Source organism: Ipomoea triloba, chromosome 3, assembly GCF_003576645.1.
Source record: "Ipomoea triloba cultivar NCNSP0323 chromosome 3, ASM357664v1".
Classification (NCBI taxonomy): domain Eukaryota; kingdom Viridiplantae; phylum Streptophyta; class Magnoliopsida; order Solanales; family Convolvulaceae; genus Ipomoea; species Ipomoea triloba.
In genome coordinates, this window is record NC_044918.1 from 4,430,236 (window position 1) to 4,499,076 (window position 68,841).

Sequence of the window (68,841 nt, forward strand, 5' to 3'; positions counted from 1 at the left end):
GGGGTGGTGGTGGTGGATGGTGGTGGGGTGGTGGTGGTGGCAGCGACAACGGCGGGGTGATTGGTTGCTCCACTGTAAACGGAAAATGACTTTCCCCCCAAAAAAAAGGGGAAGTCATTTTCCTGAAAATGTTAGTTATTTTCCATTGACCAACCCATTGTTTTCCTTTAACTTTAAATTTTCCTTGTTGTCAAACACGGGAAACCCGAAAAATGATTTTTAGAAATTATTTTCCAGGCTTCCAAACACACCCTTAATCGAAATTATGCTATGGACCTGGGTCCACCTTACAAGGTGGACCCAGGTCTAAAACGCGCATTTGGTAAACGGTGCTTGAGATTTTTTATTTTTTTTTTGTGAATATAGAGTTCAAAATTGTGAATGTAGAGTTCACAAATTGTGAATATAGAGTTCAAAAATTATGATTATAGATTCAAATATTGTGTTATACTGTTAAATATAGAGTTCTGTAATTGTGAATATAGAGTTATCAAATTGTAAATATAGGGTTTTGTAATTGTGAATATAATAATATATAGTTCTGTAATTTTGAATATAGAGTTCAAAAATTTTGAATATAAAGTTCTGCAATTGTGAGTATAGAGTTCTGTAATTTTATATATTGAGATCTAAAATTGTGAATATTCAGTTCTAAAATTGTGAATATGTGAATATAGAGTTCTAAAATTATGAATATAGAGTTCAAAAATTATGAATATAGAGGAACGAATTCTGAAGACAAACGACAAGTTAATGGCAAGGAAATGCTAAGAGCCCGACATGTGTCTCCCTTCCTCCGTTATAAATACCGCATTTAAGTCTAAAAGGAGAGACTTTTGGCACCTTCATCTACCACATCTTAGCTCGGAACTGTCTAACCTCACGTCGTTTACCGAGCTCAAGACTTAAACCAACAAGCAGACTGTAACAGGACCAAAATGCAACACAACCCTTTAGTTCGCGGTATTTGTGACATCACAGCATATTTACACCATCACGTCTATAGTAGTACAAGTTTTATACGCACATTGCGCGAATGGATTAATGCCCAATGTTTATATTTAAATAAATATTTGAAAGTATATCAATGCAAGATTATATAGGAGAAGTTTATACATGGGTAATTGAATTTCGAATTTTTTTATTTAAATATCTAACTCAAAGTATATGAATCCAAGATAATATAGAAAATTCATTATAATTATTACTAAAATAAATGTTTGCAACCTTGTAAAATCGATAGTCTAAATATTTGGTCTAAAAATGATAGTCTAAATAAATACTACTTTTAATTTAAATTTTTCTAAGTGTTCTTAATTCTCTTTTGAGCAACATTGTCATTGTCTTCATCTTTACTATTTTTGTTCTGTTCCTTTTTGTTGGTAGTGTGTTATTTGCAATTCGGTTATTGTTGGTAGCATAGATGACAACGTCATGCAATGAGATTATGATATAGGAGCTATAGACTTTTTTTTAGGTGTTCTGCTTGGGGTTCATTTGGTTCAACCATTATTGTTGAATGAGTTATTGTGGATAAAGAAATCCCTAGTTTAAGAAAAAAAGATTAAATAAATTAATAAAAATTTGAAAATTTAAAATATTATGTATTCCAAAGATATTAAAAGGTAATTTCTCGCTTCAATTTGCTGGGTAATGGGTTATTTGAGTACTTTCATTGTCAACAAATCCCCCAAGTAGTTAATATGATTGGTTTCAAACTATTCTTTTTTATTTTTTTCATGGTATTAAAGAAATACATATGTATCATTTTTTGGTGTAACTACTAATTTATTTAATTCAATAAGAGTAAAATAGAGTGATTCCGCTTCAATTTGTTGGATTATTTGAGTACTATCTTTGTCAACCAATCCCCAAGTAGTTAATATAATTAGTTTCAAATTATTTTAAATTTTTTTTTCATAGTATTAATAAAATACTTGGTAAATAAATATATAACATTATTTTGTACTATAACTTTAATATTTAATTACAAGATATTGTAAAAATAAGATAATGGACAATGTAATGAATATCAATTGATAAATTTGAATGTAAAGAATCTTTGCATGAGAGAAAATAAACACAATATAACTAATGAAATTATTTCTCTTATTTAATTTAATTTTTTGATAATGAATAATTTTTTCAAATAAAGGTATTGTAGACACATAATTCTAAATTAAAGAAACACATATGTATCATTTTTTGTTGTAGCTACTAATTTATTTAATTTAATAAGAGTAAAATAGGGTGAGAAACTTAATTATGTCAAATTTGATTGAGATGAGGTTCGAACCTAAGACCTTTCTTATAGAAATTAATGGCTAAGTTAAAAGTTAACGAAATATTAACGGAGAAGAAAATATTTAAAGGAAAACTTAACGGATAATCATAAAAGTAAGGTTAAATTAGTTAATCTCTATTAATAATATTAATCTGAATTATCTTAACCATCTATTTGATTAAATAATTCATCTGAACCATTCATTTGATTAAATAACTCTCTTTGGCTCTTATTAGTATGTAGTAGTACATATACCTATTGATTGCCACTACATATATGAATAACGCTTTTTGTATTAGAGTACGTAGAAAAATCGTGGAGTATTGTGAAAACTTTAGCAACAAACCACTATAAGAACTCTATCTATTTACTTTACACATTTTAATTTGTTATATAACTCATGCATTTTCTTAACATATTCACAAACTACAAATCGTACTAAGTGTGTTTTTAAATTTATTTTATGTTGCATGTGCATTAGCGTTGTCAAACAAAATTTGATTGACTATCTAATTAAGATTTCAATATAATCTCTCTAGCTATGTATTATTGAAAGATATGTTAGCTCTTGAAGTCCATCTACTAAATTTGATCGATTAACTATTTTGCAAAATATTTGAAAATCTTAATAATTCTATTCGCCCCAAAACTTATTTGTTTCAACCGAGACCATCAAAAGGCCCTACTTTTGTTTTTTTCTCCCCAGGTTAGTAATGTCATTGAGTAACACATTTAAGTGTAATAACATTTAGGGAAAATTGTATCAATGTCACCCTTGAATTATTAGTGGTGTAAATGTTACCCCTCAATTTTCAAAACGTTACATATATTGCCCCTCCAATATATGTACCGCTTTGAAAATTGAGGGGCAACATTTACACCACTAATAATTCAGGGGTGATATTGATAATTGACATATTATGGAGGGGCATAAATTACAATTTTTCCTAACATTTACATTATACTTACAAAGAATTCTAAACTAGTATCCACGCACGTAAATATAAATAATTTTACATGAACCAAATACATATAAATTATTAATTGTTTCAACATTTTAATATATTCATACAATGAATAGTGAGGTGAATCCAAATACAGTGACCAAATATGGAATGTTACTATTTTTGCATCTGACAAATTTTGAAGATTTAAAATAATATGATAGTATTATATAAATATTAAATTATTATGAATAATGTTGTTATTCTCTCGACGTGGTAATAAATATCTTTTAATTTATTTATTATGGTAAGTAGGTTGATCATACCTTTACCAGCTACATGGAGATTAATATTCTTTCATTAAAGCAAAATTAAATACGAAAATAGATATTTTTTAATTTCAAATTTTTTAACCATATTAAGAAATCAAAAGTTAAGTCAAATATAGAATAAAATCTTTTTGCGCACCAAAAAAAAAAGAATAAAATCTTTCTAGAAAGAAATTAAAATTTAACTAAAATCAAAAAACGTTTATAGTAATTTTCATTTATTGGATATAAATTTATCATTACAAAAAGTATGAATCATTTATCAAGTCGAGATTAATATTCTGTTTCACGATTACATAAAATTCATCTGTTCTTTACTTAAAATAGTGTTAAATGATAAAATAGATAGATATATATTTTATCATTTAACACTATTCTACCATTTTATTTTTACCATTTTAAGAAATCAAAAGCCAAATCAAATATAGTATGATATTTTTAATAATAAACTTAATTATTAACTAAAATTGGATAAAATTATTAAAAGAAGTTAAAATCGATTTTATGATTAGTCAAAACAATTACACACAAAACATATGCAAATGGATATGGTTGTGTTTGAACATGGATGGAAAACATGAAAATTGCATAGAAATTGTTTCCACAACTCACGAGAACACACCATTTTAACGGGAAATACAACGGAAAAAGAAGTAAAAAAGACAAATGTAAAACATAAAATGATCAACGCCATGCATGCATGAAAGATACACCCTCAGCCGCCTGTTGGGGTTCCCTCTCCCATGAAGGAAGAAGCGGCGGTGGTTTCCTTTCTAGAAGCCATCGGAAAATTTAGGGCAGATGAAGAAGAGTGGAGTTGAGTAGTGTTGTAATTAGTGTGGAGGTTAATGGGAGAAATGAAATATATAAAGCAGTACAGTGGGAATGAAATTAAGGATGCCACCAAATGATAATGTTAATTCTTCAAAGGTTGTGTCCAGCGATCCTCGTGCGGTAGGTTCAATTCAAGTCTTGATCAAACTGGTTAAAGATATGAAATGACTAATGCTTTATATGTTAAGTATATAAATATATTAATATTTATATAAAGATATAATTAATTATATAATTAAAGCATGTAAACATAATATGATTAATTTAACTCTCTATAATCTAATTTATAATTATTTATATGTTATGTTATATATATCATGATATTTAATTTTAATTAAATATCTACCAAAAATATAGTTACATGATAATGAATCATACAAATATATAATTATGACACATGACTTATGTAATTATAAACTATATAATGCTTAAAAATGATTTATATGAATATATATAGTCATACAATGTATGTACAACTAGTATTAATAGGTTAGTTGGTTGTGAACTTGTGATAAGGGTAATTACATTTAGATTAAGTTGGAATTTAGAAATGGAGGTTGAAACTCATTGAATGATGTATAAGTTTATATGTATTAGTGTAAACGTGCTAGTTTATTAAAATTGAAAGTTTAGAATGTTAATTTGAAAATGTCAAAAATTTTAGTTGAACCCGTCTGATAAGTCTAACAGCTCGAGGTTTTCGGGTTAGGGCCTAGAATTTTGAACTTACCAAAAAAAAACAACAATTAGCCTCAACCAATAAATCCAACATCCCGAATCCCGATAGGGCTAGTCCGAAACCAAAATCAAACAAACTAGCCTATTTGACATCCCTACCAATAACATTACATATTTACATGTCGTTTAGTGAATTTATAAGGTGGCTTGTATCATTTACATGTTGAAGTAAATCTCAACCCATCGGCATCGTGAGTAGATTTTTTCAAAACTCATCCCGCTCCACCAAATGTGGGTACCCACTCTCAGTTTTCAATTTTAGTTCAGCGATTCAACTCACCAGATAAGCCCAACAACCCAAGGTTCAGGGTTAGGGTCTACCCAACAAATAAATAAACCAATTAGCCTGAACGGATAAGTCCGACAGGTCTAGCCCAAAACCTAGTGGATTGGCCTGATTGACATTCCTACTTATTGTAATGTTCTTGAATTTATCTTTAGGCTTACTTTTTTTTTTTTAATTTGCATTTCATTTTTCATTTCTGATTTAAAAAATAGTTTTTTTCTTTTATTATTCCATAGAAAATTTTAAAATGTGTTTAGATAAATATGGGTAATGATTACTGGTAATTGTTTAGTATAATTAAATGATAGTAAAAAAGATAAATGTTAGAGATGCCATTGACTCTGTTTGGCAGAACTTATTTAGGAGCTTATTATATCTTATTTTAATCTACTAATAAGTTATAAGCTCTGTTTTGTAACGTTCTCAAAATAATCTAGTAGCTTAAAATAAGATCTTATTTCGAAAAGCTATTTTAGGTATCTTTTCAAAAATAAGCTAGTAGCTTCTTAACATTTTTCCATCTTTATCCTTACTATTTTAAATAAATGACATCTTTTTCCCCTCCCAATTAAAACTCTTTTGGCCTTTTCTCTTCAATATGTTCCCTTGAAATTTTAATTTGATATTTGTGTTTGAACAATAATTTTGTATGAACTAATTTTTTGAATTATAAACATTTTGTTTTACTTTATATATTTTCAAATATATGTTCTTACTTTATATTTTATTAAAATTAAAATATATTGATTTCATTATTTTATATTTTAATTATATAATATGTAAACAACCTTATTTAAATTTAAAATTATTTAAATTTTATGAAGATGTCATTTTTAGTCTTGTATGTTGGTGCGACATAGAGTGGATGTCAGCTAACGGCCAATTTCTCTCTCTCTCTCCTTCTCTTAGAAACCTTGCAAACTTCTTACTTGGTAAAGAGACCCCACAAAAATAGTGAAAAATTTAATAGTTAGGGTAACACTTGCGTGAGATCGTCTCACAGGTCTCAATCTGATAGACGGGTCGGAATTTTGATTAATAGATCGAAGATTAATAGTAGATGAATTCCTTTCTGCCACTATACTCCCTCTCTTCCAACATAGCCAAAAGATTAATGAAAAAAATTCATTTGAAGTGCTCTAACAATGATAGCCAACAAGTGGAGTTATGTCATGTGTTTGTAATTAAATTAAAAAAACAAGACATTTTGTCTCTTATTTGCGTTATAGTTGTATGGACAATTTAAAATGCTAATATTATTGCAAATAACTCTTAAATTCATCAAAGAACTTGAAAAAAAAATTATTTAAAAAAATGTGTTTTGCACTTGAGAATTAGTGTTCCAATTATTTATTTTACAATATTCTTTTTTTTTAAAAAAAACTAAATTTATAAAGAAGAATGTGTTTTCTATTTTTTTTTAAACCCCATTATTTTTAAATTTGAAAAATTATGGTTTCCATTATTTAAAAAAAAAAAAAAAAAAAGGGGGTAATGATTATTGGTAATTGACTAGTATAATTAAATGAGAATAACAAAGATAAATATAGGGGGAGATACTAAGTGGTAGGTGAATAAAGCTACTACCATATCTAAATAGTCAAATAGATGAGATACAAATCTACATCTAAGGGCCTTATTAAGGGTTCAATTTTTCACAGTTTTTGTAAAGTTTCTTTGTCAAGTTAAAGCTAGGTTTGCAATGTTCCTAAGAGAAATAGAGAGAGATCAACAATTGGCAACCAATCTATGAAATGTAATCAAAATGACTAATACGCCCTTCTATCACCACAACATGCTTAAACTCTAATCTTGTTGGACCAAAGTGTGAAGATCTTAGAACGATAGATTTCATTTTTGTGGATATTTATATGATATGCGTACTTATTTTTTATTTCTGTATTTCATTTTTCATTTGTGATTTTTTATAAAAAGAGTATATTTTTTTTATTCTATATAAAACTTTTAAAATGTGTTTAGATAAATATCAATAATGATTATTGCTAATTGGTTAGTATAACTAAATGATGGTACGAGGAAGATAATTAATTATTAATGGGGATGGTAAGTAGTAGGTGGAATGGGTAGGTATGTAATAAAAATAATAGCATATCTATAAATAGTTGAATAGATGAGATAAAAATCTACATCTAAGTGCCTTAACCATTAGATTTTTTGCCAGTTATCTAAGTGCCTTAACCATTAGATTTTTTGCCAGTTGACAAATTAAAGTCCGAGATACCGGCCCAAAATGGTGACCCAAATAAATAATACAAGCTACAACCCAAAATAGGGAACTAGAAATAATAATGTAGGAGTGGGGGATCAAACCAAGTGCTCAGCGTGGGAGATCAAACCCTAGTGCTCAGCTTGGGAGTTAAGACCCAAGCCAATGGACCAAGAGGGGTTTGGTGAGCTAAGGGATGATTTTTAAGGGAAGGAAATTGTGCCTTGTATAGTGTAGAGGGCCTTCCGGATTGTTGACAAATGTACGGCATCGGTTTGCCTTCAATGTTAGTCGTACACATGTCTCCCCACTACCGGCCTGGATGTTAACAATCTCCACACGGGTTAATAGAACATCCTTCTTCCAAGTACAAAAGATGTGTGGTAGCTTGGTGGTTAAGAACTTGAGTTGTTATACTTGAGGTTGTGGGTTTGAATATTGTTGATTGACCTTTAATTTGTTAATATTTTGCTTCCTCCCACACGGCCTTTCAACTTTGTCCCGATTCAAGAAATTTTTTTTATTTGAATTGTTGGAAGATAGACAAAGGCATGGTTTTATATTCATGATTCATGAAATTAATCAATCAAATAATTCACATTTTATGTCATTGATTTTAAATTTTATTTTAGGGGCAGGGATGAAGCCATAAATTTTCTCGAGTGAAAGACTGAAAGATTAAAACAAATGAGATATTTTGGAGAAAAATAAAACACTCAGAAATTGTGCAAAAGGGTTCAACTCTTGACATTAACTACATCAAATACATACCTTACCATATAACCTAACTCATATTTTGATCACTTATACGTAAATAGTTTACACACACTGATAAGTGCATATCTAGTTAAGAATTCAAAATAACATCTCTACATATTATTGAGAGATTTACTCTTAGAAGCTACGGTGTACGAGATTTGATTTACTTTTTCACAAAAGATTTAAAAATCTTCAAAATCTTAGTATATTATTCACCTTCTAGATTTGTTCGTTTCAACTGGGCCACCAAAAGGCCCTACTTTTACATTGTTATTGCTACAACATTAATGTTATTTTTATAAATATTAAAAAATCAAAATGTTAATTGTAAGATCAGACAAAATAATATTTATGTTACAATTTAAAACTATAACAACTCTACTATAACCACTTTTAATTATGAATTGTAGTACGAATAGGAATTGTATTACCATATTTTACAATATTACGTTGCAAGAAGTATATGTATTGTACTATTATGATTAGTAATTTTAATCTAAAATTATATTACGAGTAGGAAAGTAGGAAAAGAATATATTGTATTACCATATTTTAATGTACAATTATAGTACGAATAGGAATTGTATTGTCATAGTTAACAATATTACGCAAACTTTAATACTATAGGAGTATTTTATGCGTGAAATTAAAATGGAGGCTATTATTTTTATTAATAATATAGATTTGTATTAGTCTAGGTATATCATAATTTTTTTACACATATATAAGCCTTAAAAAAGCTAACATGTAGGTCTTAAATAGACTCAAAGCCTATTTAAGCTAGATTTACTTTAAAACATTTTTAATGACCTACATATTAAATAGGCTTTTAAAATACTTCAGGCCAGACCAATTATAGGTTAAGCCTATATACTGGCTTAGGCCTACGATTTATATAGCAGGCTCAGGCCTAATTCTCTAAGTCTCGGCTCGGCCTAGCCTACGCACTTTCATCCCTAGTAAGTGACGAAATATTGACTGCTAAATAATTAAATTTTTTTAACTTTTATAATTAATTAATGAAAACTCATAATTATCACATAGAAAATTACTATAATTATTGCAGGTGAACAAATTCGATGGCACTATATAAAAAATAAAATAACAAATACTGTTGTTTATTTCTCTAACGTGACAATAGAAGTCTTTTTATTTATTGATTATTGTAAGTAGGTCGACTATTCTTTGTGTATGTTTAAAAAATGAATCTACTTATTCATCAAATGAAACAAGAATGTAATCAAACCATTCAAATATTATCACATAAGGATGTGTAATATTATTAGGAGGTAAAATTACGAGAGAGCTGTAGCATGACTTTAAAAAAAATGATACTACTAGGAAAAACGTTTGTCTGTGATAATGATTATTTAAAATTGAAATAATGTCACAATTAATTATTAAGTCGAGATAAATATTCTTTTTCAAGTTTACATAAAATTTATCGGTTCTTTCATTAAAGAAAAGTTAAATGAGAACATAGATAGATTTTTTATTTCAATTTTTTTTACCATTTTAGGAAATTAAAAATCAAATCAAATATAGTATGATATTTTTCATAATGAATTTAATAATTAGGTAAAATTGGAAGAACGTTTTTATAGTAATTTTCATATTGAATATAATCATTACAAAAGATTTGAATAGTTTATCAAGTCGAGGTTAATATTCTTTTTCACATTTAATTAAAAAGAGCAAATATATGGCTTTTTATTTTCAAAATGCTTTACCATTTTAAGAAATTAAAAGTCAAATCAAATATAGTATGATATTTTTCATTATGAGTTTAATAATTAACTAAAATTGGGCGAACGTTTATAGTAATTTTCATATTGGATATAATCATTACCAAAAGTTGGAATCGATATCTTCATCAGTCAAAATGATAAGACAAGAAATATACGTTTCATATCTAACATAGATTTATTTCCCAAAAGAAATATCAAAATTAATCATGCAAAACGCGGAGTTTTTAATAAATTTTATGAATCTTGATTATACAATTTAATTTTATCTATCATCCAACAATTCAAAATAAACAATTTTAATCAATCGATCAGATTAAAGATATGACTCAGGTTTTTCATTTTAATTATTAATTTAAAAATAAAAATAAAAAGACAACATGAGCAAATGGATATGGCTGAGTTTAAAATTGGAAAACTTAAAAAATGCATAGAAAATGTTGTCAGGACAACATACAAATTTTAATAGGAAATACAATGGAAAAACACTAATATATAAAATGTAAAATATAAAAAACAGTTGGACTTATTTGTTTCAATCGAGACCATCAAAAGGCCCTACTTTTGCCTTTTCCTCCCCAAGTTAGTAATGTTATTGAGTAACACATTTAAATGTAATAACATTTACATTATATTTAAAAATAATTCTAAACTAGTATCCACGTACGTAAATATAAATAAGGAATGTTACTATTTTTGCATGTGAAATTATTCGAAGATTTAAAATAATATGATGGTATTATATAAAATTTAAATTACGAATAATATTGTTATTCTCCCGATGTGGTAATAAATCTCTTTTAATTTATTTAGTATGGTAAGTAGGTTAATATTCTTTCATTAAAGAAAAAATTAAATGAGAAAATAGAGATTTTTTTATTTCGAAATTTTTTACCATATTAAGAAATCAAAATTAAATGAGAAAATAGAGATTTTTTTATTTCGAAATTTGTTACCATATTAAGAAATCAAAATTAAATGAGAAAATAGAGATTTTTTTTATTTCAAAATTTTTTACCATATTAAGAAATCAAAAGTTAAAGTCAAATATAGAATAAAATCTTTCTAGAAGAATTTTAAAATTTAACTAAAATTGCAAAACGTTTATAGTAATTACAAGAAGTACGAATCATTTATCAAGTCGAGATTAATTGATCCTTAAAGCGTAGTGTTAAATGATAAAACAGATAGATTTTATTTCTAAAATTTTTTAAATTTTAAGAAATCAAAAGTCAAATCAAATATAGTATGATATTTTTCATAACAAATTTAATTATTAACTAAAATTGGATATAATTATGGAGAAGAAATCAAAGTCAAATCAATTTAAAATTTCATAAAAGAAGTTAAGATTGATTTTGTGATTAGTCAAAACAAGTTTCATATCTGTCATAGATTTATCTCCAAGTTAATTCCGGCAATGGTCCTCCGAATATGTTGATTTTCCAAAATTAGTCCCCGACTTTTAATTTGGACAATTTAGGTCCCTTGACTTTCAAATTTTTTCCAATGTTAGTTTTTCGTCAAATTTTGGTTAAGTTGAGGTCAAATGAAGAGGTAAAATTGTCCGTTCACCTATTTAGTGTATTATTACTCGTATTTCTCCTGTCCTATACGTTGTATATATGAATATAATCTCAACCGAAGTCTCAATCGAAGCCATATAATCTCATATGAACCTAATTATATGTCCAAATTAAAAGTTGGAAAGAATTTTAAAGTCAAGGGACTTAAATTGTCCAAATTAAAAGTCGGGGACTAATTTTGAAAAATCAACATAGTCGGAGGACCATTGCTGGAATTAACTTTTTATCTCCCAAAAGTATTTTCGTATCTGGCATAGATTTATCTCCCAAAAGAAGTTTCATAAATCTTTGATTGATTTCTTTTTGTTGATTTGCCCAGACAACACGAAAAAAACGTGAGTGGTGAATCCAAGAACGTAGTCCTCCATCCTCCAATAATTCAAGAATATTAATTTTAATCCATCAGATTGGAGATATGATCTAGTTAGGGTTTTCATTATAATCATCAATTAAAATAAAATATAAAAAATTAAAATAAAATAGACAACGCACGCAAATCAATATGGATGTGTTTGAAAATGGATAGAAAACATGAAAATTGCATACAATTTTAACATGACCCTAAATACAATGAAAAAACACAAAAAGAGAATGTAAAACATAATATGATCAACTCCATGCATGCACGAATGAAGCACGGGCGCTGAATCTGATCATCAATCTTCGTCAGGGGGTGAGAGGTTGAGATCAGGGAGGATGAATTCTTCCACTGGTGCCACCTCCGCATTTAGATCTACGTCGAGCACCACCCTTTCTTCCGCCTCTATCTCCCGCAATTGTTCCTCCTCCGGCTTCACCAGGTGCTCCTGGTACTCAGCAAACTCCTCTATGGTGAAAGTGGGAGGTCTGAATGCCCCACGCCACCCGCGGTCCTTGTGGGACCTCAGGTGCCCAAACATAGCCTTCTCCGTCGGATACCTAGCGCCGCAGACTTCACACGCAAAATCCCCGACTGCCTGACCCGCTGGGGCAATCTCCCCAACCGCAACATCATCACCACCTTCTTGAACCGCCACCGGCTCAAGAGGCGGCGGGGCAACTACTTCCACCCCTTCCATCGCATCGGGCATATTCTCAATGGGTGGCGGTGAATTGTTATCCTCCGCCACAACCATTTCCTCATCCCGATCTTCCACGGGTTCTGGCTGGGGAACAGGAAGAGGGGAAGACGGCGGCGGCGCAACCGCCACCGTTACACCCTCAACCGCCTGCTGGGAACCGGAGGTTCCCTCTCTCATGGATGCCATTCGATAGGAAATTTGGGGCAGTAAGAGGCCGGCGCGGCAAGGAAGAAAAATGAAGAAGAGCGGAGTTGAGGGTTGTATAAAGTGTGGGGGGGAGAAATGAAATATATATAGCGCAGCGGTGGGAATGAAAGGACGTGTTTGTTTGAGTTAAGGCGCGCAAATTTTTTTTTAAATTTTTTTGTTATTTTAATTATCATATTAGCAGGATAGGCTACGTTAAATTAAGAGGAAGGGTGCCACGGATATGATTATAAGAGGTCAAATCTTTATGGAGCTGGCTAAAAATATGAAATGACTAATACATTTTTCTATCCTAGTAATATGTTTAAACCCTAATTAATTAATTTTGTTCCGCCAAAGTGTGAAGATCATGAATTTCACATTTTCTGGTTAATAAATCTTAAAACTATGAGATGCAATCAAAATGATTAATATGTCCTTTTGCTGCCTCAACACTCTTAAATCCTAATTAATCTTATTATGCAGAAGTATGGAGATCCCAGAGTATTGGATTTCATGTTTGGTGGATAATAAACCCTAAAACTATGAACTATAATCGAAATGACTAATACGCCCTTTTATCGCCGCAACATGCATAAACCCTAATCTTGTTGGGTCAAAGTGTGGAGATCTCAGAACAATAGGCTTACTTATTTTTTTAAATTTGTATTTTAATTTTTCATTTTTTATTTTTTAAAAAAACATTATTTATTCTTTTATTATTCTATATAATATTTTAAAATGTGTACGTTTAGATAAATATTGATAATGATTATTGATAATTGGTTAGTATAATTAAATGATAGTATAACAAATATAAATATGGATGGGGACGGTAAGTGGCAATCATTATGGTCCACAGAGCTGTGTAGACCATACTATCAAATAATGTACATTCAGTATAAAAATAATGTGCTTTTAGTATATTAAAAATGTATACGTAGGTAGAATGAGCTAGTAGGTTGGTGAATAAAGAAAATAGCATATCTAAATAGTTGAATAGATGTGATAAAAATCTACATTGTCAGAGTCCTATCAAAGATTAAATTTTTTGCCATTTTTTGTGGGTCTCTTTTCCATGTAAGAGGTTTGCAATGTTTCAGAAAGAGAGAGAATGATCATCACCGGGCAACCACTATCTAAGCGTTCACCCCAATCGTGATTTTTTTTTTTTAATTTTCTTCCTCAAACAAAAATTTTAATAGTAGATGAACCCCTCTCTACTACCTCACTCCCTCTCTCTTCCAACATAGACACAACATTCAAAAAAAAAATGTTCATTTGAAGTGCCTGAACAGTGATTGTTATTATACTTAGAGTTCTTTGTTTATAAATTTCTTTTTACCAAAAAAAAAATTTTAAAAATTGTCTCTTATTTGCATTATAATTTTATGGACAACTTAAAAGGCTAAATTTATAATGCAAATAACTCTTAAATTAATAAAATAAATCGAAATTAAAAAAAAAAAACTAAAATATTGCACTTAAGAATTAGTGTTCTAATTCTTTAGTTTCCAAATAAAGAAACTAAACTTATAAAGAAGAATGTGTTTTCCATTTTTCAAAAATTGCATTATTTTTTTTAAAAAGCATGTTTTCCGTTATTTTAAAAAAAAAATCACTATTTTTCATTTTTTTAAACATTTTTAGAAATATCAGATATATTCCTAAGAAGCTCTGAGTTGAAGCTAAAACAACAAATGTTTCAGAAGGCCCTTAATTTCTTTGCAACTTGTGTTATTACTAGGGATGTCAATTTTAGCTCGAACTTAATAGGTTGGACAGATACCAAAAAAGTTTAAGGTTAGGCCAAAAATATTTCTAGAATTTATCTTTGGACAATATTTACCAGCTTACATTTTTTTAAAAAAAAAAATTGTATTTCATTTTTCCTTTTTGAAAAATAGCTTTTTTCCTTTACTGTTCCAATGTGTTTAGATAAATATCGGTAATGATTATTTGGAATTGGTTAGTATAATTAAATAATAGTAAGAAAGATAAATATTGGTAGAGATACTAAGTGGTAGGTGAATAAAGGTAATAATGCTATCTAAAGAGTCGAATAGATAAAATAAAAATCTACATCTAAGAGTCTTATTAACAGTTGAATTTTTTGACTTTTTATATAATTTATAGGTAAGCAATAAACTCATCTTTAGTAGTTTTTTTTTAAAAAAAATTAATAAAATTTTAATAAATATATTACAAAACAAAATATTTTTAAGAAAATAAATAATGAAAATTTTAAAACTTAATTACTATAAACTCTAATTAATCTTGTTGAACCGAAATGTGGAGATCTCAGAGTTATGGATTTCACATTTGGTGGATGGTGGATCTGGAAAGAGATGGTGGTGCCTCCTCGTATATCTAAATATGTTTTTATTTCCTTTTTTGTTAAATTAAAAATAAAATAAGGATGAAGAAGGTGGTGACTGGTGAGGAAAATCAAGATTACACACGAGGTCATGCCCTGAAACTATGTTGTTTAAGTCTTTTTTATGCTCTACTGTATTTTTATATTTATGTGTTTTAATATTTTTTATAATGTGTTTGTAATTTTTTCAAGATGTCCCTAATATTATTCTGACATGACCATTTTTGGTCCTCTATCAACAAAATAGCTTTAATACCGTTAAATACAAAGTCATTTCGGTCTTCAATTATGAATTTTTTTCAAAAAAATAAACATAAAAATATAACCGGGTCAACTCACTTTGTATAAAAATGATCGAAATGCCTTTGTATTTAACGACATTTCAACGATTTTGTTGACGGAGGACCAAAAATAGTCATGCCACAATAATACTAGAACAAAATGCGGATGTTCTGATAAAACATGATTAAAAGTGGACAGCTACCTATAAATCTAGGACCAAAAATTGAATTAACTCCAATAAAAAGTATAAAATAAAAAATAAAAAAATAACAGTACGCATATGTATCTATTAAGGTACATATGCATATTGTCAACTTTTAAAAAATAAAAAATCATGCATCTATTGTAAAGTTGATTGTTTTGCAATAAGCGTCTTGATAGGGAATATTTTCCGAGTATACCTCCATCTAAGTATCGTGTACCTGCTCGGTATCTGGTCAAGTCATCACCGAGAGCAATCATTCCCGACCTAAATGCGATAGCCGAGCTAAATAAAGATTGCAATAACGCTTAACTACTTAGGGACTAACCCCGACCTGTTTAGATCGGGTCGATCATCTCAAGTAGGGCAACTTGAGGATATGAACCTAGATTCATGACTTTAACACAACCCCATCCTAATGGGCGATCAGGAATCTAGGCACACGTGGCTATCGAGACGCTATTCTCAAGCCCACCGACTGCATACACAACACGTGTTAGTCATGCCAAGAGCCGACATGTGTCTCCCTTCCTCCGTTATAAATACCGCATTTAAGTCTAGAAAAAGAGACTTTTGGCACCTTCATCTACCACATCTTAGCTCGGAACTCTCTAAACTCACGTCATTTACCGAGCTCAAGACTTAAACCTACAAGCAGACTGTAACAGGACCAAAATGCAACCCAACCCTTTAGTTCGTAGGTATTTGTGACATCACATCATATTTACACCATCACATCTATAGTAGTACAGATACCTATTGTCTACCACCAATACATATATGAATAACGCTTTTTCTATTAGAGTAGAAAACTCGTGGAGTATTGTGAAAACTTTAGCAACAAACCACAATACGAACTCTATCTATTTACTTTACACATTTTAATTTGGCATATAACTTTAGCAACAAACCACTATACGAACTCTATCTATTTACTTTACACATTTTAAATTGGCATATAACTCATGCATTCTAAATTTATTTTATGTTTTTTTTTTGGTAAATTCACGTTCTCTGGCCCAGGGGGAATCGTCACTTGTGGGAATTGAACCCGGGTTATCTCAGAATTCTTCCCCCAAAAAGAAAGCTCACTTGCCACTTGAACTACCCCATTGGGTTAAGTTTATTTTATGTTGCATGTGTATTAGTGTTGTCATATAAAATTTGATTGACTATCTAATTAAGATTTCAATATAATCTCTCTAGCTATGTATTATTGAGAGAGATATTAGCTCTTGAAGTCCATCTACTAAATTTGATCGATTTACTATTTTGCAAAATATTTCAAAATCTTAATTATTCTATTCACCCCTCAACTTTTTTGTTTCAACCGAGGCCATCAAAAGGCCCTACTTTTGTCGTTTCCTCCCCAGGTTAGTAATGTCATTGAGTAACACATTTAAGTGTAATAACATTTAGAGAAAATTGTATCAATGTCACCCCTGAATTATTAGTGGTGTAAATATAATGTTACCCCTCAATTTTCAAAACGGTACATATATTGCCCCTCCAATATATGTACCGTTTTGAAAATTGAGGGGCAACATTTACACCACTAATAATTCAGGGGTGACATTGATAATTGGCATATTATGGATGTGCATAAATTACAATTTTCCCTAGCATTTACATTATATTTACAAATAATTCTAAACTAGTATCCACGCACTTAAATATAAATAGTTTTACATGAACCAAATACATATGAATTATTAATTGTTTCAACATTTTAATATATTCAAAATAAAATTTGGATATGAGTTATATGATGGTGTGAATAGTGAGGTGAATCCAAATACCGTGGCCAAATATGGAATGTTACTATTTCTGCATCTGAAAAAATTTGAAGATTTAAAATAATATGATAGTATTATATAAAATTTAAATTATGAATAATGTTGTTATTCTCTCGATGTGGTAATAAATATCTTTTAATTTATTTATTTTCGAAAGTAGGTTGACCATATCTTTGCCTACATAGGGATTAATAATCTTTCATTAAAGCAAAATTAAATGCGAAAATAGATATTTTTTAATTTCAAAATTTGTTATCATATTATGAAATCAAAAGTTAAGTCAAATATAGAATAAAATCTTTCTAGAAGGAAATTAAAATTGGAAAACAGTTTATAGTAATTTTCATATTATTGGATATAAATATATCATTACAAAAAGTACGAATCATTTATCAAGTCTAGATTAATATTCGTTTTCACGTTTACATAAAATTAATAGGTTCTTTACTCAGAATAGTTTTAAATGATAAAATAGATAGATATCTATTTTATCATTTAAAAATATTCTACCGTTTAAAAATGTAAAACATAAAATGATCAACTCCATGCATCCACGAAAGAAGCACGGTCTCTCCATAGTGAAAGTGGGAGGACACGCCCCACGTGCACCTCAGGTGCCCAAACATCGCCTTCTCCGTCGGGTACCTGGCGCCTCAGATATCACACGCGAAATCCTCGGCCGCCTGGCCCGCTGGGGCAATCTCCCCAACCGCCACCGTTACACCCAGGGCCGGATTTTAGGGCGTGCAAGATGTGCGATCGCACAGGGCCCCAAAATTTTGGGGGCCCCTAGTCCACTCCTATCCTAATAGTTGTTAGTATATGTATTTGTGATTATATTGGCCCAAAATTAGATTTTTTTTGCATTTTTCTCTTTGCAAATTTTCTTCAATTCGCAGTTTATTTATACTTTGATAGGGCCTCACTTAGTTACTAGCACAGGGCCCCGCAAATCAAAAAACCGGTCCTGGTTACACCCTCAGCCGCCTGTTGGGGTTCCCTCTCCAATGGAGTAAGAAGCGGCGGTGGTTTCCTTTCCAGAAGCCATCTGGAAATTTAGGGCAGATGAAGAAGAGTGGAGTTGAGTAGTGTTGTAATTAGTGTGGAGGTTAATGGGAGAAATGAAATATATAAAGCTATGGAAATGAAATTAAGGATGCCACCAATTGATAATGTGAATTCTTCAAAGTTCCCTGCGTGCAATCCTAGTGCGGTAGGTTCAATTCAAGTCTTGATTGAGCTGGTCAAAGATATAAAATAACTAATACTTTATGCTAACTATATAATTATATTAATATTTATATAAAGATACAATTAATTATATAATTAAAGCATGTAAACATAATATGACTAATTTAACTATATAATTTAATTTATAATTATTTATATGTTTTTTTTTGAAAAGTAATTATTTATATGTTATGTTATATATATCATGATATTTAATTGGCTAAAGTGTCATTCCGCACCATGAACTATATTGGGTTATTCATGCCGCACCTTGAACTTTCATAACGTCCATTTCGATACACAAACCATTAATTTTTTTTCATCTAGCATTTTTCATGCCGCACCTTGTTATTATAAAAATCATATTATAATTTTTTTATTATTATTTTGGCTACTGCCTACTAGCAGTAGCTAAATATTTATATATATATATATATATATATATATATATATATATATTTAGCTACTACCAGTAGCTAAATGCCTAAATATAAGAAATTTTTTATTATTATTATTTTACGGTTCCGGTAACGGTTGTTGGGTTGGAAAAGGTTTAGAAGAAAAAAAAAACAAAAAAACAAAAACAAAAACCAAAAAAAAAAAAAAAATCCAAGTCAGCATAGATTACCTATAACTTGTAGGTAACCTGTAAAAATTGTTAGATGAAAAAAAATTAATGGTTTGTGTATCGAAATAGACCTTATGAAAGTTCAAGGTGCGGCATGAATAATCCAATATAGTTCATGGTGCGGGATGACACTTTAGCCTATTTAATTGTAATTAAATATCTACCAAAAATTTAATTAGTTGCATGATAATGAATCATACAAATATATAATTATGAAACATGACGTATGTAATTATAAACTATAGGGTCACAATTGTCTGAGACCATCTCACGGATCCTTATTCGTGATACGGGTCGAGTTGGGTCGAAACTACATGTAAATGCCATACTTATATGCAAATGTCCTCAAATATAATACTAATAGGAATACAATTTTTGTTACTTATAAGAGAAAAAGTACATTTTCCATAATAAGTAATATTAACAAATTTCTCTTACTTATAAGGAAAAATATAATACTTTTCAAGAAAAATGTAATACTTTTAAATCAAAATGTAAAAGTATTGTATTTTCCTTTAAAAGTATTACATTTACCCTTATAAGTAACAAAATTTTATTTCTGATTAGTATTACATTTGAGCATGTGTATGACATTTGTGCGTATAAGTATTACATTTTCATCTTGATCCGACCCGACCCGTCTCACGGTGAGATGGTCTCACACATTTTCAATAATCATACCCAAATTGTCTTGCCTAATTCTAATCACATTCAAATTGCCTTGTCTATTTCTAATTATACTCGAATTAACAACTTCCATTCTTGTTTATATTCGATACTTTCAAGTGAATGGACCCCAATTTTCATGTAAAATTTTTACATAAAAATACTACTATATATAATCTATACTATATATAAAAGTAAAACTCTTCTATTTCATTTTTCCGTCAAAACTTTTGAGGTCTATTAATTAAATATTGTATTGGTCAAATAATTAATAAAACTTATTTGGTAAGAAAATGTAAAATGAAAATTAACTAATATCTATTAATTGGTAATATTGTTTTTATATTCGCGTATCAACACTATTAATAAAAGTTATAAAATCCCCCCTTCAACTTTCCAGCACAAACTAATATTATTAATTAATTGATAAAAATATTAATAAATTTTAATTGGTAACAAAATTTTATTTACCAAATTCTGAGAATAATTAAACCATTATAATTGTGAGAATAATGAAATTTTTTTGTGTAATTTTATAATAAAAAATAATTTATTAATTATTATTTACACCAATAATAATAATTCAAATACTTATTTGTACTTCTATATCTATACTACTGTTAATGAAAATAAAATCATCCTTTGTAAAATTTCCTCGCAAACAATAGTAAAGATAAAACGGAAAAGAAAGCTGATTTTTCTAATTGATTGAAAATATAAAAAGATCCTAATGGAAAAGGAGACGAAAACTAGGCAAATTGGAAAAGGAAAAGGATATTACTAATTGATTGAAAATTATTTAAAAACTTAAAAAAAATTAAATACACTTTCCTTTTAAAAATTTTAAATTATTTAAACTTTAAAAAAATTAATTAAACATGTGTTGTTAGATTTTTTATAATAATTAAAATTAATTTATTCGAATATAGAGGAGGAAGAAAAAATTAAATGCGATATGGTGAAAATGAATATACATAAGGTATAAAAGTATAATTGCACATATATTAGTGTATTTGCCTAATAATTATTATGGTAATTAAGCTAAACATCGGTCGTTAAATTTATTTTTATAATAATTATAAATAGATTATTTCTCATTTTTCCCATATTTATTTTAGTAATAATATAATTACATAAGTCATATTACATATCGATCTTTTTAAGATAATTGTAGACAAACAAGTCATATATAATTCAATTAATTGAGAATACTTTTGCGCTAATCTTATAATCAAATAAATGTACATGTAAAATATTATAATTTTTTATAATTTCATCTTTATTTTTATTATCTAAATGTATAATAAAAAAATGTATCTGTACATCGCATGGGTAATTGGACAATTATTTACTCTAATTCAAGTAAGGAAAACATCAGAAAACATAATCGATTCAACTAATTTCATCAATTGCGCTATATAATATTCGATGATATAATTTATATAATTGTATATCGATCCAAATATTTTTAAAATATTATAACAAATCCATTCAGTGCAACGCATGGACGAAAATACTAGTATACATATAATATACATAAGAACTAACAAATTTATAAAGAAGAATGTGTTTTCTATTTTTCGAAAAACGCATTATTTGTAAATTTAAAAAAAAAAAAAAAAAAGAGTATGATTTTCATTATTTAAAAAAATCACAATTTTCCATTTTTTAGAAAACCTAAAACATATCGGATATATTTTTAAGAAGCTATGCATTGAAGCTAAAACAACAAATGTTTTAGAAGACCCTTTCTTTTTCAACATGTGTTATTACGTACTATGGGTGTCAATTTTAGCTCGAACTTAATAGCATGGTTGAAAAAATCGTCAGGCGCTCCACGGATGCTCGGTGGCCCTTGTCATGTCACTCCTCCTACCCACTCCATAACCGTCACGTCACGTCACTCCTCTTACCACTCCATAACCATCATGTCACTCCTCTTACCCACACCATAGCTGTCAGCCTGTCATGTCACACGTCTTACCCACTCTCTCCATTGGCCTTGTCATGCGCCACACTGACTCTTGTCTTACACCCCTCATTCTTTGGGATTGGCCGCAACCAAAAAAAAGTGGGTCTATATCGCATAACCCCATCATTATTACTTATGTATGTCACTTTGGTTCATTGAAATGTTTATCATAACTACTCATCTACACAATTTACTAAATAAAATAATTCTTGCGTCGAAACAATTGCTACAGAACCAGTATGTCGCAAAGTTACCAATGAAAAAAAAAATCACCAAAAGAATTGAGACGAATATTGAACGTCACAAGTTTTCCCGCCAAAAAAAGCTTTCCCGCTAAGACGTTTTTGTTGAACTTTTCAACAACATCTCAATTATGCCATATGTTTGTCGCAATATCATCGCAAATGTCATCGCAATAGCTCTAAATCCAATTTTTTATTAACTTGATACACCAATATATATATATATATATATATATATATATATATATATATATATATATATATATATTACTTTCTTTATACATTTATACATTTTGAATTAATTAATAATAATAGAAATGTAAAATATATTAAAATTGTTATTTATGTATGCCGCAAGTTCATAGAAATGTTTGTCGTATTTACTCATTTACAGAATTAACTAAACTAAATAATTCATACGTCGAAAGAATTGAGACGAAACTAGTATGTCGCAAAGCTATCAATGTAAAGATAATTTCCCACCAAAGTAACTATGACGAAATATTGTACGTCACAAGTTTTCCCGTCAAAAATAGATTTCCCGCTAAGATATTTTTGTTGGACTTTTCGACAACATCTCAATTGCGTTGTACGTTTGTCGCAATATCATCACAAATATCATCGCAATAGCTCTAAATCTAATAATATTTTACAAGAGCGATATGCTGGTCGCAAGTTTGTCGCTATTTTTGTAGCAAAAAGTCATCTGTTGCGACGAATTTGTCCATCGCAATGTCTATTCGTTATAAGGGTCGTTTTCTAATAATCGCCTTAACACTTATTGATATCTACTATTTTGTACAATAATTCACCCATTATTTTAGTTGTTTTGATGCTTATTTTCTTTATCCTAATGAAATTAAGAATTGTTTGTGTGTTATATTGTCCCAAGGGTTGAATTATCCACAAGGAGCAACAAAGGAAGAATTTTGGAACAGTTTGGACAAGTTTTGGAAGAAAAGGAAATTACCAAGAAAGAACAGGAAATAAGAATAAGAATTGAAAAAGAATTGAAAGTTGTCTCATGGGCCCAAGGCCCATCTATCTCCTATATATTCTACATATTCTCTACAATTTAAGGAGGTCCCCTTACAGAGTTCCCAACCCTAATTAGTTTTAGGTTATTTTTCCTTTCTCTTTATATTTCCCTAGAATAGTTTAGATTAGTTTTATATTAGATTATTTAATTTCAAGCTTGGAATCAAAGATTGAAGTTGGATTATTCTTCATTATGAGTAAAGTTTTCTCTTCCCTTTATATTTCTTGCTATGTTTATGGTTATTTATTATTGCTTTGTTTTGTTTACTTTTATGATGCATGAGTAGTTAGCTTGTGGGTTTGGATTAGGGTCCTATTGCTATTCTTGATGCTATGGTTATAATTATTGCATAAAGGGATAATTTATTGACCTAGGGTTTTATGTTTGAATTGGATTATATTTTCCTCTTATTGATAATTGATGCGCAGCTTTTATTGATTTGTTTTGGAGAGGATTTCATCACAACGAAGTGAAAGACTCAGCCTAACCAATTTCAACCCAATTTTTCTTACTATGAGAATAGGGGTAATTTGGGGGCTTATAATGCTTAGGTGCTTAAGGTTATGATTGATGCATCACGTGGGGCAATTGTAGCCTAATTCTTGTTATTGATTACGAAAGTAGCTAACTTGAATTCTTGAGTGCATTGCCAATAAATCCCTTGGTTAATTGTTTTTCCCTAATTTTGAGTTTGTTAGAGCATCAAGATTGCAATACCCCTAATCTGACCCCACTCTTTATCATATAGTTTTTTCCCTTATTTTATTTGCATATTTTATTTTATTTTAATTCCTAAATCATATTTTACTTGGATTCTAGTGAATTCCAATACTTTAGTGCCTAGGATTTAATAATTCACACAATACGTGCCATAGCCCCAATCCTCAGCGGAACGACATTTACACTCTCTTTTACACTCATCATTTATACATCATCACTTATTTTTATTATATTATAAGTGGAGTTCTATGTTTATCATTTTTTTTAAATAAAACATTTTTTCTCTTATTTGCATTGTAATTTTATGGAGACCTTAAAAGGCTAAATTTATAATGCAAATAATTCTTCTTTTTTTTTTTTGAAAATTAATGCAAATAATTCTTAAAATAGTTTTTTTTTCTTTTATTATTCCACAGCAAATTTTAAAATGTGTTTAGATAAATACACGTAATGATTATTGGTAATTGGTTAGTATAAATAAATGATAATAAAAAAGATAAATATCAGGAAAGATACTAAGTGGTAGGTGAAAAAAGTAGGTAGGTGAATAAAGCTAATAGCATATCTAAATATTCAAATAGATGAGATACAAATCTACATCTAAGAACCTTATTAATGGTTGAATTTTTCACCATTTTTGTAAGGTTTCTTTGCCAAGTAAAAGGTTTGCAAGGTTAGAGAGAGAGAAAGAGATCGAGAGAGATCAATTGGCAACCAACCTCTACACCAAGCGTGAATGTCAATCGCGGTTCTTTTATTTTTCATTTTCTCCCCGAACAAAAATTTCAATTGTAGATGAACTCCTCTCTACCACCTCACTCCCTCTCTCTTCCAACATAGCCAAAAAAAATCATGAAAATATCTCTATTTGAAAAATTGAAGTGTCGTAACAGTGATTGTTATCATAAGTAGAGTTATGTGTTTATAATTTTTTTTTAAAAATAAAATATCTTATTTGCAATGTAATTTTATGAAAAACTTAAAATGCTAAATTTATATTGCAAATACCTCTTAAATTAATAAAAGAATTTGAAAAAAGAAAAACTAAAATTTTGCACTTAAAAATTATTGTTCTAATTCTTTATTTTGTAATTTAAAAAACTAATTTTACAAAGAAGATTGTGTATTCTATTTTCAGAAACCCATTATTTTAAAATTTAAAAAAAATTATGTTTTTCATTATTTTACAAAACCTAAAAAAAATAAAAATATCACTATTTTTTTTTTTTTGAAAAGATCACTATTTTTTAATAAACCTAAAAAATATTGGATGTATTTCAAAGAAGCTCTACCTTGAAGGTAAAACAATAAATGCTTCAAAAGGCCCTCTATTTAGTGACTTTGTTATTACGCCCATCTCTAATTGCAAATTCCTTGCCTCGAGTTTGAAGGAGGCTATCTTCACACACATTATGAAGAAAGAAAATAGATGTGTTAATTTTCTTACCAATCTCGGTCAATCTACAAAAATGGGAATGACAATTCTTGAAGCCCCTCCAAAAGATATGTTTAGCTCTTAGTCGCTAATACTAGAGGAGCAAAGAGTCGGTGTCCACTTAGGGCGGTGACGGTTATCACCCAAAAAAAAGAAGGCCCTCTATTTGCAACATGTGTTATTGCAACGAATTTATCAACTGGAAAAACAATCCAACCTTATAGACAATATATATAGACTGGGATTAAATAAGGTGAAATTCATAAATATGAGATAGTAAGAAGCATTAATATTCAGAATGAACTTTCATGTTCGGAAAGTCGCACAAGAACAAATAGGTGAAGGAAGAAAAACTTAACATCATCATGTACAAGGAATTCAAGAACTTTGGTTCCACCATAATTTTACTTGAGGTCTATAGAAATGGGAATAGGGGACGACGACGGGGCTCAAGGGTTCCAAAAATCACTATTTTTTAAATTTTTTTTATTTTTAAACTAAGATTTCATATGCGTTGTGTCCAATCCCCAACACAAGGTATATATTGTCGCACTGAACAGAATATACCAACACAGCCGAGCCTATTGACCGGGGTTTCCTAGAAGACGCTCCACTGCAGCATGAACATTCCCTGCAGTAGCTATCAGAGCCCTTATGTTTTCTTGAGTATCAAAGAACCCCATTTCTTGTAGTTGTGCCAGCTGAGAGGCATACAGTTCCTCGGGTGGAACTGTGATACAACACCATTGATGGCAAAAAATTAGTACACGCAAAAAAAAAATTAAAAACAATGAAGAGAATAGACGACAATGAAGAAACTACGAACCATTAGGTCTGTTGGGTACACCCAAGCCACCTGTCCCGAGTCCACCAAACATATTCATCAGCATATCTATGCCCACATTATCAAGTGAACCTGGATTTAGTCAGCATCATAAAGGAGTAAGAACCAAACAATGAATATGAGCTACCAGCCTACCAGATTCGTCCTTCATAGGCATCAGAATTCAGAATGCAGTGTCTTAAATATTTCATTATTAAGATGTCCACTAATTTACGCATCAAATAATCATGAAATTGCTTTGTCTAACAAAAAGTTGAATGAATGCAGCACTGACTGCATGCTTCCGTTCCAACAAATTAAGAAAATATAAAAATACCTGGCCTTCCACAGTTTGGGCCAGTTTCTCTGCACACAGCAAACAGTGTAGTTAGCAAATTAGTCTTAGGACAAGTATGCATACTATAAGTCCATGTCAATAAAAATTCAATATAGTATCCCTTGAGAAATTAGGAATGAGGTAACATCGATGGATATGTTGAAGGATTAATATGGAGTAATAGTTTAACTTACTGATTTGTCTGCTGTCGACCCAATTGGGACATAAGTGATTGCTGAAATGTTAACAGTTGCTGAAAAGGAATGGGAAAAAAAGAGTCAATGGTGCTAAACAGGAAAAGCAAAGAGTTTGGAAAACCTAGATGCATATTCTCTCACTTGGCCTCTAAACACTCATCTCTCCTCCCAATAGGTAACTTGAACAGAAAAAGGAAAATAGCAAGTTCGAATACACAGTATCGACCACTATTGTCTTCACATTTTGTGTGCAAGAATGCATTATATTTCTTAATTGAGCATACCTACCACATGCATAACATTCAAATTGGTTTAAACAGAACACATTCAGAATACAAAACAATAAATCAGGAAATAATGAATAGCCATACAATAGAAACCAAAGTTGCGTAATACTTTATTAATTATCATACAGGATTTCAACAATGTCAAATCAGGAGATTGGACATGCAACTGAAATGTCATGAAGCAAAGTTTTGATTTTCAGGTTTCATCTACTCTTTAAATCCAAATGAAATTAAAATTATTTTTAAATTAAGAGATTTATACTTGATTTCTGACTATTTTAGAGATTTTATGTAAACATATTTGCCTCCTGTCAAACACGTGGTCAGAACTCATTCTCATAGCTTATTCCCTTGTATACTAAGCCAAATTTTAGTTGACATTTGTGGTTAGTTTCATTGTGTATGGATAGAACAATTAGACAAATGATTTTCTAAGTATGTACACTAAAAACGTAAGTCCAAGTATATATGCTAAAATACAATGTGAATATGTGATTTCATTTGATAAGCTGCTATGATTTCTCAATTGAACCACAAAGAATCAACAAAAACCTTTAGTCTTTCATCATTTAACCTTTTAAACTTTGTTAGGGTTATTACTGTAGTCACACAAATCTCAGGCAAGAGTTTTAGTGAATTTCAGAGTAAGACAATATATCTGGTATAACCAGGTCATGCAGCTTGCTAAACCCAGATGGATAGACTTATAGTAGCTTTTTGTTCATTTATGTCACATTTCCCTTGCAGATAACACACCTAAACACAAGGCAACCTACCTGCATTGTCTCAGGGGAAGTTAATTGACGAATGAATTCAGGGTTTTGCATCATCTCTCTCAGTTGGGAATTGGAGTCAAGCATGCTTCGCAGTTGTGGGTTGAGGCCAAGAATCTAAAAATGAAAATTTAAAGTGAATACAACAAAAGTTTCAGCATAAAGAGAAAGGGATAGGGAAAAGCAAGCTTGCAAAAAAGAAGTGAAACAGTGATACACAAATCAAAATAAACCTGGTTCATGTACTGAGGGTTGGAGAGCATAGACTGCATCATCTGTGAGATAGCAGGATTCTGCATCAACTGATTTACTGCATTGGGATCTGGCATACCACCCAGAAGGTCTGGTAAACCAAGTCCACCTAAGCCACCAAGTGGAGCTACCCTAGCTTCCCCAGCAGCAGGGGTTGACCTAGCGGTGGTATTAGTCTGTTCAGCTCCAGCTGCAAAATCCAAATAAAGAAAAATGAGGTAATAAAGTAACCAAGAAAACTGATAAGAGCAGAAAATGCTATTAAGAGCTGTTAATCAATTCAGATATTTATGCTAAATGGAGCAAGTAGCAATTAAAAATGCAGCAGCAATAAATATCTTTAGACTTTCTCTGATAAATAATTTATTTAGACTTCATTTATAATGCAGCATCCAATCCAACATCTCAACTGAAAGTTCAATGAATCCTGATTCATCAAAAAACCTCTGAAGCAGAGAAAACTATGACAAGAGGTAAATTATTAGGGATTGTAGATAGAAAGTCTAGAGCACTTGGCCTCCTCTGAATATCTACAAATGACAGACAGGCTAACAGCATCAGTACTAATAGTGTATCTCAACTTTTGATACCAAGCTTTTGTAGCCAGGCCTACAGTATGAAGGGAAATAAAGGTTAAAGAGAAAGAGCAAAGGTCCAGGGCCTTATGAAGACAGAATATCCCAAGTAACAACCGGAAACAAATGAAGCACTTCTACCATTCAAATGTAGTTTCGACAAAAGAAGTTTATATGAAGACTTAAAGAAAGAAAGCTTACCGCTAGCAGAGGCCCAAGGATTAGGAAGCGGATTAGTATTAGGAGCAGGAGGATTGGTAGTGGCTTCAGAACCAGCTCTTGGAGGATTACCTTGCCCACCACCCTGGACTCCCAGAAGCGCAGCAAAAGGGTTTGACCCCACATCACTTCTCGCATCCCCAGCCATGGTAGTTGCATTCAGGAATGGCTCTTGGACAGTTTCATACATGCGCCTGAGCATGTTAAATCCCTCTGGGGAAGATTCAATATTGCTCATTGCCCTGTCAGTATTACGCATCATCTCACGCATGAGCTCAGGGTTTCGTGCAGCCTCCATGGTTTGCCGTAGAGTGGCAGGATCATTTAGTATGTGAGCAAGCTCTGGATTACGATCCATGATCTCCCGCATCTGAGGATTGTTCATGATCAAGTTGCGGATAACTTCTGGGTTATTCATTAGATTCTGAACAAGAGGCATGTTCAAGATATCCCTCATCATGTTGGGGTTTTGATTCAACTGTTGCTGTACTTGTTCAAAATCCGGAAGTCCAGCTCCAAATAATCCACCACCACCACCACTTCCAAGTCCATTCAAATTAAGCCCAGGAAATAATGAAGCTCCAGGGCCTGATCCTCCAAATGCTCCACCAACATTTGGAGCAGCATCCCTTGACGCATTTTGGTTAGTATTTGGAGCTCCAGGAGAAGTTGCGCCTGCATTATTTGTAGAGGTAGCTGGAGCAAAGCCACGAACCAAATGAACAGTGTGATCTGCCTTCAAACCTACCAATCACGCATAAATAAGATTGGATGAACTAAGAAATATGTAACTCAAACAGCTCATAAAGACTTATACACGCCTAGAACTTAATCAGCAGATTCAGTACATTGTCATATAAATGCAAACTTAAAAAAGAAGCAAAATACATAAGAGAATTTGTACTGGATTTTGTTCACTCAGTAAGGCCAAGTGCCCTGCAACCATTTATAATATTTCATCATCTAAACAAAACTTCAACACACAATTTAGGTATTATATTCATTTTAACCCACTAGGTTATGCATGTCAGGGAATGAGAGGGCATTGGGGGAAAGGGAAAAGAAGGCAAAGAATACCAATGGAAACAGCATAACCTCATTTGGGAGGCCATTTGGTGCTTTTAATTAAATAAGCATGATTATAACTTAATTAACAGCATCTTACAAAATTTTCTATCCTCAAAAGTTGTATACAATTATGCAAACTTATCTTATTAATGGAAAATCTTTATTTTTTCAACAGAACCAACATCATTAACAAAAACTAGTCAAAGTTCAGGTTTTACATTTCAAAAACTTCTAGTATAACTAAAATGCTTCCAAGTTGTTCAGTTTCTTTTAATTTAGCATTAGTTTTATCAAATATTACCAACATAAGTAACTTTCCACAAATGAAAACAGCTACTGCATTATGTATCAAATCAGGTAAAGAGCATTTCCATATGTTGTTCCATGATCAACATTCATTTCTACATCAGTTCAACATCAACTAAATATCAAGCAAATTACTAAGAAAAGCTCCAATTCTACCCCCTCTTCTACTTTTCACCTGTACAAATGGTTATTTCATATATCATGGCTATAAACATGTTTCACAGAGTATCCCTACCGTCAAACAGAGCACATCCCGACACCCTTAACCACTCAACCCACGAATATGTAAGAAAAAATGGCATTATTCATTTCATGAATCCAACAAAAGATAAATTAATCTCACATACGCAGAAACACCTACCAAGGCACACAGACCTGTCTATCATCTATACAATCGATAAATAAATTCAATCCGGTGGGGGGGAAAAATCTTGGATAGCAGAGAGGCATCGGCAACCAATCATTTCCCGTGTACGAAAAGAAAATGAGAGATAGGTGATCATTGACGTACCGTAGCTGTCTAGGGTTTGCTCATCCTTTAAGATCCGACCCTTGTAGATCAAACGCTGCTGCTCAGAGGGGATGTCGCAGTGCTGAGCGAGGAGGGACTTGAAGGATCCGACGGAAGAATCGAGGGTGGCCTGCACTGAGAATTTGGAGCCGTTGGAGCAGCGGATGTTGATATTCACAGCTTCGCCATCAGACCCGCAGGCGGCGGCCGCGCTATTCTCGTTGTTCTTCGAATTGTCCCCGTCGTTGTTCCCCGCAACATTAGCATCGCCGCCCCCCATACTCAACTGCTCAACTGGAGATTCCCCGCAACAATCCCAATTCCACCGGACGGCAATCGAAACACAAGGATGCGACTTCGAGCTGCCGATCAATCTAGAAGAAGAAGAACACAATCGATGCCCTAGTTCTCTCAGGTGAAGAATAGAGAGACACAAAGAGGAAACAGATTGAGGATTTTTTTTCCCAATATGGATATATATATTTTTTATTTATATAATACGGAGTATATTATTTTTATTTATAATATATTCCTATTTTAAGCGAATGAGAAATAAATGTAGGGAAAGGTGACGAGTAACGACCAATAGTAATCCAAGATGCCCAACAGGACCTTGGACTTCCGAGAAGCAATTCTAAACCGGTGTCGTTAAGGTATCCCCCACATTCTAAACCGCTAATCTACCAAAGAAAGGTTAGCATTCTTGTTTTCTTAATTACGTGTAAAGTGATAATTTTAGTCTACCATTAATAAATTATGTTAATATTAATAATATATTTTAAATTTCTAAATTATTGAGGGACACTTTAGTCATTTTTTATTTATATCATTTTATATTAAATAATTAATTAATCGTTGAAGTTGACATAAGTTTTTTTTTTTTGTCATTGGAGTGTAACTAAAACTTCAAAATTGTTTAGATTTTCAAATTTACTAAATATTACTTGTTGAAAAATAAATATTACGAATTTAATTATTTTGTTGTTTTCATGTCCATAGGTTGGAATGAGTCTTCCGTCTATAAGCACTTTTAATTCATATGTCATTTTCATTTTCGTTTTCTTACAAAAAGAAAAAGTATAAAAAAAAATTGTGATTCTACTATAATTGCATTTTCAATTTTCCATTTGCAAAAATATGTTTTTTTTTTAACCAAACCTAAAAATAAATAATGATTTAAATGAAATAATTTTCTTTGTTTGGTAGTAAAGCTAAAAGCATACTATGTGACAATTCATATTATTTTATTGATTTTTGTTATTTTTTATGTGTTCATAAATGTATATATTTAACTTTAAATGTTTGTACGTACATTTTATTTTATTTAATACAATTATCATTATTATATTTTGTAGACAAAATTACCCTTATAACGTTATTATTATTTAATAACTCAATTATAATCACTATTACCATAAACCTACATCCTTCATACCTTTTTCTTATTTGATCTTTAATTATAATTTCATTAAAATTGTCATATAACAATTAATTTAATTGAAGATTATATTTTGATTAAATATCTATGAATGTTAAATCATATGTGTATGTAATATAAATATTATTTATGTATACATATAGCAATATATGTGAGTGTTAGCTTAGTATTATAGTTTTCTTTTTTTTTTTTGTAAATATAAATTTTATGTAAATTGTCTACATTATTAATATATATATATATATATATATATATATATATATATATATATATATATTCTTTTTCATTTTTCTCTATATTATTAAAATATAATAATTTAAATATATAAATTTAAAGAATTGCGAGATATAATTTGAACTAATTTTTTAATTTTTTTATTTAATAATATTTTAATATTTTGGCATGAATTTCGTGAATCGCATATCAAAATGCTAATACAATCATAAATATGGGTTTTTAGATAGTGCTTCGCTTACTCTGTTGTGACAAGGATTTTACGTGTGAGCATTAAATGCTAATTAACATTGTATATGAGACCATGATTATTACCTCTTTTTAAGGGTGCGAATGGCAATCTAGCGTGACAGATTATATTATTTTTTCATTATTTTTTTTACCCATATTCTAAACTCTAATCTACAAAAAATGTGGTTAACATGACACTTTTTTAGTATTTGAGTTATGATGACAGAGAAGATTAATATATTTTTTTAGACAAATTTTAAAGAATTAATCATCATTGATATTGATTGCATCGAATACAATTAAAAATACATATTTGATATGCATGGATAGAATGATTAAGAATTAAACAGGAATAAGTGAATAAAAATTAAAATATTTTTGTATAATAATCATAACAATTGCAAAATAGTAATTCACCACGAAATTACGATCCACAAACTATGAAATTACAATTTCCTCGAACCAAAACATGAATTGTAATTCCATGTAATTTGGTAGGAATGAAATTACAATTCCAATCCCTGCTTTGTGAATAAATATGAATACAAATATCTTCTTGAGAACAACAAAGTAATGATGCAATTAGTACTATAAAAAAAAAAGTAATGATGCAATCCTTTCCAAAATATATAATAATAATAATAATAATAATAATAATAATAGTAGTAGTAGTAGTAGTAGTAGTACAATAGCAAAAGCTATATCCATGTATAACATGAAGACCTATTATTTACTATAAAACTCTCACGAGAAGTGTCAAGTGCATATAATCATAACTATGAATTTTTAGACGGTACCTCGCTTATTCTGCTATGACAATGACTTCACATGTGAGCATTCTATGCTAACTAATGTTGTATAAACACTCCAAACCCTTATTTTATGGGTGTGAATGGTAATTTGTTGTGACAGATAATATCATATACTTCGTATTTATTTATTTTTTAAAAGATACTTTTTGGACAACGGTGTCCTTCTCTTTTTTGCTTTTAAATAATAAATTTAAATATTATTATATTATAATTATATTTTAAAGTGATAAACGCTAAATAAGCCCTCAAAATAGTCATAATAGTGCAATTGAGCCCTATTTTTAAATATACCCAAAAAAAAAAAAAAAAGTGCACTTGGATAATTTAATAGGTTAATAACATGTCAAAAGCGTAGTTTGTGATAAAATAGTGCTAGGTGCCTATATTGGACTCTATGTGTATTTTTTTAAAGAGTTCGTGTTATTTAGTTTTGTTGGAAAGAAATTTTAAAATAAAAATAAAATGTTGACAAAGACAATCTTCATCTAGTTGTCTTCCTTATCGTCCCAAGTTTGGGGCAAAGCCCTCCACCATCCTATCGAGATACAATGTAAAGGTTGTTTGAGCGAGGAATTTCATCTTTTGTGAACAATGAATTCAACATATCATTAATTTATTACAAACTCATTTTTTATCATTTATTAATTAACCTACTAAATGAGCTAATTAATTATAGTTTTTCTTTTTGTACAGTATATTTTTAGTGTTTGGATAGAGATAAAAAAAATAAAAAATTAATGGCTCAATTGCATTATTCTTACTACTTCGAGTGCTTATTTGAAACTTATCCCTATTTTGAAAGTAAGTTTGATCATAGGAATTTAGAATATATATATATATAGTGACAGATTGCATGATATATAATAGTAGAGTCCAATTTTCAAAGTAAAAGAGTATTACAAAAATGGACAAATTATATCATGGACCATAATTCATTATTATAATAATGTATGTTCATTAAAAAGTATCATTGAATATTGATTATGATTCACTATTATAATATTGTAGATTTATTATAACAATATTGTAGTTCATTAAAATAAAAGCAATAATTGCATATTACCATTTACACATATTACTCTTTATTTTTTATATATATAAATAAAATCAATGTTACAAAATATATTATTAAAAAATTTCATTGAGATATTTTGAATGATATTCATATTAATATATTTTTTAATCTACTTGTAATATTGATAAAATAAACATTATGTATTGTGAAAATGAACATTCAATATTCTTTTAATGATCCTATTTTAGGTTCGGTATTTGCATTAGTATTGTAAAAATAAATATACAATATTTTGAGAATGAATATAATACAATGACTTAATAAATGCAAAGATTTTATTATCTAATCAATCTCATAGGAAAAAAATAATATTTTAAAATGTCAATGAAAATTTACAAGATTAATAGTTCACATATAACAACAATTGATATCTCAATCATATACAATTATACACAAAGAAAACTTATGGATTTATATGTTATAACTTAATTGCATAACTCTTTAATTACTCTTCGACAACATCAGTAAGTCCGATATAATCATGTTACTTTTAACAAAAAATAAGTTAAATTTTACTAATTCATCAATATTGCATTAAGAAGACTTAATTTATTTTTTATATGAAAATTGTTAGGACATTATTTATATTATCAATTATAACCATCTACAACAATACTCATATTTACTACTACTTTTATTACAAGTTGAATATACTCATTTTGATTATATTGAAAATAATCATTTTTATTTTATATTAATTATTTAATGTTTAAATTTGTACTAAGTATTTATTTATTTTAATTTTTGTGATGTGCATTAATTTAAGTGCATATTATAACTAGTTATTTGTATAAAAATATAAAAGAAAAATAAATTTAAGGTGAAAAAAAAATAATTTGGTTGACTTTTTAAGTTGGACCATGGTCCATGGTTATAACATTCCGTACAAATGTGGATAGTCTAATACCAAGTAGATTTGGGCCACTGAATTGGGTTTCAAGACTATCTTTTTGGATTGAAATTATTGGACTAACATGATACCCAATATTTCATAACATACTTAACGTATAAATTTAAGATATTGTTTAACAAAAAAAATCAAATTTGTTCAAAAAAACAAAAAAACAAAAAAAATCAAACTTATACCATTAGAACCCTGTGGCGATGGTAGAGAGGTTAGCATATTTGGCCAAACTGTTTAAAATTTAGTAAAAATATTAATAATTACTTCGTATTTAACATGGAATATTCATAAAATTTATATCAACATTTATTTGGAAAATACTTATATGTTATTATAATTGGCAGTATAAATGTATGATGCATCCATGTATAGCTATAAATCCTATAATATGGCTTGTTTCGTTATAAAAAATGTTTTTTTTTCTTCATTTTCATATGCTTACTATTTTTCAAGTCTTCATTTTTCATTTTAAAACCAAAAAAAAATGTTAAAATGCAATTATTTTAATTTTTACTTTTATATAATTTAATATTATTTGACATGTAATTGTTTTTCATATAAAAAGTTAAATGCAAGTAATAAATACTAATTGTATGAGATAATTATGGCAATCAAGTTAGATCAAGTTTAATCTGAAAACGAATTTCAATACAAAACATATTACTCCCTACCTCTCCCATTTTACTTTCTACTTTTATTCCTTAGCTTCACTCAAAATTTTGATGTTGATATTTTTCTTGAGATCCAAAGGATGAAGATAACTTATATCTTTTGCCACATCAAGGAATAAAAGTAGGAGAGTAAAACTTATATCTTTTGGTGAGATTATTGACCCTAATCATTAAATGGCGATTTTACCCTTGCATCCCTAACATTTATATCTCTATATTGTTGTTGTTCATATGGTTTGCCTGCTTTTCTTTCTATTTTTGTAACAACAATAATAATGTTTTTCTTTCTTTTTGATTTCATTCATCATTGTAACGCATAATAATAATAATAATAATAATAATAATAATAATTGTAAAAGTAATTTAAGAGTTAATAGAGTTCGAACCCCTCTCGTATGGAAAAATCAATCTAGCCAGCACTTTGTCCCCTAATTGGGCCGACCCGATGCATACGTAGATTAGTTTGAGTATGGTTCGGGCTTAAAGGTGCTTCCTATAGTTAAGACTTGCTCATGACACCTCGTGGTCTGATAAAAAGAAAATTTAAGTGTTAATAAATTAAGACAATATGTTTATGCCCTTCACTTCAAGAATTAAGGCATTTAGTGACAAATATTTTGTAACACTTCGTAATTTAGTCACAAATAATACTTTTTTTGTAACCAACAAAATAGCTTGACACTATTGTTTGTGATAACTATGATAATTTTTTTTGGTCACAGATAGTATAGTAATTATTACAAATAAGTTGTCACTATGAGTAGAATGATAGTGTCATGACTTAAGTTGTCACTAAATGTATGTGCATTTTGACAAAATTATAATTATTACGAGAATGGATTTAATTGTGGCAAAATATAGTGTGAAGACAAATTTTGGTACGTTTTGTGACAAATAGTTGTTGGTCACTCTTTTTTATAATATTTGTGACAACTCATTTTGTCAATAAAAATACAATTAGTTAGATAGTACCATTAGAAATGGGATACGATTGTGAGAAAAAAAAAAACCTCTATAATTATGTAAACAAAATTTACTAAATTGTGACAATAATTGTAACACCCCAACTTTCACATCCAGGATTTATTACCAAATCCCTAATGGTATACATCACAGCGGAAGCTAATAATTCAAAAAGCAGAAAACTGGGTGTTACCGCCACGCTTAGGTATCTTTCCTATACCCAAACGCTAAGGCTCAACTTACAACCTAAAATAACCGTATCAATATCCAGATATGTACATATGGAAATAATCTCTCCAGGGTGTCTATTCTAGGATAGAGTAATCTTCAACCTCGACTCCCATCCTATTTAAAGCTCATCGGCCACAGGGGCCCACGCTAGACTGCATCTAATAAAGGACACAATGAAGTGTAGTTAGCGCGACGGCTAAGTAAGGAAATCCATTGTCACTCGAAAGTAAACAAAGGTTTCGAAAAACATATTTTCCAGAAAATGTAACTTTACCCAACGGTTGCATTCTACCTGCAACAGTTATAAATAGCAACTTGCATACATTATGAGCACAATTCAGTAACGTCTCATGTCATTTCCCTCTTGACAAGGTCATTTAGTAATCATTTTCATACCCAGTAATATATTGTTAAACAATTAAGCATACTAGTAAGTAGTAAGAAACATAAATCACACATCTTGCTTGTAATCACTTTAGTAGAAAAACCTTTCCCTCATAATAAAATCCTCATCACTTTTCACTTTTCAAAAAGAGAGATCACCCACAACCTTTGGGTACTTAAAAACTTATCACATCTTTCTTTCCCGTAGCTACAGCGTAACTACATTCATATTTCAAAATTCCACTTAGTCCTAGATAGAAAGTGTGAGGCCTTTGGAGTCCTTTCTCCACTTTTGACCACTTGGATCGTTGAACTCGGGTTCAGTGGTCATCGCCCGGTCTAATACTGATCCCCTGGACTTATAGGAGCGTTGAAATGATTCATAGCTAGCCTCACTAGGTTCATAAGAACGACACCTACCCGAACATAGAGTGACTATACTTAAGTGTGCACACCCCCGTAGGAGTACCTTTTCCTTCCGGGTGATATAGTACTCGGCGAATCGACTTCGCCCACAGTATGATTGATCATACACATAATTACCATGCGGAATAGGCACTTTAAGCTCATCTTTATTCCGTGGTTAACAAGATCCTTCACCACTTTTACTAGAACTAAGGTTTGAAAACATTTTCCTTCCTTTTCCCTTTCCTTGAGTCAAAATCACTTTTTAGACATTTCCCACAAAATCAAGTCCTCCTTTGAAATCAATCACCATTCTTAACTTAGTTCAAAAGTCTTGTCTCTCAAAACATTTTGCTCAAAACATTTCCCAAAATACACATATTGGTTAATGATTTGTTCATTTCGAAAACCAAGTAACGAGAGTCACATTATTCCTTAAAACATGATTTTTCTTCCAAATGGATTATGACATCCCAAAACCTCGTTACTAATTTTATTACAAATTATATTTGTCAAAATTGTTTCTAACCATTCTTTTTCAGAAAATTTCAGCTTGGCGCAATCCGAAAGATTGAGCCGGTAAAAATAGTTCCCGAACTCTTTTTCACTTGAAATTTTTATGGTAGAACCCCAACTTATAGTACTTGATGTCCATAAAAAGTTTTGGTCAAAAAGGTCCACGAATTAACACAGAAAATTACCTTTTTGCCCCTGGTCCGAAATATTTTTCTCACTGGACCAGTGTTGGGAAAATGAGCAAAAACCATACTTACACTACTCCGATCATTATGAAATTTTATATGTAGGTTCTAAACGTGTTGATCTACATGTCTACAAAATTTGGAGTCAAAATGCCTTACCAATTTTTCCCAATAATTTTCGAAAGTCATTGCTGGAAACTAGTTTGGTTTTTACTCAATAATTTCACAAATATAAATTTATATGGGCATGAATACAACCTATACATGCATAAAATAGCTATAACATGTATATTAGAATTTACCAAAAATCAAAGTAAGGATTTTTGAAGCCAATTTATAGATCCATAACATAACACATAGTTATCACGTAAAAATTCCTAACCGTATAATTTCCTAGCAATTGTCTATATCCAAGTGATTGAGCCAACTTAAGGGATTCCTTACCTCAATAGAAGCTTTTAAACCAAAGTAGTTGCTAGCTCCTTTCTTGAATTCAAAGACCTTAAGAATATTATCACAATAACAATATTTTCATGCACTAAACATCAACACATGAATTCTAGAGATGATTTAATCCAACAAGGTTCAAGATCTTACCTACACTTGTACACTTGGGTTGGAAAAGCTTGGGAGCTCTTAGATCACAAAGGAGGACTAAATCTATTTTTTTTTCTTCTTCCTAAGGGTGTAGCCGAAATGAGAGAGGGAGAGAGATGATCTTGGTGTGATTTTGTTCTTGATCTACAAGTAACAAATGCAACCTCATTAATGCTTCATTAATTGCCCAATCTAGGCTTAGATTCACTTGCCACATGTCAACACCCCATGGAGTCCTTACAAGATCTCAAATCTAATTTGCCAGTTTATGCTTAAATCAGATGAATGTTCGGAGGATTATAACTTAATTCGGGAAAATTCTAATACCAAAATTATCGTAAAAATATTCCCGTCACAAATCACCAATTTTGGGAATTTTCGGTGTCCCGCTAAATTTAGGTACAGAGTCCGTAACAATTTATCCCTTACAGTCCCTTTAAAATTTTTCTTGAACTAACTAGAAATTCAGGCTTAATCGTATCACATTTAATAATCTAATTCCTGGAAAATTCGAACCGAATCCATATCCTTAAAATTTTCTCGGTTCGTGACCGGTACGTAGTTCGCAGCTTATCGATAACTAATCCTTAAGAGAAAAATTATTTCGAGCACCGAACAGTCTTCTCTTAAATGTCATAGCCCAAAAAAAAAAATTACATCGCTATTCTCGAATCTTAACTTTGTCGGAAAAAAAACCGAGGGGTTACAATAATTGTGTTGGCTTCAAGTTTTGTCACTAATGTTATGATAATTGCGACGAGTAATTATTTGTTACAATGACTTTGTCACTATAATTAAATAGATGGATGAATATTGTATGAAGTTATGCTGTAAACAATATTTACCACTAAAATTGCATTCAAGTTGGTGCCAAAGTAATATGGTGTGAACTAGGTATTAAATATTATGGTCAATTAAAGTGCAACTAGTTGTACTCAAAAAAAAAAAAAAAAAAAAGTGCAACTAGTTATGCCTCTTAAAATGAATGTAATTTTGTAAATACATTTTGTAATCAATCATTTTTAAACTTTCAATCTTTTTGTGACATATAAATTATCTATCATTTACGGAAGCCATTTAAGAAAAAATTCCACAAGTCAAATTGCTTCATTCCAATACAAATGTTAAAGAGCTCATATTTATCACCAATTGATTTTAAGAAAGATATGACAACTAGATAACTAAAAAATTATGTGGTTAAGTATGTTTGAATTACCGAATGAGTGACCTACTGAGAAGTAAGCATATTACAACACTAACGGCTGAGTCAAGCATATATGCTATCAATAATTGGTATCATAGTTGAGGTCACGAGTTTGAATCAATCCAAATGGGATGGGCGTAGGCCAGGCGAAGTCTAGTCTTGCGAGGGACATTAATGGGCGTGGGGATTAAAGTGTTGTCACAATAAAATGATTAATTATAACGATTTTAGTTATCACTATATCATTTTTTTTGTAATAACATATTTGGTCACAAAATATAAATTTATTGTGACCTCTATTGTTATCACTCAAATAATACTTTTAGTGTAAGCAAACATGGTCACAAAAGTCTTGCATAATTGTGACAACTTTTTAAAATTCGGCACTATTACAATATATAGTAGTTATGTTTAATCCGATTTAATCTTGTGATCATGTTTAGAACGCCTAGATCATTATACCTATTCCTTTTGATGGTTTAATGTCAATATACAACTTAGTATTTTGAGGGTCATTGGGCTTGGAGACGGTGAAGTAGACTATGAAGATGACGATGAGGAGGAAGCTAGATCATAAAAATGGTGGCGACAATGCAAAAAAAGCTAAATTTGTATGCCTACTCGGCGGCTTGTGATGATGAGGAGGTCTCCCCATACTTGAGATTTGTAACTTCTAAGCTCAAATCTTGAATTTAGAATTTGATTTCTTGTAGGTATTTTAGCTGGACTGAGGGTTGCAGGAGATGAGAGGAAAAGAGGAAGAAAATGATGGAAGTAGACTTCAGAGGACTATGAGGATTGACAAACATGGACAAAAGGGAAAAGATAATAAAGTGTGAAATACGACTATGGAGAAGATTTAGGGCTTTTGTGGATATGGGGAAAGTATTATGCGTAATAAGTGTGTAAAAGGGAGAAAAGGAGGAAACACGTTATATTCCATATAGGAATTTACTTCTTTACTCTTAGATTTAACTCCGTACTACTAAGAGCATCTTTATCAGTGGAGTTTTTTCGTGGTATTTTAGGAGCTAGTTTTGGTAAGTGTGATTAGGAAAGAGAAGATGCGAGGAGATTAAAAAAAAGGAAAAAAAAAACTAAACTAAAAAAATCTGAAATTTGAAATTAAAAATAATTATAGGAAAGTTAAATGTCAGAGCGACCGCTACTCTGACTTTCTCACGCGCCCGCTAGGGCGGCAGTGCGTGCCAAGCACGAGGCGCGCACTGTTGCTTCTTTTTTTTTTTTTTTTTTTTTTTGACATGATCTTGTATTTTGCAAGAGTATGAAAACATCACAAATCAATTTATGATTCAGTTCTTGGCCTGACATGAACCAACAAATATACATAGATGTGGATGCCCTAACATCAGGGATCAAACTCGTCACTTCGCTCATAATTAAGTGACTAAAAATGGATATGATAATAACTCAAAGACTGAGTCGCTACCACGGGTATAACTCAAGGACTAAATATGTCATTTTCTCTTATTTGTAATTATATTATAAAAATTTATAACAATCACAATAGATTATCATATTAGAGTTTTATAAATAAATAGAAAAAAACACAAATATCTTGCAATATGTCTTCACCTAATTAACACAAGACCAACCTTCTTGACTAAGAAAGTATGTTCCTTAACACTCATCAGTCATCACCATGCCAACATAGTACCTGGACAACTTGAATGCAATTAAATTGTACAAGAAACATAGTTCCCTAAACCTAATATGACAATAATGTGTTATAATATCATATTAAAGAAAGTAGTTGCACATCTTAATTTAGGAAGTAAATAATTTGCGTTCTATATTAGATTTTGAATTATATTGTAATTATAAATAATGTTATTGATCTCGATACTTTTACATAATATTTAGTACAACTCTAACATTAGAAAGTACGTAATAGTACGTATTTGTAATTGCATTTTCACAATAATAATAAATATAACATTTACTACTTTACATTCCCATTGATCTATCCTGTGTTAATTACACGGTCTATGTTGGGCTATACACTTTAACACCAACCATTTCTAATTATAATTAACTAATTATAATAATCAATAAGTGGCAGAACTGGCACTCAAAGTTTAAAAATAAAATTGCCAGTCTCGAAAGCAATACTCTGACTGCGGACCACTGACAAATAGATTTAGAAAATTAACTACTCAGCATAAATCATTCTATTATTATTACTATTACTATTATTATTATTATTATTATTATTATTATTATTAGGGAAAATGACACTTTTTCCCCCTATGTTATATGCATATAGTACTTTTCCCCCCTGTGTTATTAAAGTGGCATTTCCCCCCCCTGAAATGTTAAATTGTCATTGTTACCCTTAAAATAATTATTTCATTTATTTTTCTTCTCCAACAAATTATTATTTATATGTATGGATGATCACGATTCGGTTCGAACCTAACCAAACACTGTAGCAATAATATCGAAATAGTATGGATGGTTCTAGTTACGATTCAGAACCGAAAAATTTAAAATTAAATAATTGTTGAACCGTGAACCGGAACTTAACCACAGTCATATATATTGAAAATAATCAAACACTTATTTTGATAAATCGGTACGGTTCGATTCCAATTTCGATTTTAAACCGCCAATCAAAACTTATGTATTTATTTACTACGTATTTATTTTTATAATTTTATTTCTTATTTAAAAATAGTCTAAATTTAACAATTATTTTATTTTATTTTTTCGGTTCTGAATCGTAACCGTAACCGTCTATACTATTTAAGTTCAATTGCTACAGTGTTCGATTAGGTTCGTATCGAACCGTGATATTCCATACATATTAGTAACAATTGATTGGAGAATAAAAATAAATGAAATAGTTATTTTAAGGACAAAAATGTCAATTTAACATTACAAGGGAGAAAACTACCACTTTTAAAATAACTGAGGGGGAAAAACTGCCACTTTAATAACACAAAGGGGAAAAGTGCTATAAGCATATAACATAGGGGGAAAAAGTGCCATTTTCCCTTATTATTATTAAGTTTGAACTGTAGCCAAAGGCTGTGTGGTCAAGCGGCACCCGGTGTACACTCTCATGTGGAAGGAAGTGGGTTCGAGCCTCAGTGAAGTTATCTGTTCACTCTTTGTGCTTCAGTAGGTTGAGAAGTAACTATGAACAGAATACTACATTGTAACAAAGTCAGTAGAACTTAAAAAAAAAAAAAAAAGTTTGAACTGTACAGTTGCCTTCTCTTTTTTTTTTTTTTTATTTATTTTAATTTTTGCCAAAATACTTGTTTAACACTAGGTTGCAATTCAAACTACGAAGATGCCGTCCGTACACATTCAAATTCAAAGCTAATCCCCATTTTCATTCACATACGGAGAAGTATTATTAACGGTAGCGGCACAGCTGTACATTTGCACATATAACACGTCGCCTTCGTTGGCTCAATTAATATTTTAAACCAATTTTAATACTTATAATCTTAAATTATTTTTTAAAAAGTTTGTGTGACCCACAACCGTATTTCCGCTTTAGATTGTAAGTGAGTCAAATTACTTTATCTTAATTTCGTAAATATTTAAATTGGATAGCTTTCAAAAATAAAAAATAAAAATTGGATCATTTATTGTCAATCACTATATGAAGATATAAAATCAGTAAATCACAAAAAAAAAAAAAGAGTAAATCGCACTAGAAAAATCTCGTGTGACGAGCTTGGCCGGGAGTGTGGTGACAATAATTAAACTTATGACCTTCAATTCAAATATGAGAATCATGTTTCACTCACTCACCTACTCATCGATTTTTGAGTTTTGACTATAAGTGCAAGTGCATGGAGAAATATAAATTTTTTGTCTTGTATCCTTACCCATTTCTCGAATCATACGAATATTTTATCTAAAATCATACAAATATTTTATCATATATTGAAACAGAAATATGAATAACTTATTGAGTGCAAATACAATTGTCATACCTAATTGCCATCATGTTTAGCAAAAGATCGATCAATGACCAATTGGCCACAACCAGCAATCATTCATTGGCTATATAAAAAAAAGTTACAGTAATTATCAATATTTATTAACTATTTGCAAAATATTTCTAAATTATATGGTACAATAATTTCCAAAAGAATATATACATTCTTAATTAGAGATATAGCTAATAAAACTATACAAGTATACAACACAACAACTCAAAACAATTTTTTAAAAAAAAACTATTACAAATAAATAAATAAAATTATAGTGCCTAATTAATTAAAAGGTAGAGTTCTTGCTGATCTATTACAACAAGTATTATCTTGACATGTTAATTTACTGATTATTGCTTTTAATGGATGATCCAATTTTCTCTTTTAAAACGATATTAGGCTATCTATACATCTTTTATTTAGTAGCTAGTGCGGATTCAATCTCATGTATCGTGCCACATAAGATTCATTATTATTATTTTTGTAATTCAAATAAGCTCTTAACGGGTGTAAGATTTTTACTCGTTTTTTCATTGGCATTATTATTTTAGATTATGTTGTATAATTTATTTAAATATCCTCAATGCAAATAAGTAAATAACTAAATACTCCGTAATAATTCTATATATACATGACCATATATTGTTTTATATATGTATAAATATATTATTATTGGTAATAGTATTATGTTTTTTTATTAGTATAGGTGATAAGTGCAACATGGCACCATTTAAATATTGAAAAGTAACATAAAAATAATTCAAATGCACCATCGACCATCAACAATCTTTCTTTGGTTTTTTAGGAGATTTTGGTGATGTGTGGATGAGAGAGGGAAGATGTGAAAAAAAAAAAAAAAAAAAAAAGAGTTAAGTTTATCTAGTGTTGTAAAAATCACCCTAAGCGACCACCTAGGCGCTAAATGTCCCTAGGTCGAGTGGATTTTACTCCTAGGCACCTTTTAGTCGGCCGGCTAACTATGCGCCCGACTCAATCAACTCGATGCTGAACTCGGGCGAGTTTAAACCCAACTCAGCCAATTTTTTCTAAGAATTTAGGTGACTACACTTTATTATTATTATTGTTATTTTACTCGGCCGCTCTACTAGTGCCTAGGCCTTCTACAACCTTAGGTTTATCTGCTAAGCAAAGTCACTCGTGGGTGCGTTAGGGTGGTTGTATGTCAACTGACATCTACTTTAAAATTTCTAATTGTTTTATTTGTTTTGTTTCTCTTCATTTCAACTCTTACAAATCAGACAAAAAAAAAAAAAAGAACCTTCAAATTTTAATTTTACCATTGATCTTGCTCTAAAAAAAGACGCATTACCTCCAATTACAACGTCAACTCCAAAATTTTTCATAATGGTAAAATAAGATCACCGAAATAATTATATAACTTTAAAAAAAATCGTATAATATTATTATGATCACATTATTTATGTAACATTACATAATTTAAATTAAAAGCATCATAAGTACATATGCACGAGAAGATTATATATATACTTATAAAAATAAAATATTATTTTCCTTTGCAGTCAAAAGCATGAGTGTGAGTTTGAACGTTGGGGGTAGCATGGACCAGAATAGCACGCTCCTCTTGTTTGTTTTCAAGTGCATGCATAATCTATCCACTTCATTATTTTTTTAATTAATTAATTTTTCAATTCCTCTCACAACGTGATCCTTATACTTTACTCTATCCGGATATTAATAAATTCATTCAAAACTGTAATTTGCTCATTCTCATTATCTATCTTTACTACAAACTATTAATACTAACGACTGGTCAAAATAATTACTGCAATCAGTCCCGGCCCATAACATTATTTTCTTTTATGTATAATTGTAAATGTTTAACTATTCAATATAGATTTTCTTTCATAAATAATTGTTGTAAATGTTTAACTCTAAATTTATATTTGTTCTTCTCTTCAAAAAAAAAAAAAAGAAAAAAAGAAAAAAGAAAAGAAATCAACATTTTGATCACTCAATTGGTTTCTAAATGTCAATGTTGTTCCTAGTTTTCAATTTCAACCAATTTGATTTTTGAATTATTTAAAAATTTGTCAATTAAACTCTTTTAAAATTGACGAAATTAATTGACGAAATTGGGTTTGTAATGCAGCACTGTAGCTGTGTTTCAATTGACGAAATTTTATATTTGTTCCTGAAAGAGTTTAACCCTTTTAAACCCTTTTAGGACCAAATTGACGAAATTTTAAAAATGTAAAAATTAACAATTTGGTTCCTGAAAGAGTTTGATTGACGAAATTTTAAACAATTCGAAGATCAAATTGATTGAAATTGAAAATTATTGACTACATTAACAGTTGAGAAACAATTGAGGAACCGAAATGTTGATTAACTCAAAAAAAAAAAAACCTTTATTAATTTGGATGACAAACTTTATGCCTTTCACATACAAGTAAGAAAAGGGAAAGTTAGATAATTGTATATTCTTAATTATTATATGAAAAAAAAAAAACAACGTTAAATTTTGTTGTATGTGTACTTGAATTGTTAAAAAGTATTAGAGGAATTGTAAAATTTCATAAATTTAACGTTCATTGATTTATGTATTTGACTATTTTATTGTCGTTTCGTTTATACAATTTCTTAAAACAATTACTTTTTATCTCAAAAAAAAAATTATCATTATTTTAAAAATTGAAATGTCCCATAATTATCATTCTCATCAATATAATAACATTGATTACCTCATTATTCTAAATATTCTTTAAAAATACTCTACTTTTATTATAAGGCAATGCATTTATTATTGGCAAAAACATAAATACATTGCTAAATCAATACATTAAATATTTTCTTTTAAATCCCTGTGTTCAGTCAAAATTTGAACATAAATATAATATGTGCAGTCCAACTATCAGCTTAGGCTTTTAGTTGAGATGGAGCACATGCTTTAATTTGGTATCAGAGTCATGCAAAAAGTCATGAGTTCGAATCTCTTCCACGTGACAGCTTAGGCTTTTAGTTGAGATGGAGCACATGCTTAACCCTACGTGTTCGATATTTGATCCTTTAAAGGCATTTATTAAAACAATTCATTATACATTAACATTTTTTAAATATTAAGTATCAACTGAAATTATTAAGACGTGTATTATTGTACTAATAAAGTAAAAACATTAAACACAATTCATAAACACTCACAATATATGATAGAATTTATGCAAACACAGCCTTAACGTGTTACTCATCAAACCCTAAAAACAACCTAAAATACCACATGAACCTTCCCATTTGACTCTGAAATCAATAAAATTGTTTCAACACTGAAAATGATCCATAGGAGACACCAAATGCAATAAGAACCCTACCAAACAAGGCCCCATATAGTGGGCAAGTTAGTAGCGGATCTCTCCATATATCATCACTGAATGAATGAATCTAAAAGGCAAATCACCATTACTATTAATTCTAATATTGTTTAGAAATTAATTAAGGATGTCATTAAATGACACAGGTATTTAGTAAAAACCTTAATCCGAATTAGGAAGTTGGTAAAACACTTGAAAAGGAAAAAATAAAATATTTCTAAAAAAAAAAGGGAAAATAAAATATGCTGTCATCCATAATTTGAATGCAACGTCTCCTAAACAGACACAACCACATGGCAGAAATAAGTGACCGTTGCCGCGAACCGTAGTCTTCTTTTACGAGATCGCATCCATGATCCAACGGCCAAATTTCCATAACTAGCCGTTTGGTTTGAATAAAGACCCTCTGCTCTACCCCCTCGGTTTGTAAGCCTATCCAGCAGACAAAGCCCCTTCAATCTCTCCCTCTATCTCTCTTTCCTCTTTCCCCTTTGGGGTTTTTGGCAGACAGAGTATTCTCTTCTCTTTCTTCTTCTCGGGTCCTTTAACTAAGCTCTCTCTAAGAGTTGGATCTTGGAGAGAAGGAGGAGGAGAGAGAGAGCTTTGTTTTCTTGGGTTGTTGTTCTTTGTTGATGGGTTCTGAAATCAGGATGGATCAAGAGAACATGATTGCATCTGATGAGAACAATGTTGCTTTGATGAAACCAACTAATGCTCAAGGTAAATGCCGGTTGAGAAGATGTGGGGTAGTAGCAAAAGATTGAATCTTTTTTTTTTCTTGTTTTTCTTTTTGAGATTCAAATTCATAAAAATGAAGTCTTTCTTAAAAGGGACTTGAGAATTCAAAATTCAATTTTTTTTCTTCTTTTCTTTTCTGAATTTGAACCTGAATCTGTGGCATAAAGGATCAGATTTTGAAATGTTTTGTCTTGGTTGGTATCATGTGTTTATATCTTTCTGAATTTGGTTTTCTGTATGGGCATATGAAAGGTGGGGGAGAAATGGGTGGAAGGAAGTTTGGGATGGAGATCAGGCACAACAGGAGAGCACTGGGAGTGATAAACCAGAATTTAGGAGCCCATCCATGCCCATTTGTTGTTACCAAAAGAGGATTATCAGAGTAATTCTAATCTCAAATCTTAAGATTTCTTTTTGGCCTTTTTTTTTTCATCTCTTATCTCTGTACAAAACTGATGTCTTGAGAACACTTTTCTTGTGTCCAGAACTACTATTGGGGTCTGCAATAACAATCCTCCTGTACCATCTCATAGGCCCATCACAAGGTCAGCTAAGAAGTTCTGAAGATTTCTTCTAAAAGTTTTTTTTTTATCTATGGTTCTTTAATTTTAGCCTGATTATTCAAATTTCATTTTAAAATAAAGGAAATTTGCTGCCCAAATTGCTACCTCACAGCAACACTATCATGAGGTATTGTACTGTGAATTCCCATTTAATTTAAAAAAAAAAAACAAGAAGTTTTTGAAAATAAAAAATGATCTCACTGAAAATGGCTCTCAATGATGTTGAACAGGAAACCAAGAAACCAAAGATTGCAGCTGAAGAAGAATTCACAGTATGGGAGGATGTTCCCCTTCATGAAGTGGGTAAAGACCAGGCTGTTCCCATGGCTTTGGAACAGGCAGAACATGAAAAATCTCACATGGTAATAATCTAAAACCTGTTTCTAATTAAGTAATATAATATTTAATTTGAAGCCTATATGAACAAACTGAAAATTTTCCATTTGTTGTTTTTTGCAGGAGGTTGAAATGGAGGATATATTTGAGGAAACTATAGTAGACATTGACAGTGGTGATGAGAAGAACCCACTTGCAGTTGTGGACTATGTGGGTGATATCTATGCCTACTACAAAAAAGTTGAGGTACCCAAATTAACATTATAGAAACAATTTCTTTTAATGTTATAAACAGTTGTAATGGATCAATCATTTGTGGTGTTTTCAAATCTGTGGTGTTTTCAAATCATTTGTTGTTTAAAAAGAAGTATAATTTAAAGATTAGTCTTTTGTGGGTATATTGGATTTCAAAGTTAGACATTTGGGATCTTATTAGGTAAAAAGAATACTTTAAAAGATGCTTTTTTGAATTCAAAAAATCTAAGCAGTACAAAATGGCCTTTTATGAATGGGTTAGATCTGAGGTTAAGTAATTCTTACAAGAAGACTTTCCCTAAGGTCAATGTTTTCCTGTTTTTTTTTGGGTCAAGTGAACACTGTTAGCAGTAAAACATGTTCTGTTTTACCAGAAGTGGGCTGTCATTTTTTAAATTTATTTAATCATAAATTAAATATAAAATGATATAGCTAATAATTTGGGTTTCTAATGCAGCATTGTAGCTGTGTTTCACCAGACTATATGGCTCAGCAGTTTGACATCAATGAGAGGATGAGGGCTATTCTGATTGACTGGTTGATTGAGGTAAAAGAAAAATGGGATTTTGGGATTTTATTTTTATTTTATAAATAGTGGAATTGGGACATTAATTGGTGATGATGAAACAGGTGCACCACAAGTTTGAACTAAGGGAAGAGACATTATTTCTGACAGTTAACCTAATCGATAGGTTTCTAGAGAAGCAGTCTGTTGTGAGGAAGAAGTTGCAGCTCGTTGGACTGGTTGCAATGTTGTTGGCGTGCAAGTACGAGGAGGTTTCTGTTCCTGTCGTCGATGATTTGGTGTTCATTTCAGACAAGGCTTACACAAGGAAAGAAGTGCTAGAAATGGTAAGAGCACCAGTTTCAATTTTCTTGAAATTGCCCACAAAATACAAAATTCTCAACACCACCATGCCCCCCTACCCCACAAAATAGTAAAGAGGTGGTGACTCAGCGACCATTAGGTGGGAGGACAAAATGCAAAACCAACTGAGAACCACCATGGCCCCACAAAATAGGGGTGTGGTGGCTTCAGTGGCCATTAGGTGAGAGGGCCAGTGTCCTTGTTACACATATTGTGTGTTGCACTCCTACACTGGAATTGTCAGGATCGCAGAACCAATTGAGTTGCTCGGGAGAGTAGTTTTTTCTTGAACTATTGATCGAATAATGATGGTGATTTTGGTTGCAGGAGAGTTTGATGCTGAACACGTTGCAGTTCAACATGTCAATCCCGACTCCATATGTGTTCATGAAGAGGTTCCTCAAGGCGGCTCAATCCGACAAGAAGCTCGAGCTCATGTCCTTCTTCTTGATCGAGCTTTGCCTGGTGGAGTACGAGATGCTCAAGTTCCCGCCTTCCTTTCTGGCGGCGGCCGCCATCTACTCCGCCCAGTGCACGCTCTACGGCGTTAGCCAATGGAGCAAGACCTGCGAGTGGCACACCGGCTACACAGAACACCAACTTCTGTAAGAACACTTTTAACTTGTCTGCTGCATATCTGCAGACTTTTTGCCATCCATTTTCTGATCCTTTAAGGTTGTTTTCTTGTTGTTTTCCAGGGAAAGCTCGAGAAAGATGGTGGGGTTCCACCAGAAAGCGGCCACGGGAAAACTTACAGGAGTACATAGGAAGTACAACACATCAAAATATGGGTATGCTGCAAAATGTGAAGCGGCTAGTTTTCTTCTTGTACAGACCCAATAACAACAGACAGAGGGAGATTCAGGGGGGGCATGTACAGTGCACTCTAACTATACATGACTTTCTATATTGATGATATTATTGGGGAGGCTTTCTGGGGTTAATGCCTGCTAATTTACAAGAATAAATTGTTAGCAACTATCTGTTGCCCCGGGGGAGGGGGGATTTGATCATCTGATTTTTATTGTTAGAAGAAGAGAGGGGGTTGTGTTGTTTGCAATTGCAAAACAACCATGATCATTTTTAGTTGTTATTTGGAACAGATCTCTTTAATTGTATTTCTGCATATTTTCTTCTTTTAATAATCAAAGAAACAGCAGAAAGCACTGTTTTGCTATAGATTTGGGGTTTTGACTGAAATGCACAGGCAGATTTCACAAGGGAAGAATTTATCCCCAAAAAGCCACCTTATTCATTGTTCTTCCATTCAAGAGAATAAGAGAGCATTACCCGTAGGGTGTTCTTAGAGAGAAGCACAGATGGACCAAAAGCCAAAAGTCCTTTAATTGAAAGACTAATGTCACTGGACTCGTTTTCACCTAATGATGTCTCGTGCGGCAGTAAAGGATGAGATGACTACGAAAGAAGGTTAGACAAGAACTTCGATGCTAAAGGAAATACATGAGCTTTATAGAGAAATTGAATGCCTCGAATCTTTGATGCTTACAAATGAGGGCCCCTTGTGGGGTATTTATACCCAATTGCTTCTTTTAGAATACTCTAAAATTATTTATAACATGTGAGGATTCCGTAGAGTTCATCTTCTAGCTAGTATGTACAGACCCAATAACAGACAGAGGGAGATCCAGGGGGCATGTACAGTGCACTCTAACTATACATGACTTTCTATAATGATGATATTATTGGGGGGTGTGGTATACAGCTTTCTGGGGTAATGCCTGCTAATTTACAAGAATAATTTGCTTAGCAACTATCTGTTGCCCCGGGGGAGGGGGGATTTGATCATCTGATTTTTAGGGCTCGTTTGGTTCGCGGAAAATATTTGAAGGGAAGTGGAAGTGAAATTCCGTGGAAAAGTAGTTACTAGGAAAATAAATTATGTTGTTTGGTTGGTGGAAAAGAAGTTGCTGGGAAGATAAATTCTGTTGTTTGGTTGGATTTAATATGGTAAGGAATAATGTGTATAAAGACCTATATGCCCCTACAAATTAATAAAAGTAATAATAATTAGAAAATAACACAAAGGGTAAATTTGTCCAATCATACCAATTTTTCTTCCCATCCTCCATGGACCAAGGATTTTGTTTTCCTCAAATTTGAGAAATTCATTTTCCTCTACTTTAAGGAAAACAACTTCCATGGAAAAATTTTTCCACCCAACCAAACATACCCTAGTGTTAGAAGAAGAGAAGAGGGGGTTGTGTGTTTGCAATTGCAAAACAACCATGATCATTTTTAGTTGTTATTTGGAACAGATCTCTTTATTGTATTTCTGCATATTTTCTTCTTCTTTTAATTATTCAAAGAAACAGCAGAATTTATTCATTTTTCTTGAATATCCATGATCATTTTTAGTTGTTATTTGGAACAGATCTCTTTATTGTATTTCTGCATATTTTCTTCTTCTTTTAATAATCAAAGAAACAGCAGAATTTATTCATTTTTCTTGAATTTCCATGCAAGCACTGTTTTGCTATATATTTTGGGATTTTGACTGAAATGGGCATGCAGATTTCAGGAGAAATGGACCAACAAGTAACTTTTAAAATTTGGACAAAAAGATGATTTGGAACTTGAGTTTCTACTTTCTAGTAAAAAATGACAAGTCTTGGCTTGACTTGCCTCCATTCTCATATGTATTATTGTACATGACAAATGAAAGAAAGTGAGTGCATTTATCAAAAAAATAATAAAATTAAAGCTCTACTCCAATATTCCTAATTTCAAGGATGACCATGACGTAGAAACCCTTGGAGCTAAGGATTAAGCCTTTAAGCAAAGAATGACCATGGCGAAAGCCTTAAAGTTCTCCACAATGAAGAGGGCTGCAAGTACAAACCTCATTATGATGATTACTTTGCTCATGATTTTAACGTTAAGAATGGAGGCCAACGAGTTGCCATGCTTCTCAGTTCTCAAGGTATATACTCAAGTTTTTTCAATAGGATTTTTCTAATCCCTTTCATTGTTAAAAATTACTATCATTAGAGATTTTTATGTGAGAATTTAATTTTTTAAGATTTTTATTATAGTTTTAGATTTAGTTGTTTATATTGCCTTTTCAGCGAGTGGTATCATTAGCCACAATTGGATACTACTTAAATTTTAATATTAAATTAGAGCAATATCCTTCAACCAAACTTTTAGGTACGTAATGACCATCTAGTGTCTTGGTGTTTTTTTCAATGGTCTTTGTTTTGACATTTCCGTGTTCTCCGTTATCATAATACTTTTCAAGGATAATGAGTTTTTCACGGATTTTGAGATAATTTTGACATTGCTGACCAGTAGATTTTGTTTGCTACTAGTTAATGATGAGTTGGGTACATATTATGTTATTTGCAAGCTTTTTGCTTCCATATGCTTTAGCTTGAGGGGTATGTTAAAAATTACTATTAGAGATTTTTATGATGTAGAATTTAGTTGGTTGAGACCCTTTAGATTAAAGGGCTCGACCATTACCGACCCGTTCCAAACATAAACAACAACTCTTCAACCAAACAGATTTAAATACATGCTTCAGTTTTAACCAAATACAAAAATCTAACATTCCTACCAATTTGACATTTCCTAAGATAATATGACATTCCATGAACCAAACGACCGCTTACGGAAAAGGAACATCCCCCTATAGCGTAGGAAGGTAAGACTTGCATAACATTTTTCAAAAGAACATCTCTCCTGAAAGAAATCTATGTCTCCAATTTTAAATACAGGTGGGATGGATATTTAATATCCACAACCCGATTGTCATTACTTGCCTTCAAGAGGATAACCGGTCTGATTCGGCCTCAACAACACGACGATTTGGTTTCAGGTTGACAATTTGGTTGGGTTTTTCGAATTATGCACAACCCTACTCATTTTATTTATCTCATTTTACTTGTCATGTTTAATATTCATTAATCAAACTAATTATTTGTTTCTTACTTAACTTCATTAGTATTTTTTTAAAATAATTTTTAAATTTAGTTTGTTGTATTTAAAAGTACTTTTAAATATATATATTAATTTTAAACTTAATATTATAAAAAATTGACTTGTAAATAACTCATTAATCGAATCAGCCATATAAAAGAGAATGAAGTGAGTATTATTATTTAGTATTAACAAATAAAATTAAAAAAAAAAATGAAGAGAATTTATTTTCTTTGTAAAGTTGCCAAGCTGGCATGAAATTTCAAACGTATAAATACCCTAAAACCTCTTGCAAGTTGCAATATTGGATCTCCATTAAAGAATATTCACATTCTCCAAACTTAGGTAGAAGTAGAAGAAGCTTAAACATGGCCGCCATGTCCGCCGCTACCCTGAAAACACCCACCTATCACCACCACCACCACCTGAATTCCGTTACACATATCGCCACCTTCCCCCACACCGTTTCCCCTCTCTCCACCACCAAATCCATTTCCATCACCTGCAACTCGGCAGCCAATGCCGCCGCCGCGCCGGTCCAAACTCCGCCGCCGACCGCCGTCACCTCAGATCGCGTCTTCAACTTCGCGGCGGGTCCCGCCACTCTTCCCGTGAACGTCCTCGAGAAGGCCCAGGCGGAGCTCGTGGACTGGCGCGGCTGCGGCATGTCAGTCATGGAGATGAGCCACCGCGGGAAGGAGTTCCTTTCCATCATCCAGAAAGCCGAGGCGGATCTGCGGGCTCTCCTCGGCGTCCCCGAGGATTACGCCGTCCTCTTCCTCCAGGGCGGCGCCACCACCCAATTCGCCGCCGTGCCGCTCAACATCTGCGCCCCTGACGACGCCGTCGATTACATCGTCACCGGCTCGTGGGGAGACAAGGCCTACAAGGAAGCAGTGAAGTACTGCAAGCCCAACGTGATCTGGAGCGGAAAATCGGAGAAATACACCAAGATCCCCACCTTCGACTCGCTGGAACAAACCCCGCACGCCAAGTGTTTGCATATATGCGCCAATGAGACTATTCACGGTGTTGAATTCAAAAATTACCCAACCCCCAAAAATCCAAACGCCGTTTTAATTGCCGACATGTCATCCAATTTTTGCTCCAAGCCCGTGGACATTTCCAAATTCGGGATCATCTACGCCGGAGCCCAGAAAAACGTTGGCCCTTCAGGCGTCACCATTGTAATAATCCGTAAAGATTTGATCGGAAATGCACAGCCAGTTACTCCTGTAATGCTGGACTACAAGATCCACGCGGATAACAATTCGCTGTATAACACTCCCCCTTGTTATGGGATTTACATGTGCGGCCTAGTTTTTGAAGATCTGTTGGCTCAGGGTGGATTGGGGGAGGTGGAGAAGAAGAACAAGAAGAAAGCTGAGATTTTGTACCAGACTATAGATTCTAGCAATGGGTTCTACAGGTGCCCAGTTGAGAAGTCTGTAAGGTCATTGATGAATGTGCCCTTTACACTGGCAAAATCTGAGTTGGAAGCTGAGTTTATAAAGGAGGCTGCTGCAGAGAAGATGGTGCAGCTCAAAGGGCATAGGTCAGTAGGAGGGATGAGAGCTTCAATCTACAATGCTATGCCCTTGGCTGGAGTGGAAAAGCTGGTTGCTTTCATGCAGGATTTCCAGGCAAGGCATGGTTGAGGTCTTGTTTAATACTGCCATGAACTATTTGGTTTAAGCTTTAAAGTTACTTTTTCTTTACATTGCCTATCATAAATCTGCTTTATGCTTTACCTCTATGATTCTACTTGTCTATATGGGTAGAGTTTGACAGCTTTGGGAAGATGGTTGATGACTTGATGCTAAGCAATGCAATTTGCTTAGCTTATCTGTTCTTGTTTTCTATGTAAGAGTTTTGAAATGTGAGCAGCCTTATAAAAGAAAAGGCATTCCCCTTTTTTGTTCATTTGGTTTTCATTCTTGCCCTTGGGTTCTTGAATTGTTTATTGGAAAGTTACAAATAAATGGCACAATGGCTTAGAGTACTCAAAATATGATTCATTGGTTTGCCCCGGGTAGCTCAAGTGGTAGATCAGTCAACATTTAGTCGGTAACCTCTGTTAAGAAGTAAATTGTCTACAAGAAGGTTACTGAACTGCAAGAATCTGTGACAGGGTTCCCACTGTCGTGTTTCTTTCAAGTTTCATGGACTGTAAATTTTATTAGCACTTTGTCCCACAAAAGACAAAATTCTCTCGACAAGATAATGAAGGGGTAAATCACGGTGACTCAGCGGCCCATTAGGTTAAAGGACCAATGTCTCGTGCCCAGAAGGACTCCACCACATTAGCTGCAACTTCCAGAGCTTATTCTTGTGTCTTTGCTCACAATCTATTATTTACAAATCAATTAAGCTTCCCATGTGGGTTTTATTAGCTATCTTACTTCAAGTTGTTGGTGATGTTGACCAAATCAACTAGGTTAAGTATAAAATTGTTGAAATCTTGTGTGATATTTTCTTGATAATGATCAAGAACAAGCAGCATGCAACCTATATGGGTTTAGCTGAGCGAATGTGTTTATCATTGACCAACCATCTCTATTAGATGCAGACAGTGACAATTCCTTTTTTTTTTCAGCAAATAATGAAATAAATTTGTGCCCATTTAAATATTTTCTAGATCTCACACTGTAGCTAGCCAAGACAAGAACTGAATTATGACTTGACATTTAGAGCACCACCATCAATGGTGCTTGGAGAGAATAATGTCAGATATATGTCAACTTGACAAGAGAGAAGGGAAGAAAGAGAATGGAAAGGGAGCTTCTGCAAGTTAGGGGTGAATGACATAGTAAACGGCTCCAAAAACTGACACAAGCTTCTCCTGCTGGTCGCGTTATGCGCACAGCAGGTGCGCCTGACAGACAGACTTTTTAATTTTTTTTTTTTGTTTTAAATTAGTTTTGTTTTTTTTTCCCTTCCTTCCCATTTTCTCTTTCTTACTCACACTTACAAAAACTCTTCAAAAATCGCAAATAAACTCCATTGATAAGGATGCTCTTAGTTTTTGAATAGTGATTCAGATCTCTTTTAATTCAAGTTGCATGTGTAGAATTTGATAGCATTGGAGAATGGGGATATACAAAAACTTGTGTAAAATTGTTTCGCAGATGAAATCCATCTCACAGATTTAAAAATGAGTTTGGAAAAAAAAAAGAATTTAATTTTTAAAAGAATTATCTTTTGACTTAAAAGTAATAAGTTTTATTTTAAAATCGCTTTAAAATATTAATTTTTGGCTTGAAAGTGATAGGTTTTACTTTAAATATGTTATGTGTCGCTTCTTCATAAGTATTTAGTTTTCAATTAGAAACTTAATAGCTATTACTAAAAATAATTTCAATTTTTATGTTGGAAATTGATAAGTTTTACTTGTTGATTATTAATAAGTATAATTGTGTTTTTAGCCCGAGTTTCTTATGCTTAAGCTTAATGATAGTCTACAAGCTACTATTAGAATGGTGTTTTGGCTCTCTTTGAATACCTCCTACTTCATTCTTCAAGTGTATATACTAAGAGCAACCTCAATAGTAGCAAACTTTTGGTGGTTTTTGTCAGGCCATATGTGCAAGGAGATAGAAAAGGGAGAGAAAAAGAAAAAGAAAAAAGAAGAAAATGTTGATATTAACTAATGTTGAAGAATGCTTCATTTGGCTTTTGATTAGGACCATCAAAGATCCTTGATTTACATGATTCAATGAAAAATTCAATGAAAAATCATGCTCTGCATTTGTCAAAAACCAAAGCATGAAGTTTTTCTTTCTCACAAAAATTAACCAAAAAAAAAAAAAAAAACCCTCCAAATGGGAATGCTCTAATGTTTGCTTTGGGTTTGAGCCAAGGCCGAGGTGAGAGAGGTTGTGCAAGGGGCCTTAATTTTCCCGAGTTCCCAAAGGACAGAGGGTAAATTGGTCCTAAGTTTATAACTACATATCTTAACGAGTACTATTTAGTTTTTAATTTAAAAAGTAATAATTATTACTTTAGTATTACCTTTTAATTGAAAAATGATTTAAAAAGAATAGCTTTATTTATAAGATATAACTCAAACCTGGTTATGAAATTATGCTCACACAAGACAGTTGTTTAATTATTTGGTTTTTGACTACATCCCTCTACTTGAATAGCCGAACTCGAGGTGTTAGCTGTCTAGGTCAAGTGGCTGATGATGATGATGAGTTAGGTTTTATTATAAAAACATATTGAATCATTGTATTATTTGTTGTTGAAGAATTGGTAAACCGACAAGGGGATTTAATAGTGGCAATATGCCATTATTTATATCAGTCAATATTCAGTATTGGATGAAGTAAGTGATGCTTCCTGAAAAAGTGTCCAATCAAATTTAATCTGTTCTAGCTAGGTCTCATACCATGGCTTCCCAATCAAAGAAATGAATTACTTGTTTTAATTTCCAAGATTTTAATTACTCAAAAATACTTCATGGACTCTCAAAAACATACTCCCAACTTTTACTCCCAATTTTGTTCAAATTTGATTGGAGCAAAGAAAAAAAAATGGATAAACATCATTGTCCACTATTAAATTGAGCAATCAAAACATGCCAAATCATAGGGAGTACAAAATGAAAATGAAAGTAGGAATTGGGAGTCCATGTAGAATTAATTACTTTAAAATTTGTGATTCAGGTCTTCCAATTCAACTTTGCTTCTTCAATACCAGACATATTCTTTGAATTAGGAAGTAATTGAAAATTGCCTTCCAAGTTTTAATGAAGATTTCATGAAATGCTTGAAAATTGTATTCCCCTAGAACATAAACTCTCATTACCTCCATGTAAGGGTATTTATTTTAAGAGTTAATTCCATTTTTGGTCTTAGATTTATAGGTCGTAGTTTACTTTTAGTCCTAGTATTATTGTGATATGACTATTTTGATCTTTTATCAACAAAACAGTTTAAATTTCGTTAAATAAAAGGGTATTCCGGCCTTCAATTATGATTTAAAAAAAAAACAAATATAAAGAATATAGTGGGTCAACCTACTTTTTATTTCAAAAAAAAAAAGATCAAAATTTTTTACATTTCAATGATTTTGTTGACGAGAGACTAAAAATAATCATGCCACAATAATATTATGACTAAATGAGAATGTTCTGATAAAAAAAGGACTAGAAGTGAAATCTATGACCAAAAAGAAATTAACTCATATTTTTATATCACCATTATCTCCATGCAAGAGGCCAAATAAATTTTTAACTTTTTTCATATCTTGTTGAATCATATCATATTTTTTTTATATCTTACAAAATTTATCTGAGACTCAAATTGACCACAAGGTGATAAAAAAACACGCCTAATTGTTACGATTTTTTATTCTCACATTTCCATAATTCCATGTGTTTTATTACACCTAATTACCGTATTTTTCCAACAATCAGGCCATACTAAGTGTTTGCTATTATTCAAATTAAAATCATAAAATAAATCTATCTATTCATTAGTAAAAATTCAAATAGTAATCGCAAAAAAGAAAAAAATAAATAAAATCAGATAGTAATCCAAATTTTGATACAAGTGTGAATAATATTGCCCGAATTTGAACAAGGACAAAATTGAAGAAAAAGTAAACCAGAGGTTCCTATGCCGGATTATATACTCCGAATGACAAATACTCTGTAAAATTGCCCTGCTTCTACTGTTCTGTACCTCGTGCAACTCGCTTTCTTTTGTATTTGGTTCTCTACACTTTAGCAAAACTAATTTTCATGAATCGAAGCCCAATTTGTTATACAAAGAACTTCAGCTACATCATTTATATGTAAATGGGCAAATTTACCCACAACAGGATTTGACATTCTGGACAAAATGACAGCATCTCTTCGTGAGTCATTTTAGCTCTCATGAAAACGAGAATCTTGAGAATAGCGATAATCCTGTTCCAGAAGAAGCATCGCTTGCTGGGCTGGGTGGGGCATTGGGTGTAGGGCGATAGGCTTGTTGACATTTGGCTGTCTGCAAAAGCACATATGAGTTTTAAGGCTTCGCAGGATATTGGCATCATTATAAGATGGTAAATTCAAGTAGATCTAGAATGATGCTCTAAATGATACAGCTGGAAACGAAACAAATATTCCATATTTTAAAGTATCAAGGTTAGTTGCATGACAGGCATGTTATATTTGATTGTTAGATAGGTTAATCAAATCACATTAATTTTGGTGGTTTTCCAGCTAAGAGAACCTGTTTAAGATTCACAAATTATCATAGAAATGTATATAGATTGGGTAAACAAGGATTTTACCTCCTCAGGGCTGAACTGCAAGAGCATTGCAATCACAGGTAGCAGAGCCTCCACTTCACCTATTTAATATTCAAAATAATCATCAAACTCCTGACAGGACTTCCAAAGAAAGCATTTAAGGAGTATGCAGGAGTGGCTCTTTTATTCGGTAAAGAAATTCAATTGTATCACCTAATGATTTAAAGCTACCTGTCTCTAGAAGTTTTAAGGTGACATTTTTAAGATAAGTCAAATCCACGCCCTCTCTCTTTTGAGTTCTATCCATGTCCCGAAGCTCTTCTTTTAACTTGGATACCTGCATTCATGATGATTAAAACAAATGGACATTGGACAGACACCCTACACAGGAAAATCAAAGACAACTAGGCTATTTCATAACATATACCTGCTGGCTGTGGAGACGATTTTCCCGCTCAAGCTCCTCAATTTCTTCCTGAATTGTAATAAATCAGAAATTGTGGTATAAGTCATAGTGAAAGTGTTATAAAGACCAATTGACCAAACAGAAAGAATAACTTACCTGAAGTGCAAGAATGTGACGCTGTGACTGAGAAAGTTCTTCCTCTCTCTGAGCTTGTTGTCTTGCCAAAATCTGAGATTCAGAGCAGCTAGAATGAGCAAAGGAAGTAGCTGAGCAGCTTTAAGTTTCTATATGAATGCAAAAGACCAATCTACTTTACATACAAAAACAGTATATTAGTGTTGCAAATAACTAAGACAAATAATTTGATCTTAGAATTCGGGTGCAATAACAAGGCATTGTTAGAAATTCTATCATATTTCAGATTGAGCAAGGATCTCAAGCAAAAAGGACACTAAATGATGGGAATAGATATCATATCAAATGTTAGTAAGCTAATTCTAGTTCAAACATGAAGTAAATGATGCAAATTCTAGCTTATGTACATTTTTAAATCAACAGTACCGGGTTTATACCAATCACCAGCATGATAAGCATTTCCCAATACCTATATCTAGGTGCTTTCCCTTCATAGAAAGCATTTCATTTTTCTTCTTAACTATGTGCATAAATACATCAAATAACCAGATGCTCACTGACTCATGACCTGGATATTTCCAGAATTCCAGCAGAATTTTTAAATGCCCAGAAACCATTGATAAATAAAAATAAGTTTTCCTGGCAAATATGTATATCAAATGAACTGGCATATTATCACACAAAAATCTCTAACAATTACAAAATGTGATGCCTACTAGAATTTGCTGTTCTGCAGCCGAGGTATTTGTATTAGCAGCTTCTCGCTTCTCATAGGCTGCATTCAATTTCCAAAAAAGAATTAGAAACTTTGTGCTCATTGAATTTACTCTTTTTACATATACTAGCAGATGCTGAAAAGTAGAAGAAATTCTCATACCAGTATCATAACTGCTATCCTGATCAGCCTGAGATTATCAAAAACACCATCAGAGAACGAAAACATGAATCAAAAAAATTTATCTGAAGGGAAGGGAAAAGAACATTTTGCTTGAGACACAATTCATAGAGGTGGGCTCAATAACAAGCAAAGAGACATACCACTGATACCACAGGCTTTGAGTTAAGTGATTGCCGGAGATGCTTATTATCATCCAGAAGTCTAGAGATCTCAGCATCCTTCTCCTCAATCATTTTATCAGCAAGATCACGAAATGTATCATGCTCCTCCTGCAAGAAGTTAATGAAATTGGTCACCCACTTGCTCTCTGAGTCCCATGTAGTGTCAAAAATGCAAAATACCTTCAATTTCTTATGGCGTGTTTTCAGGTCCTCATATTCTTTATGCATTTCTTCACTAAAAGACACCTCATTCTGTACCTTTAGTGTATCACATCTCACTGAAAATAATTGTTTCCAAAATCAGGTCTCAAAGCTACAGAAAAAAAGATGGTGGAAATTATAATATCATACACACATCGCCATGTTTCTTCCACATTTTGAAGGTTCATCTCCCAGGATTGCTTTTCCCTTTGATGGGCTGAAAGAGCTGAATTGAGTTTCATTTCCGTGCTCCTAATTTGTTGATCTGCTTCACTAAGAGCAGTATCCCTGAAAAGAACTCAATATTTAAGAATTCCAGTGAAAATTTTAATTCTCAACACCTTCAACAAATAAATAAGTCTCACTCTTCACAGTTCAGAAAAAATATATATAGTGGCAACCATCACACCGGAAAAGTGTCCAGTTATGCTACGTGAAGACACCAAGTTCCTTATCACTCATCGAAATGTATAGAAGATATTTAAAATACTTGTAAGAGTACATTAACAACATATTAAGATGCTTCTTTCCCAGGTCAGGAATACACTCAACAATAAATACTCAATTCAGGATCACCTTTCAGAAAGTTCCCTCTCATGATAAGCCAAAGAATCCTTCAGATCTTGAAGGGCTTTGTCCCTTTCGGCAGATACCAAGAGCACTTCTTTCTCAGCTTCCTATAGGGCAAAAAAAAGAAGGCAACTACCATTTACATCCATGCCTAAACTTCATTCATAATTATAGTGATGAACCAATACATGAATTCAGAAGCAAATACCTTCAACGACTCCTCCAGCGCTTTAACCTGTTCATTATCTCTAGCAGCAGCCAGTTCAGCATCTTTTCTCTGAAGAAGAGCATGAGCCCGTACCTTGTAAGAACTGAATTCACTTTCAAGGCGATTAATCTGCAAGTAATAAGGATAAAGATGATTAAATAAAACGTGGCAACAAGTGGAAAAGAAAATCCGTAAAATAAATACTCAGAAAAGAAGAAGGAAAGTTTTAATTGTTTACTGAGTTGTCCACTCATCTCAAACTTCTGGTGCAACTTTCCAACTACAAGTATCTGTCAGATATGTTATGTTGAAATTGAGAGATTGAAGGCCCGGCAGGTGGCAAATAGCCTCCATTTAGGTGTAAGTAAAATATGTGAGAAAACCAAAGGAAGAAAGAATAATAATTGTATTGATAATAATATAATTCCTACATTCTGAGAAAGATACACATGCTTATGTAGGAATAATGGAATATAATGGGCTAGGTTACAACTAGGGCTACACTAGGGTTTTCTAGTTTCTATTTCTATATTTCAACTTAATACTTGGTTATCTATCTGATAATAAACTCTATGTTTGGTGGTCTTCACAGTGCAGTTTATAACTCTAATGTTCTGATGTCATTTTCTAAAGCTAAACAGATTATTATTTCTACTTCTGTGAAAAAGAGTGTGGCTATTGATAGCCACCAAAGGAGAATTTCTCTTTTTAATAGAATTTACAACATCAGGCCCAAGATAAAGAATTGTAATTACCTCCTCTTGAGCTGTTACCAATTCAGCTTCTTTTGAATTCAGCAGCTGAATATGAGCAGATAATTCTGATTCTAGTTGACCTGAGAAATGAAAGGCAGCATAACCAACATATTTTTTGCTCAAAAAAATAAATAAATAAAAAGAGATGATTTAAAAAGATTTGGAAATACTTCTCATTTTGACTGCTTCTATTTCAGAACGTATGCAGTTACTCTCAGCCATCTCCAGCTTTGTTCGGAGTGATTGTGCGACAACTTCCCAACTCTCTTTTTCTTTCTCCTGATTGCATCAGATATCTTAAAGAAATAAAGCCTAACTTCTTATGGCAAGATGTCAAAGCATTCACAACTAATTCAGAAAGAAGAAAATTGTTTTGGGCCTTTTGGCAGCTTTTCATTCCTTTTTAAAGCATTTATTAAATTAATTTTACAAAGTTAAACTCGAGCAGGAAATTATTTGGTAAATGTGTTTTAAAAATGTCCTTTCAAAGGAAAAATGAACAGAAACTTGACTTCTGAAAATTCCTCTAATGAAATGGTTGGTCAATTAATGTATCCAAAAATCCACTGTAAATGCAAGGAATTTGCAGAATTACTCTGAAGAAGATTATCTAACACGATAGTTTTTGACAAAAGCTCCTTTTGAGCTCAAAATTACTTTCAGTACATAAACTTTCATTTCAGATGGTCTATATTTGCTACTACATCAAATCACACTTCAAACAAGCATGCACCACAAGATCAAGTGTGTCAGGAAATGTTATCCATAGTTTATTGAATCAACACTCATGCAAGCAAGGTTGTCAGTCAAATGAATTGGGAAGAAGTTTTCAAGTCATACATGTTCACTTTTCAGATGAAGAAGCTCTCCTTTTATGGTTTCCATGGCAGCTCTAAGACGTGCCGCTTCACCACTTGAAGCCGCATCCATCTCTGCAATCTTAGATTCCTTCTCAGCTATTGCAGCCTAAAAAGGACATGCAAAATCTTATATTAACACCAGATAAAATTTCACTAAAACGAGAAAGTTAAAGACAAAATCCTGCAAAATTGCATCTGTGTCCACACCTATCTAGAAGAACAAAATATAAATGAAAGAACTGTTATTATCATAGCATTCAATTCATGCAATTCAAAATAAGTAACACAAGGGTAAACAGAGCAGAAGGAGTTTTTTTCCCTTTGTTGGGATAAACTAAATGGACTACACTTATTACCCGCAGACTAGAGATTGTTTCAGTTGCTTTGCTCCTCTCAGCTAATGCATCACCTATTTGGGCTTCCAAGCTCTCAATTTCCTGTTGCAGAAGCAGGGAGAAATATTCACAGGTGCAAATTTGTACGGGAAATGAAGCATAAGATAGTTAATGTTGGAATACATATTTGTTGGAAATACTTATCTTGAGCAGCCTCCTCTGCAGCCTTATTTACTGTAGCAATTAAGGCCTTGAGGAGAGGAGTAGTTTTTCTTGGGCAGACTAGTCCTTTATTATGTCCCTTCCCAATGCTCTTTTGTATGCCTATATATTGATATGTAATCTGGAGTTTTTAGATAAAAATAAGACAGATTGTTCGGTTCTTTTTTCCTCTTTCAACATGGTACCAGAGCCACTTTTTTAGGGCCTGAAAATTCCTACAACTATCTACAGATGAACTTTGTTCATCATTCTATCTTCTTCTAAATAATCCTTTTTTGAGAGCTCCTTTCACAGAACTGGTGCAACAAGTATTTAACAGAAGCTCCGGGACTTGGGAGTTAGTTCCTTTACCTCCTGGAAAAACTGTGGTTGGTTGTGGATGGGTGTATAATGTGAAGGTTGGTCCAGATGGACAAGTTGATAGACTTAAAGCTCGACTTGTTGCTAAAGGATACACACAAGTATTTAGCATTGACTACACGGACACCTTCTCCCCAGTAGCCAAGATCACCTCTATCCGCCTCTTCTTCTCAATGGCAGCCAATGATCATCGGCCATTATATCAGTTGGATATCAAAAATGCCTTTTTACATGGTGACTTAAAGGAGGAAGTATATATGGAGCAACCCCCCGGCTTTGTGGCTAAGACAGGAGCAAATCTTGTTTGTCGTCTCAAATGCTCTCTCTATGGGTTGAAGCAATCTCCGCATGCCTGGTTTGGGAGATTTAGTGATGTGATCCAACAATTTGGCATGATTCAAAACAAAGCCGACCACTATGTCTTCTATAGGCACCATTTTGGAAAGAGCATATATCTTGTAGATTATGTTGATATTGTTATCACAGGGGATAATATGGAAGGAATAAACGAACTTAAGAAACATTTGGTTCAACATTTTGAGACGAAGGATCTTGGAAAGTTGAAGTATTTCCTTGGTATTGAAGTTGCTCAATCCAAACAAGGTATCTATATGCCACCACAGAAATATGCTTTGGATATTCTTGAAGAAACAGGTATGACAAATAGCACGCTAGTTAACACACCCATGGATCCAAATGTCAAACTTCTTCCAGGACAAGGGGAGTCTTTATCCAATCCAAGTAGATACTCAAGATTAGTTGGCAAGCTACTGTACTTGACTATCAACCGTCCAAATATTTCCTTTGTTGTAAGTGTTGTTAGCCAATTTCTACAAGAGCCATGTCAAAATCATTGGAATGCAGCTATTAGAATTTTAAGATATGTGCAAAGGTCTCCAGGTACAAGATTACTTTATAAAGATCATGGACATACAGAAATTGTTGGTTACACAGATGCTGATTGAATTGGATGCCCATGGGATAGGAGATCAACATCAGGATATTGCATTTTATTTGGAGGTAATCTTGTTTCTTGGAAAAGCAGGAATCAAGATGTGGTTGCACGCTCAAGCGCAGAAGCAGAATACCGAGCAGTGGCACTAGGAATATCTGAACTAATTTGGGTTAAGCAAATTCTCACAGAACTCAACTTCTATAAGGTCGGTCCTATGAAATTAATTTGTGATAATCAAGCCGCTCTGCATATTGCATCCAATCCTATCTACCATAAAAGGACCAAACACATTGAGGTTGATTGCCACTTTATACGAGACAATGTTGAATCCGAAGACATTGTTACCACATTTGTTGGTTCAAATGATCAACTTGCTGATGTCCTTAGTAAATCTCTTCGTGGACCTAGGATTGAATACATTTGTAGCAAGCTGGGAGCATTTGATTTATGCGCTCCAGCTTGAGGGGGAGTGCTGGAATATATATTTGTTGGAAATACTTATCTTGAGCAGCCTCCTCTGCAGCCTTATTTACTCTTACAATTAAGGCCTTGAGGAGAGGAGTAGTTTTTCTTGGGCAGACTAGTCCTTTATTATGTCCCTTCCCAATGCTCTTTTGTATGCCTATACATTGATATGTAATCTGGAGTTTTTAGATAAAAATAATACAGATTTTTCAGTTCTTTTTTCCTCTTTCAACAGTTAATACAAAAAATAATTTAAAGTCTCAATGGAAATATCATTTAAAATTTCAAAACCTAAGTTAAATCACTGGGCTCTGAAGGTATTGTACCTTCTGGTGCTTCAAAGAGAGTTCAGTCAATGAAGATTGCCTCTTCTCATCTGCTGCCTTTAGTAATCCCCGCATGTCTTCCAACATCTGAGATGGCATTTATTATACATATCAAGGCTTAAGGTTCTTCAAGTTCCAAAAGGAAGATTAGAAGAAGCAAACCATAAGAACAACATCATATATATACATGCAAAGGGGTGTACAAATTCCATTTAAAAATAATTAAATAAGTATACAATGGACATATATCATTTCTACCAACATAATGAAATGAGAAAAAGGGAAATATGCAAAAACTTCTGGGAAAACATGTGAGCATTTGTTGCATATCTGAACTCTTCTGATGCAGGAATCCCCTTTTTCTCATTTCTGAAGTACCTTTATTAGTTGTTAATTTCCAAAAGGATCCTAGGAAACCTTAAAGAACTTCTGTTTAATCAAGTTTTCTACTTCTTAATTGAAGCAACAGACACCTACACCATCTAACAGAATGCATGGCAAGATACAAAATAGTCCTCCCCAAACAATGTCTCATGCAATTCAGTTAAGAGCTACATGACAGAATCTATGCACTAGTATACTGAGAACTACAAGATTAACACAAAGATTTAAGAACTTAGTTTTAATGGAAAAAAAAAAAAAAAAAAAAAAAAAAAAATAGGACTTGAAAATTTTCTGCTTGCTCTTTCACCTGTTCTTTTTCCACAATTGACTGTTGTAAATCCTCCAGAGCACTTTCTTTAGGTGCAAAAGAGCGACGCAGTTCTTCAATATTATCTCGAAGCCTAGAAAAAAAAACAACTGTATTATTCCAGGTAGAGAATAAATAAAGATCATTGTAAGAAACCAATGTTATTTTTAAGAATTCATCTTATTTTTGGATATTTTGCAAAATGACAACCCTCAGAGAGTCCGAGGTCCCCCCTTCCCACCCCGCCCAAAATCAAATTTCCAGTGC

General features: G+C 31.9%; 5 protein-coding genes across 5 annotated transcripts in view; 2 read left to right on the top strand and 3 right to left on the bottom strand.

Annotated features, from left to right (window-relative positions):
- Nucleotides 1-12,388: 12,388 nt before the first annotated feature.
- On the bottom strand, nucleotides 12,389-12,979 carry LOC116012350 (uncharacterized protein C11orf96 homolog). The gene has a single exon (XM_031251870.1). It carries the CDS (start codon nucleotides 12,977-12,979, stop codon nucleotides 12,389-12,391), a length of 591 nt encoding a protein of 196 aa, XP_031107730.1.
- Nucleotides 12,980-25,812: 12,833 nt separating this feature from the next.
- LOC116012745 (ubiquitin domain-containing protein DSK2b-like) lies at nucleotides 25,813-31,352 on the bottom strand. Its single transcript, XM_031252398.1, has 8 exons — nucleotides 30,917-31,352; nucleotides 29,014-29,775; nucleotides 28,219-28,427; nucleotides 27,989-28,102; nucleotides 26,923-26,981; nucleotides 26,729-26,757; nucleotides 26,395-26,460; nucleotides 25,813-26,298 (listed from the first exon to the last, which is right to left on the bottom strand). Exons 1-8 carry the CDS (start codon nucleotides 31,194-31,196, stop codon nucleotides 26,150-26,152), a joined length of 1,668 nt encoding a protein of 555 aa, XP_031108258.1. The 5' UTR covers nucleotides 31,197-31,352; the 3' UTR covers nucleotides 25,813-26,149.
- A 17,143-nt stretch (nucleotides 31,353-48,495) lies between these two features.
- Nucleotides 48,496-52,026, top strand: LOC116012417 (G2/mitotic-specific cyclin-2-like). The gene is made up of 10 exons (XM_031251949.1): nucleotides 48,496-48,807; nucleotides 49,078-49,207; nucleotides 49,311-49,370; nucleotides 49,470-49,515; nucleotides 49,619-49,750; nucleotides 49,848-49,970; nucleotides 50,437-50,526; nucleotides 50,610-50,831; nucleotides 51,175-51,452; nucleotides 51,546-52,026. Exons 1-10 carry the CDS (start codon nucleotides 48,720-48,722, stop codon nucleotides 51,688-51,690), a joined length of 1,314 nt encoding a protein of 437 aa, XP_031107809.1. The 5' UTR covers nucleotides 48,496-48,719; the 3' UTR covers nucleotides 51,691-52,026.
- Nucleotides 52,027-55,099: 3,073 nt separating this feature from the next.
- LOC116014460 (phosphoserine aminotransferase 2, chloroplastic-like) lies at nucleotides 55,100-56,709 on the top strand. Its single transcript, XM_031254521.1, has one exon. It carries the CDS (start codon nucleotides 55,155-55,157, stop codon nucleotides 56,442-56,444), a length of 1,290 nt encoding a protein of 429 aa, XP_031110381.1. The 5' UTR covers nucleotides 55,100-55,154; the 3' UTR covers nucleotides 56,445-56,709.
- A 3,574-nt stretch (nucleotides 56,710-60,283) lies between these two features.
- The window catches only part of LOC116013326 (protein GRIP), a 14,690-nt gene continuing 6,132 nt past the window's right edge, over nucleotides 60,284-68,841 (bottom strand). Inside the window, exons 6-22 of the mRNA XM_031253011.1 lie at nucleotides 67,884-67,970; nucleotides 65,577-65,657; nucleotides 65,201-65,326; nucleotides 64,531-64,639; nucleotides 64,361-64,440; nucleotides 63,606-63,734; nucleotides 63,404-63,504; nucleotides 62,982-63,115; nucleotides 62,807-62,904; nucleotides 62,606-62,734; nucleotides 62,445-62,472; nucleotides 62,284-62,342; nucleotides 61,589-61,660; nucleotides 61,454-61,501; nucleotides 61,258-61,363; nucleotides 61,069-61,127; nucleotides 60,284-60,779 (exon numbers count right to left, since the gene is read on the bottom strand). Of these exons, the coding sequence (XP_031108871.1) occupies nucleotides 60,666-60,779; nucleotides 61,069-61,127; nucleotides 61,258-61,363; nucleotides 61,454-61,501; nucleotides 61,589-61,660; nucleotides 62,284-62,342; nucleotides 62,445-62,472; nucleotides 62,606-62,734; nucleotides 62,807-62,904; nucleotides 62,982-63,115; nucleotides 63,404-63,504; nucleotides 63,606-63,734; nucleotides 64,361-64,440; nucleotides 64,531-64,639; nucleotides 65,201-65,326; nucleotides 65,577-65,657; nucleotides 67,884-67,970 (1,560 nt within the window). The 3' untranslated portion in view covers nucleotides 60,284-60,665. The remainder of the gene's footprint in view (nucleotides 60,780-61,068; nucleotides 61,128-61,257; nucleotides 61,364-61,453; nucleotides 61,502-61,588; nucleotides 61,661-62,283; nucleotides 62,343-62,444; nucleotides 62,473-62,605; nucleotides 62,735-62,806; nucleotides 62,905-62,981; nucleotides 63,116-63,403; nucleotides 63,505-63,605; nucleotides 63,735-64,360; nucleotides 64,441-64,530; nucleotides 64,640-65,200; nucleotides 65,327-65,576; nucleotides 65,658-67,883; nucleotides 67,971-68,841) is intronic.

Excerpts from the sequence above, each read along its gene's own strand:
- LOC116012350 (XM_031251870.1), bottom strand. The coding sequence starts at position 12,979 with ATGGCATCCATGAGAGAGGGAACCTCCGGTTCCCAGCAGGCGGTTGAG.
- LOC116012745 (XM_031252398.1), bottom strand. The coding sequence starts at position 31,196 with ATGGGGGGCGGCGATGCTAATGTTGCGGGGAACAACGACGGGGACAAT. Across the intron at positions 26,758-26,922 it reads GGTCGACAGCAGACAAATCA|AGAAACTGGCCCAAACTGTG; the intron begins GTAAGTTAAACT and ends TGCTGTGTGCAG. Across the intron at positions 26,461-26,728 it reads CCCAAACTGTGGAAGGCCAG|ATATGCTGATGAATATGTTT; the intron begins GTATTTTTATAT and ends ATGTGGGCATAG.
- LOC116012417 (XM_031251949.1), top strand. The coding sequence starts at position 48,720 with ATGGGTTCTGAAATCAGGATGGATCAAGAGAACATGATTGCATCTGAT. Across the intron at positions 49,371-49,469 it reads TCTCATAGGCCCATCACAAG|GAAATTTGCTGCCCAAATTG; the intron begins GTCAGCTAAGAA and ends TTTAAAATAAAG. Across the intron at positions 51,453-51,545 it reads TACACAGAACACCAACTTCT|GGAAAGCTCGAGAAAGATGG; the intron begins GTAAGAACACTT and ends GTTGTTTTCCAG.
- LOC116014460 (XM_031254521.1), top strand. The coding sequence starts at position 55,155 with ATGGCCGCCATGTCCGCCGCTACCCTGAAAACACCCACCTATCACCAC.